Source organism: Columba livia, chromosome 1 (genome assembly GCF_036013475.1).
Source record: "Columba livia isolate bColLiv1 breed racing homer chromosome 1, bColLiv1.pat.W.v2, whole genome shotgun sequence".
Taxonomy (NCBI): domain Eukaryota; kingdom Metazoa; phylum Chordata; class Aves; order Columbiformes; family Columbidae; genus Columba; species Columba livia.
Window position 1 is genome coordinate 27,222,367 of NC_088602.1, and position 64,965 is coordinate 27,287,331.

At 44.0% G+C, this 64,965-nt stretch overlaps 2 protein-coding genes across 8 annotated transcripts; one reads left to right on the forward strand and one right to left on the reverse strand.

Annotated features, from left to right (window-relative positions):
• Positions 1 to 3,257: 3,257 nt before the first annotated feature.
• Positions 3,258 to 11,478, forward strand: RFXAP (regulatory factor X associated protein). Its single transcript, XM_065050065.1, has 3 exons — positions 3,258 to 4,064; positions 6,946 to 7,053; positions 9,984 to 11,478. The coding sequence occupies exons 1-3, from the start codon at positions 3,258 to 3,260 to the stop codon at positions 10,092 to 10,094; spliced, it is 1,026 nt and encodes a 341-aa protein (XP_064906137.1). The 3' UTR covers positions 10,095 to 11,478.
• A 7,491-nt stretch (positions 11,479 to 18,969) lies between these two features.
• On the reverse strand, positions 18,970 to 57,063 carry SMAD9 (SMAD family member 9). 7 transcript variants are annotated; one of them, XM_065052001.1, is made up of 7 exons: positions 56,949 to 57,063; positions 41,630 to 42,254; positions 34,884 to 35,141; positions 31,906 to 32,043; positions 29,914 to 30,135; positions 24,375 to 24,631; positions 18,970 to 20,084 (listed from the first exon to the last, which is right to left on the reverse strand). In XM_065052001.1, exons 2-7 carry the CDS (start codon positions 42,039 to 42,041, stop codon positions 19,941 to 19,943), a joined length of 1,431 nt encoding a protein of 476 aa, XP_064908073.1. In that variant the 5' UTR covers positions 42,042 to 42,254; positions 56,949 to 57,063; the 3' UTR covers positions 18,970 to 19,940. The 7 variants fall into 7 exon arrangements, with proteins under 7 accessions (XP_064908073.1, XP_064908081.1, XP_064908067.1 ...); XM_065052009.1 differs by lacking the exon at positions 56,949 to 57,063 and adding an exon at positions 56,504 to 56,640 and having other exon boundaries at positions 31,933 to 32,043; XM_065051995.1 differs by lacking the exon at positions 56,949 to 57,063 and adding an exon at positions 56,504 to 56,640.
• Between the last annotated feature and the right edge of the window lie 7,902 nt (positions 57,064 to 64,965).

Here is a 64,965-nt window from a genome sequence, read left to right on the forward strand (position 1 = left end):
GCCTCCATTTGAGGGGAGATCTGTTTTGAGGCTACTGAGCTTTTGAACCTTTCCATGACTGCATCACTGTGCAATTTGACTTGAACCCAAAGAGAAGGTAGGAGGCATAAATGGAGAGATTGCTAAGCAATAAGAGGTACAACAGAGTAGAAAAACCTCTCTTGACTGTATACTTGCATTTTGATTCCCTCATCAAATGTTGTGTTTCTAAAGATATGTTCTTTACAAATTATTAGTTCTCAGCTTCCCGCTGCAGTCTTCATTCCCTTGTATCTTTCAAGTACCTTTCACAGCTGTTTTAAAAACCCAAATGCTCTCCTTGACTGGCCCTTTTCATTTTATATCAGAGTGATAAGGTTACAAGATAATTTGCATTTAGATTATGTTTTCTTTGAAGGGATATCACTACACTGGATGTCCCACTTCTCACAAAAGTTCTTACTATGGCCTGATAAAGGCAAATGCACTTCTGTGTAAAAGACAGATAGGACGGTAGGTGGGTGGGTGGGTAGGTAGAGAGAGAGATAGATAGATAGAGATAGATAGATATTGAGTGAACAGAGTTTATATCATCACTCATAAGAAAATGCTGAAATAACTTTCACAATTTGAAAATATTACTGCAGAGCTATAATAATTAGTACTATCTTGGTCTGTAAGTAGGATAGATCCTCCCCAATGATGATTACCCTCCTGAATCTTATCCTGTATCTGTTTTTTTTTTAATACATGTTGTTTCCCGAGACAATTAAGAACTGGATATTAAGAACTGGCACAGAAATATTGAGCATTAAAGTGAGCTATTTCACAAACACAAATGAAAGAGACAGCAGAAAATTACAAAATCTATTTAAACAACTAGCTGTCAGCTTAAGGACAAATGAACTTACTAGATTTCAATAACCACATTTAGCATCTCCTCTTAATTGCACCTGGAAAGGCAAAACACAATGCAGCTGCTCCTGGCTGGATGGCAGCGACGTACAGACTGGTGATAACATTTTCCAAACATGACCTTCCTTCCCAAGAGCTGGATTGAGAGATGTGCAGCCCAAGGAAACTAATACTTTTCCCGACTTCTTTTCTATCACAACGTTTCTATTTTCTGAGCAAAACAGGGAAGAAAAAAAAAAGCATAAATGGCAGCTTTTTAAGAAGGGTTTCATTTGTTGGCTGTCACTAATTTAATTCCTGTTTATGTTTCTGTGCCCTCAAGAAAGCAGATGATAAGGTTCTGGGGTAAGAAGAATTGGATAATACTTCACGTTTCAGTCCAGTAATAGGCTCACTAAATATCAAATCAATTTGCTTATTAAATAACCTTCTCAATATCTTTGTAAAGTGTTGTTAGTTTTCTGGTGATTTTTGTTGTTCTTTTTTCCTCAGATGAGGAAAACAAGAACTAAGGAGCTGAAGTATGTTTCCACGCACACTTTCCAATGGGATCCCCGTGTGTTACCAGGGTATCTGAGGCCGAATCCACCTAATTCAAGAAAAGGGAATTTTCAGCAGAGCATTTGCGTGGAAACCTTCACTCCAGATAATTTTCTCATTTAGCCTCAAACTGCTTCCATCTGCTGTGACTGGCCCACACCAAACCTGGTTGTCTCAGGGTGTCTCAGGCTTCGGAGAAGTGTTGGGGAAGGGCACGAGCTATTTTTCTTCCCGGGATTTCAAGGTGATCAGCTTCCCAATTCTTATTTGCATTTTAATTAGTTATTAGTGTGGATATATGCAGAAAGTGTGCCTGCAGAAAAATGCTATTGTTTTTCATTCATTATTACTTTTGGTTTGATGTTAATTAATGTCAGCGGCCCTTATAATTTTAAGAAGACATTCTTTCAATATGCATATAAAGCAGAAGAAATAGACTAAAACTATTTCAATGGAACTACAATTTGAAAAAATTCCAAACATTTACTGGCAACCTCTGCCTCGAGGAGTTCACATCTACAAAGGTGAGACGCAGTGGGGACAAGGCTACCTGTAATTTTTATGCTTCACTACTGGCACAGATCCAAGGCTGAGTCCTAAAGAGAGGGTCTTGAAAGTCATCCCAGCATGGCTGTGGCAGAGATTAAAAGATGCTGAGGGAGGTGTGTGGAAAGCAAGTCCTCACAGACAAAAAAGAAATAGTCTGTAATTCCAGTTTAAACAGCAGAGCTGGCAGTCATCTCGACCATGCTAAAGGCGACTGGTGGGTCAAAGGCGATGAGGACAGAGTTCACTCAGTTCACTGTGATTTGTCTAGGACTACTCCACCTCATCAGCTATTTTGAAAAATGAGGGAGAACTGTATTATGAGATGATCAAGGGTGAAACTGAATGGCTGCAACCATGAACAGCATAATCACTTGTCTTAGTGATATGAAAAGAGAGATGTGGTCATGGCCAGAGAACAAACAGGTCAGCACTGTTCTTTAACATGGGGTGAAACAACATGTGCAATGAGAAAAGAAAGAATCCACGGAAAGTAAAGAGGTGAGAAAAACTAAGGGGAGCAAACAGCAAGCGATCAGAGATGGGAGATCAGTGGGGCTTCTCTGCAGAAGGGAGGAAAAGTCAGTTCCTGTGACAGAAGGAGGAAGTAGAAGGAAAACTGAAGGTATGCATGATAATTGCATTTATTCTTGGATTAAAACCTTGAGACCTTTGAAAAACGAAAAAAAATACAAAGGCAGACTGGCTTATGGAGTGAAAAAATGGCTAAGATTACTGATACAGCATTCATTTGCTTTGTAGAATAGATGTTTACTTAGGAATAATGTATTTGTAATGGCACAAATTGGGTGAAGATGGTCTTAGCTGCTCAGATGAACCTTGTAAGAGAGAAAAAGAGTCACATACAAGTGATCCAGTGACAGAATGGATACACAAATGAAGGAAAGAAAGGCAAAAGAACAGCAAGCTGAAAGCTACAAAACCAATAGCAGGCTGTAGGCAATAAAAAGGCTACAAGGGAGAGGAGGCCAAACTGCACCCATGTCCCCACTTTCCAGCTGGCAATGGCTGAAGAGCGAGGACACAAGCCCAGCGCAGGGACAGCACTTGTGAAGATCAGAAGCAACTGGACAGCCTGGGCCCGGGCAGCCCCCACAGGTCCACAGCAGGTCAGGGGCTGAGCAGGCTGGCTGGGCCAAACCGCACTGGTAACCGCAACATGGCCACAAGCAGGTTCTTTGCACTTGGGAAGGACATGCGGGTTTGACGCTAGCGGAGCGGGCGCAGCCTCACAGCAAAGCCCCACAGCCCTGCTCATGAGGCGCCGGCGCCTCCACTGCGCCCGGGCCGCTCCCCTCCGCACCGCCGCGCACGCGGCAACGACCCCTCGAGCTTCGCACCCGAGCACGCTCATGCGGCGCAGGCGCGCTCCCGCCGCCGCCGCGCGCTGCCCCTCCGCCGGCCGGCCGCCAGGGCGCGTGCGCGGCCTGCGGGCACATGCGCGGTGCGCGCGGCGTGGCGGCGCCTGCGCGCGGGGGCGGAGCGGAGCGGGCTCGGCTGAGGCGGCGGCTCCGGGGAGCGGAGCCCTGCGGGACAGCCCCGCCGCTGCCTCCTCCACCGCCTCCTTCTCCTTCTCGCCGCAGCAGCTGGTGCTGCTCGTGATGCAGCCGTGCGGCGGCGAGGAGGCGGCGGCGGCAGGGGCGGCGGGGGGGGTGCTGCCTCTCCCAGGCACCGACCCGCCGCTGCCGCCCCCCGGGAGCGGTGGCCTCATGTTATTCTACGAGCTGGGGGGGCCCGGCGACGGTGAAGCCGAGGCGGGGGACGAGGCCGAGACGGCGGGCGGCGAGAGCACGGTCAGCCCGGAGGAGCTGGAGGAGGAGGAGGCGACGGCGGCGACGGCGGCGACAACCTCGGGAGGCGAAGCGGCGGCGGGCGGCGGCTGCAAGAGCTGCACGTACCAGGGCTGCAGCGAGACCACCACGCAGGTGGTGAAGCAGCGCAAGCCCTGGATGTGCAAGCGCCACCGCAACAAGATCTACAAGGACAAGTACAAGCGCAAGAAGAGCGACCAGGCCCTGGGGGGCGGCGCGGCGGCCGCCGCGGGGGGCGGCCCGCGGGCCGAGGTGAGGCGGCGGGCGGGGGTAGCGTGTGGGCCGCTAGCGGGGCCTCGGCGGGTGTGAAGCCGGTAGGCAGCCCGGCTGCCGTGCGGTCCCCTGGGAGCAGGGGCTTCTCGTGGAAAACCGGTTTCTGTCGGAGGGATTGGGACCTTTCTGCCGAAGGGAGGGGGAAGAAATCTCCGGGTCCGGCAGCAAAGGACAGCCCGAGCGCGAGAGTAAACTCCATTTCATAGAATCATAGAATAATTTGAGTTGGAAGGGACTTTCAAGGGTCATGTACTCCAACCCCCCTGCAATGAGCAGGGACATCTTCAACTAGATCAGGTTGCTCAGAGCACCCTGCAGCCTGGCCTTGAATGTCTCCAGGGATGGGGCATCTACCACCTCTCTGGGCAACCTGGGCCGGTGTTTCATCACCCTCATTGTGAAACATTCCTTCCTCATGCCTAACCTGAATCTCCCCTCCTTTAGTTTAAAACCATTACCCCTTGTGCTATTGCAACAGGCTGTACTAAAATATTTATTTTCTTCTCTGACATAAACTATAGTAACTTACAACTGTTTCAGCTTCCAAGAAAAAAAGATCTTGCTAAAAGATGCGTCACTGTGCAACACGTGTTCGTTTCACAGGAGTAAACATGAAAGTTTAGATCTAAGATGTCAGTCTTCTTGCTAAGTTGGTACTGAAATGTGAGGGTTTAAAGTAACAAAGGCCGTCAGGTATCCAATTGTATTCTGTAGGTTCTTCAAGGTACTTACCTTGTTGGTTTTTTGCATTAAATGCACTAATAGTTCATACTTACTTTCATAAACTTAGTGTATTGTTTAGATGGGGAGATAATGCCAGTGATAGAACTGGTGCTAACATTCAACTTTTTAGATAGTTTTTTTTTCTTCAGTTTGTGACTCAGCCAAGATAACACAGTTTCTGATGGTTGCCTGTACTGGGTCAGCATTTAAGACCTTTTATTTAGATGACCTAGAAAAAAGGAAATGGGTTTACTTTTGAAGATGCTGGATAGTTTGTGCTCGAAGGGACAAGTATAAGATAGTGGTTGTTGGAAGAAAAAAAAAAAATCTTACCTGGCAGATGGGTGGTCCTGCTAAAAGCAACCCTGTTTTGTTAACGCAGCTGTCTCTGGAGTTGTGTGACTGGGAGCTGATCTAACTGCAAACCATCCACCAAAAAACTTTCCTGTTTCTGTTTTCATATAAATATAATAGTAACCATATTTAGTGTCACACCAAAGAAGCCTTTTTTGTCTAGCTGTAGAAGCTGCCCTGAAGCAGACACGTAAGAAAAAGTCAAGTGTTTGTGGTGCTGCTGGGGAATAGTCTCCCAGCTTCTTTCAGCTCAGAGGACTTGCTGAGACAGGTGTGGGTTTTCTGAAGTTTTTGTAGGTCTAAGTGATGTCTGTTCCATGTACATTTTTTGATTTTTGTTGAACCCTTGTAAACTCTCATAATCTGCTACATTCTGATAGTTTCTTCAGGTCTGCTACCTGGTTTGAATATCTCCTTGTTTTTGAACCTGGCTGCTCTTAATGCCAGTTAACAGCCATTTAGCATTTACATTAGAAGATAACAGTGAACAACTAATTTCTGATAGGCTTGCTTCTAAGTTGTTTCCTTCCTGATGTGAAAAGGCATAGCATACTTGTTTCCAAGTAAAAAGCTGTGTACTTCTATCATCTTTATTGCCATTCTGTGGACTGTCTCTAGTTCTAGTAGCTACTTCTCTTTTAGAACAGAAGAGAGAGAACAGAAACTGCATACAGTATTCAAGGGTGAATTTTGCGTTTACATACTGACAGGATTCCCGCGTCCTAAGAATTTATCAGGCTCAGTTCATGATGTCTCTACACAAATACTTGTGCTAGCTCAGAAAAGTATGTAAGAAGTATACAATTGCTGCATTTCATGTAACGATGGGTTAAGATTTTTTTGTTCTGTAACATGAAATAGCAATTATTGCATGTTGGAAGAACGTGAGCTCACTTCTCACAGTTTCTGCAAGTGCAGGTTGCTGTGAATGTTATGAAATTAAGGCCTGAACTTGCAGAAGAAATCAGGATATTTAGTGCAAAACTCAATGTGCTTTTTTTGCAGTGGTGTCTGTCAGGGCCCACAAGATGATGTCGTCTTGTGGGAATCAGAGTTTTATTCCTAATACGAGTTCCATTTTTCACTTCTGTGGACAGGATTGAAGTAGAAGATACTGGGTATTTTGTTGTTCTTTCTTGAACCTTTTCAGGTAGATTGAAGTGTCAGTGAGTTGTGAATTTAATACATGTAGGATTCACCATTGGTTGAAACTTTCCAAACCGTGAATATTTACAGCTGATTGTAGACCCACATTGCTAGAAGATGGTCTAATTCATATGACTGGTGATTGTACAAGGAACAGAATAAACTTAGAAATAAAAAATATATTGATTTTACTGTTTCTTGCCTGTGGCTTTGTAAAGTTCATAATAGTGTTCTGAAGCATGTTTTGTTTTGTTATTAAAAGTATTATTGACATTCCTACTCAGTTGCAAATGCTAAATATCATTCACTTCCACAAACTAGAGATTGAGGTGTTGTGAATGACTTCATTTTTAGGAAATTTAATCAAATAAATTCAAGCTATTAACTCACTATAGGAACTTAGTTTTGCCGTTTATAAAACTATCTTAACTGCATTGCTTCACTATGACTGATGCAATAGTGAAAATAATGCAGAAAGAAGGGGCCAGTTCTTGAACAAATATTTTCTGCTGTTTTCCTCTGCAGATTAATAAAGCAAACCCTGTTTATTCTTGGGACTATCGTATGGTGAAAAGTAAAAGTATCATTATATCACGGTTTATAGTCTCACTTCGCTTTTATTTTCTTTAATGTGCAGGATAGTGTTGAAGGTTCAGTGTCTGTTACAAAACAGAGAACAGGTTCCCTTGGAGATCGCCCAGCAAGACCTACTCTTTTAGAACAAGTATTGAATAAAAAGAGGCTGGTAAGTTTTTGTTTTCTTACAGGTTTTGAACTCAAATATGTAAAGGCAGTGTAACAGTGTTAACTGTCACCCTTGTGAAAGATGAAAATCTTTATTGATCGTACACTGATGTGCAGATTTTCAAATTTAAATATGTTGCAGAGCAGATGTGTGTCTCAGCATCTGCTTGAAGAACACTGAGATGACTAAATTTAATGATCACTGCCACATTAACTAAATATCTGTGGTTATTTCTTTAGGGTAAATAGTGCTTATGGTATAGCTGAGATGTTTTTTAACTTGTTTAACCAACTTTCTCTAAAGCTGTAGATAGAACAATGCATGGACTTCAGGCCTGATGTAAGATTTAATTACTGTAGTGTGTTTTAAAACTTGTAGACCTATCACATCACACTTGTAGTTGTGTATGTATTTGTTGATAAAGCAAACTGTGTAAGCAAGCAGTATCACTTGTAATATTTGTAGTCTGCCTGAATGGCATGCATTGTAAATTTTGAAGTGCTTTTGTTGCTCCTGTAAGCATATTTAAAGATTTAAGCACAATTAAGGGAAATAATTCTGTATTTACTGCTCCTTTGGCTTCAGCATTACAACTTATGTTATTGGTTTTTACAGCCTTCTTCCTCCCAAAGGACTGTTTGTCTATTCTCTTTGTTAGCTATGCAAAGCAATTTAACAGTCCTCATTAAAGTGCTATAGTCTTTGTTCAGAAATTTGAAGTCTTAAGTATGCAGCTATATCAAGTTACTTTATTGAATTCTTTCTCAGTAATAGCACCTATTTAATCATTATGTCTAAAACTCAGAGGGGTACCTGTAGGCCTTCAGTTTTTACAAGAAAAAAAGTAGTGAACTATGGAGTTTATTTTTCATGTTATCTGTGTTCTTCATGTCCTGCTTACTGAATTGTCCCCTTTCCTGTTTCTGTTCATGTGGCTTTTCATTAAGTATGAAAGGTGTCTTATTAATGAAACATTATTTTTTCTTCTAGAAATACAGCAACCAGAAGCTCTCTAAGTAGATGTTGAGGGCTTTTGCACAGTTATGTCAAGTCTCTTCAAGAATTGAGATTTCCTTGCAGTATTCTGGGGGAGTGAGATTCAGATTCTCTTTGATTTGGTTCTTGCTTCTCTTTCTCTCGGCTCTGACTCAGTTTCTGTCTTTCAGCATTGTTTCTTCTAGAATTTTGTCTATGTTTTGTGCAGATCTACACAACACAAGGCCTGAGGGATACATGGTGACCCAGAAAGATCCCTCACAGCTTGTTGCATCCAAGGCTGTTCCATACCTTATGTTTCTGTGTGTGAAAGTTACTGCCTGTCACTGGTAGCTGCCTGCAGAGTTATCACTTAGAAGTGCCAAGTCATTTGTGCTTGCTCAGAAGTTTCTTGCATGGGGTTCATCTCTGTGAGGAGAGGCTTTTGTGGCGGCCCACGTGTGCCTGGATGTGCAGCTTGCACGGTAAAGGTGTAGAAGGCAGAGGCAAGGGGATGAGATGCAGCAAGTTGTGGATGGAGAGCCTGGAGCACCTTAGTGCTATAGAACAGCAGCAGATAAAGAACTGTTGCTCACTGCAGAACTACCCTGTGCAGTGAAGTGACTTGATAAAGCTAATATACAGTAAGGAAAATGTGGCTGCGCACCTGTTCAGTGAGCATGTTTATTGTTAGTAACTTCTTTCACTGACTGATGCACTTATCTGGCCTGTTAAGTGCTGCTGTAGGTGAGAGTTACAGGCAGAATGGCCGTTTTCAGTTACAGTCTCTGCCATGCATAAGGTTCTAGACCCTGCCCTAGAAGTTGCTTGTCCTTTTGGATGGAGATCTGGATTACAGAGTTGCAGTCCCTCTTTGGTTGCATCAGTGAAGTGACCATGCATAATGAGCAAGCAGTCTAGGGAATTAATTCAGCAGAAAAAGATATCTTTTTTCCTGTGTTAATTTTTGGAAGGATCCATTCCCAACCTGATGGCACCGTTTGACCTTAGAAACACTTGTGCTGCCATCATGCAGGCATGAGGGTGAACAACCAGATCACAGAGTGCAGCTCTTCAGGCCAGGAGCCAGATGCAAATAGTTTTAGATACTTTTTGTCTTTTGACTGAAGGCAGAGGTGTTTTTTAACTCATTCCTTGTGGCTGGACTGGGAAATTATTGAACACTCAGTGAACACAGAATCATAGAGTATCTCGAGTTGGAAGGGACTCATAAGGATCATTGAGTGCAACTCCCTGCTCCTCACAGGGCTACTTAAAACTGAACCGTATGACTAAGACCATTGTCCAGATGCTTGACCTTGATCCTGAACATATGAGCTTTGTTGTAGAATTACAGTATTTTATTTCTTTGTTATAGTATTTTTGAGATATCTGCGGTGGGTAATATTGAAATCAGCTGAAAACTGAAGCACAGTTGAAAAGTTTTTGTTTTCAATATGTCAAGTAGGTTACTCCTGTTTGATATCTTTGTGGGGTTTTTTATGATACTGTATATTCTTTACATTCTAGATCTGTTTTCAGGATGTGTATTAATGCTGCTTCTGGTTACCTGCTGACATTCTGAAACAGTTTCTAGATGTTTTTAGTGAGCATATTTTGTAGTTCTTCAGCATTTAACTCTCATTCATATGGGTGTATTGGTTTTGGCTGGGGTACGGTTTATTTTCTTCACAGTAGTGTGTATGGGGCTGTTACGGGTTTATGGTGAAAACAGCATTGAAAACAGAGTGATGTTTTAGTTATTGCTGAGCAGCACTTCATCCTACTGAGCGGGGAGTGAGCACAAGGCTGTGTGATGCTTGGTTGCCTACTGAGGTTAAACCTCAACAATGGGTAATGCACAAATTGATTTAATGGAAGAATATTATAATCACTATGCTAGCTATTTAATACATGAGTTCTTTAAAGTAAAGTCCACTTTCTCTTTCTTGCAGTCTCTACTCAGAAGCCCAGAAGTTGTGCAGTTCCTACAGAAACAACAGCAATTGTTAAGTCAGCAGGCTTTGGCACAAAGGCAGCAGCAGTTTCAAGGAGCACCTGGGTGATCAGAACAGATCGGTGACCTGCAGATGAGTCTTGTGCTGAACAGGGAATAGGATCTGTATTTTATATAAATGCCAAGAATCTCAGTGTTGAAAGAAAAACTAAAGTTGCTGCTGTTACGCATTTTACTTGGTTCTTGTTTGCACTTTTGAGGTTTTGAGCTGCTTGGGTGTCTGCAAACTTGTGAGCAAATCTGGAGGAGTCTATTTTTTGATTATTTTTAAAACTTTGGTTTAATGTTTAATTTTTTTAATAGAAATTTCTTTATATTGGTAACCTTTAGCTGTACACCCTTTTCCTACCAAAGTCTTCACTAAATTAACATTTTTTCTACGTAAAGATTTACAGTTGAACAAGTCACTCTTTGATGACAATCATTGAGGGAAGTCAGTTACTTTCTATGGAAGTTGTGAAATAAAGTCCTGAATTTGAGCCAGTCCAGTGGCACGACCTAACAACAATTGCTCAGGGATACGAGAAACTTAGGTTGGGTAGAATCTTGCACTAAAGGCAAAGATGACATGCCATCAAGAAGCTGATCCAGTGTCTCAGAACAGGTGATCCTCCTGCTATATATTCATTATCTGCAAGTTGAGTAGGTTTGAAATGCTTCATTATCTGTGCAAAGTATGTAAAAGAATTTGTGTTTAGACATTCCAAAAGAGATAAAATAGCAAAATGCTTTAGAGAAGAATGAGGCGAAACATACGCAACTGAGAGTTGGACGTTGTTTTGGGGAGTTATTTGTAAGAACCAGCCTCTGAGACATTAAATATAACTTAATTACGGATGAGAATATCACTCATTTTTAAGCGACTAAATGAAGTTTTAAATCTTTTAACTCATGTTATCAAATGCATCCAAAAACTAAAATGTAATTGTGCATTTTTTTCCTTCATGTAGTCTTTTTATTCTTATAAAAATATATATAGCTAAAATTCTCCCATTAAGAGAACTGATATCTAATAGGCTCTAGTGCTGGACTTCTCAGGTTTTCAGCCAATTCAGATGAACATGCAGTTGATTTGGTTAAGAATTCAAACACTGCATTTGAGTGTTGAATCCCACATTGTGTTTTTAAAACAAAGATTTTTTTTATTAAGCCACATTTTTAATAGAGGTTATCTGAATGGTGTAGGTGCTTATTAAAGTACTACTTTGATATTGCAGCAGTTTGATCTGCTGAGTAATATCTCTCCACGAGTATTTGTTAGTCTTACAGAGTTTTACAAGCTGTGCTTTATGTATGTAGAATTTGTTCAGTAGGATGTATTGTATTTAGCATTGTGCAAGTTGTTCTTTAAAAAAGAAATTTAAGAACTTTGTATCAACAGTTCTGGACCAATAAGTGTTTGAGTAAAATCTTTGTTTTTCTTTAAAAAAGAATCCAAAGTCTGTTCTCTTTTGTTTTGGTAAATTTATATGTTTGGGTGGTTTTGTTGTGGTTTGTTTTGGTGGGTTTGTTTGTTTTTTAATATATGCTAAAATGGCTAAGCTCTTACTAGGTGGCATTAAAGTATTTGTCTTCCAAGGCACTTGTTACAGTAAGTTATTTTTGTTTTAAGTGAAATCAGATTACTCTTTTCAGTGTGTCAGAATTTATGTGAAAATGTAACAGGCTGAAATTGTAGAATAAAATACTTGGTTTTGTTTTAAATGGTCAGCTTATGAAAGCATTGATGTGAACGGATCTGATTAAACTTTTTAAGAAACCAACCAACCCACACAATGCGAAAGGGGCACAGGGAGTGTTTGTTAAGATGGTGCTGAACGAGTTGGTTACCTCAAACAAGGTAAGTTTGAAGCTGTGCCTAGAGATGTTCAGTGTGGCTCAGCTGCGTGGTGTTTCTGGTGGTTTGTGGTACTGGTGCAGGTGTCATCTGCAGAATGTCGGGTGGGATTCCCAAGCTGCTTGTGAACCCAGCAGTGTCCGCCTGGCTCTGAGCCCGTTATGTCCCCTACTCCCTTGCTTCTGTTATCGCAGAACAAAATCTGAATTGTAGGAAGTTTAAAACCTGATTTCTGTAACAGTGCATGCTTACTATATCTGTTTTTTTCCTTGAGCAGTTCAAGACCTGCAGAGCTGCAAGTCTGTCTTCCCACTAATGCCAGCCCAGTCTACAGCCTGGAGCCTCTGTCCTAGGGCAGCATCACTGCTTGTTAACTGCCTGTCATGATCAGGGCTGCCTCCTTCAAAAAAGAAGCTCAACCGACCTCATCAACCTTCACATCTACCAGAGGACAGTGAGATATGCATATCCTTAAAAGATGCAGACTTTATGCTATATTAATTTTCACTCCATTTCATAGTGTCTAGCATCACATTCTGCTGTAAGCATTGCCTCATCCTGTTACTCCCTCAGTGAAATCACTGATTTGCTCTTGCCTAAGACTGAATTACATGAATGAAGACTTTTTAAATGCCCTGGTTTCCAAAGTCACTGGTGATCAGACTGGAACCTACAGATTTCCAAGGCCAATCTCTTTCCAAAGAGAAAAATTGGAGACACCAAGTTCTTAAATCAGAAATATCTTTATTAACAGTAAAACACAAGACGTGAATAATCCCTTTTACAATAGAGTAGTTCCAGCCAAAGAAAATGGAGTGTGTTAAAAAGTGTATTGTTCAAATGTCAGACTAAATATGTTGACTTCAGAATGCCTCAAATCAACTGCAGCAGGAGGAATGCTTGTGAAAATGCCCACTTGATTAGCAGTTGTTCCATGTTTCTTGACAGGGCATGGGATAGAGTCCTCTGGGGCTGATCAGAGGACTCAGCTGCCCTGATCTCTCAGGCTCCTGACTATGAGATCTTTTGTTCTCGAGAGGCAAGAGTCCAAGTAGCATTCTTTATACAGTGATCTACACTGTTTTACAGAACATCACTGTGAATAATACTTTCTTTTGGATGTTTTGCCTTGATTCTGAACACAGAGGGCAGAACGGTTCAGACAGAAGTGACACAATTAAAGCTATGTGTGATTCACCGTTCTTTTCTGCACAAGATTGTGGCAGTGATACTTCACACAAAATGCTACACCTTGCTCAAAGCCACTGTTTTGGCCCCTTGACTGCATAGAACTTTGCAACTTTTTGGCTTCAGAGATCCACACAAAAAGGCCTGTTTCTTCACTTTCTTGTCTCACTTCTTAGCCCAATGTACATCACAGAGGTGATACTGAAATGAGGGATTCAGTTGCTAACACTGAATTATCTGCAGAAAGTATGCTGTGCTACATTTAACTTGTACTTACAATGTATTATAAATAATTAAAAACTCAATTGGCTTGAGTAAGTGAAGAAAATTTATCTGGATGTGCGTTATCTCTGATCATCAATCTGTTTGTTCACTTGCTCGCAAAGCAACTCCGTGGACATAACTGTGAATTAATAAGATGTAACACACAATTTAGCATCAAAAAACTTTGAAACACGATGTGCTGAGTACTGTGAAAGTGCAAGGGGATGGTTTGCTGATGAGGTCTGTATTTAAAATTATTAACTGGTTGGTCTATTTTTTCCTATGCTATTCATATGCAATATTATTTGAATACTAACGTGTAATATAAAATAGCAGCATCCATGGATAATAAAAACACTATAACTGAAGATCTAAAAACTGTTCACAATTAGCTGCAAATGTTCACATTGGCTATCATGGATGAGTAGCTGACTGTGGAGGACGAAGTGGTTATGTCTGCCTTGCAGAAGAGACATGGCCTATGAATTAGATTTATGGTCTGTACAGGCACCAAGTTCACAAGTGTGGCCCAGGTGCAAGCGAAGGTGCCCTCACCTCCCTGGCAGGGACGTGTGCCATCAGTGTGGCAATGTTATATTGTAGGGCACGCCTGGGCAACTGTTTGAAAGTGCTGGCGTGAACGGGTAACAGGCTCCTGGCTGCTCCTGACCACTCTGGAGCTTCCCATTAGTGGACAATCAGTACAAACTGTTACGTACTGATGCACAACCTGCAGAAGTGTCTGCACTAGAGACACAAAGCTCTTTCTCTCTACTGAACAAATACTCAATGCCCACTCAGGCCTTCTGTACCTTGCAGAAAGGTCCTCCCAGAGCTGCTGTTAGGAAGAATCCCTGTTTCAGTGACTGCAATGGAGCCTCCAGGGTCAGAAGCTTTTTATTCACAGATCCAAAGTGTCGTATCTCTCTCTGCTGTAAGGTCAGACCAACTCTGTCACACCCTTTTTGATGGTGACCTGACCTCTTAGTTGTTCTCAGGGAAGGACGCTTGTCCATTCTTAGTTCCTGTTAAAAATGTGATTTTATAGTCAGGAGTCCCTGTGAGGGCTCCTGCTCATTCCATCTTCCTTTGGGCACTACAGTTTCCTACCTATGCATCAAATAAGTTGCTTTGTTGCAATTCCCATCTAGACACTCTGTATAATCCATGTCATTCAGTTGTGCAGTTTCTGTTCAGACTACAGTTCTCCTTGAAGAGCGGACACTGGATGTGCTTATAGTGTCCTTGAATGGGTTCCCCAAAGCTGAACTCATTAGTCCTGCAGCAAGGCAAAGAGTAATCTTGCAAGTGAAGTTTCCAGATGCAACCAGAGCCTGCTCCTGGATCACATGGGACATTTGCCCCAACATACCTAATGGCTTAATTGGGAGGCTGGTGCACCCAGCCAGGCTGTGTTTATAGGAAACACCAGATCAAGGATTGTGGTACTCCAAGCTGCTCCTAAAACAGGTCTTGATGATTAGTTTAGATGTGAATGCAAAAAGCTCTACTGAACACAATGGCTGCCCAAGCACGTACTGCCTTGATACCTCCGATGATGACCACTGAGCACATCTGGTCATATGCTACTCCTCCCCAGTCCCTTAATCCTCTCAAGGCACCCCTGGCTACAGAAACCAACCGTGAACTGTAAGTTCACTAGAAAATCTTCTCAGCTCCTTCAGTGGAGTTTCCAATTGTGCAGAAGGGCTTGGGTTCAGGTGTCCAAGTAACAGCCCGCTCTTCGGGCTTCTCCACAGCAAGGAACTCTTGCCTTTGGCTTGGAGAGCATGTGGGACATGTGAGGTTCAGTACCTGTGTCTGATATAAATCTATCTTCTGGGAAGCACTTCTCAACTTTGAAAAATGGTATTTAATTACTTTACTCTATGACTCATTAATCTTTATTGTGTTTGGTTTTGGTTTTACTATGGTATGGAGAGCCAGAGAGGTGAACAGTACAGAGGATGTACTGTTTCTTGTGCTGAGCACCATGTAGTGCTCAAGTATTCCTGAACACTATAGCTGCACCAGAGAAGTCTCTAATGAGACAAGAAAATTTGCCTTATACTTGAGACCCCTTCAAAGTTACTAAAGTGAATCAAGCCTCTGCCTGACCTGCCTCTGTAAATCCAGCTGGTTGTGCAACTCCTCAGTCACTGATGAGGCTTTCTGGTTTATAGAGCTTATAGGCAAAGGTGAGTGTTCTAAGCCAGGGAGGAACAAGGGCAGATTAGATAAAGTCATAGACAGAAATGCCTAATTTTCTCCATTTTAAGCGCTGGGCAGTGGAGGTGATGTTTACAGTGAGAGATGTGTGCAGTAATTATTTCATACTGAGGAAACACTAATACCTCATAATTCTGTCCTGCACTGAACTCATGCTTCATCCTGAAATTCCATCTACTAACAGAGAACTCCTGTCTGTGGTATCCAGTTATCATTGAATCTCTGCACAGACCCACAGAATAATGTAAACTGGGAGCGATCTCTGCAGGGCACCAAATGTGATGCCCTGCTCAAGGCAGGGACCACTCAGAGAAGGCTGCTCAGAGTGGTCAAAGTCTTGACACTGTACCTGCTGGAGACATGGAAGGAATTTCCTCAACTCCAGTTGACGTTACTTGGGGCCACAGTTCCCCTTCATGTTGCTGATACATTATCCTTCAGACTGAGCACGGCAAAACATGAACTACTCATGAGGAGTAAAGATGCTCTGGGAGTACCCTCTGATGGGGAGACAAAGCAGGGGCTGCACTTCTGAACACTCCAGCCATCGCTACCCGTACCAGATCGGCTGTTACAGCTCACAGTCTTGGGGCTGAGCCGTCAGAGCAGCAGTGCTGCTGAATGGCTTCGTGCACTCAGCGTGCCAGATTTGCTTCCTTCACCTCTGGATGCAAATGGCACATAATACCGGTGCTGCTGAAGAACTGGCAGCAATCCAGCGCTCGTCATCTCTCGGCTACTTAACAGGAGAACAAGTGGTCTACGTACCATGATGAATGTGCTTTATGTCTCTGCCTGATCAAACTCCCATCGCTGCCTGCTGATGCAGGGTACTCCTCCACAGAAACTTTCAAGAGGGTTTGAATAGCTGATGGCTCAAAAAACATAAAAAAAATCTGCCTTTGACTGAGTAATCTCCCTGTAAGTGGTTTTAAATCTCTCAGGAAGCCTATCTCTAAAGCTTGAGTATTAATGAGTGCATTGAAAGGCTTTAAATTGACTACAGGTTGCTAGGTTCATGAAGACCTTTCAGCAGAAAAATATCTCCTTCCAAAATGGGAAGTCATTAGAGTGAGATACAAAGTTACATTGTCGTAAATTATAAGCACCCTGAATTTTTAACTGAGTTCAATTCACATACTAGATAAGCCTGTAAGAAAGACCTTGTTAAAAAAGAAAGGGAAATAAATGGTTCATTAGCCTTACTTTCTATCACTGCATCTGGACAAGGGTATCTTCCTATATACTTCTTTTCCTCACCCACTGTTACCTTCTCTTGGGAACAAGCTGCCAGCTGCTCTGTGTTTTCACAGCATCTCATTACAGTGGACTAAGCCCCCAGGGACCATCAGAATAGGAAAGAGCTCACAGTGATAGCAGGCTTCCCAAAGGCTAACAACTGAGATGCTTGTTGGCTTTGATTGCCTAGGATCAGGTGCTTCGATCCAACTTTCAGCAAATAGTTAAATTTGCGGAAATTGATCCCATCCTAATGCAGACATTTTAAATACGTCAGAAGGATCGTGCTCAGAAATGCCTCTTTACTTACCAGTAAGAGAATATGAAGGTGATTACCTTAATGTGTGGACTGCATCAAAGCCAAATCCTATTTGTATGAGGATTACTGTAAAAGTAGACATACAGGAAAGTAAAAACTGCTCTGAATTTACCAACTTTCATTTAAACAACACAGACATTTACTGAGCAAGCATCATTACTAGGCTGGGAAAGCCACCACATCTCCCCTAGGGCCCACCTCACCTACTTTTGGAACCAATGTAGCCGTCTAGTGACTCTGAGTTCCCCTTACACTCAACGGGAAGACATAAGCATGCTCAGAGCTCAGTGTATTTAACCTACTTGAAATACCAACCTTACAATGAAATGACTGATGCCCCAGAAGAACCTGCTGCTCTTCACTGGCCATCCATTTCTGCTCTGCAGCACCAGCAGGAAACAGGGTTCTGGAGCTGCCCAAGAGCCAATGAGCCTCAGAACATCCCCCTTTGCTCTCTGTGAGGAAGATGGCAATGCTGGGAATGTCTAAAAGCAACCCCTATGCTTTTCTCTATATGAGGAGGAAAGGAGGCTTACGCCTAAAAGTCAAGGAAGAATCTAGGATAAAGGACAGAGCTAGATCCTGGACAGGAGAGGTGGTTTTCTCCATCCTTACCTGCTAAGAAAGCAAAGGGATGAGCAACATGAAAAGCAGAGAGAAACTACTATAAGAAAGTGTACAACAAATACGCTAAAAACCATGTTACAGTACCTCCGTACAGTGACACTGATGACAGAGGGAGCTGAGGAAAATGTCTTTTTCCAAACTGGTCTCTCTCAAGTCTGCTAACAGTAAATGGCACACCTGGATTTTCTGTGTAACATTAGTATTGGATTTCATAGCTGCAGGAGACTGTAAAGCTTTTCCTACCCCACAGTGACACTGCTCACGTCAAATGGGGACAGATTAGGGCTCTTCACATTTACAAATTTCCTATACGACTTGCTATTACTGCTCAATCTTAAGAATAATTTAGCCCTCTGTGCCCTACAAATTCTGCAGGCAACTGAAGATACATTCAAAGGAAGTAACCCTGCTAGCTCCCTGATTCTTCTGCTCTGTTCATAATTGCCACCCTGTAACAGCTATGACACAGCATCTAAAACACATCGAAAGTCTTTCCAGTGAATGGTATTTCCTTTGCATACATGATGGAGCTGAAGGTTTCAGGCGTCCTCTTCTAATTATGCAGTAAAACATGTAGCACCAGATATTGGGTGAGAAGAAAAGAAACATTCTGTGAAACAGGTTTTTTTCCTCAGGATACTTCTGGTGTGTTCTAAGGAGGAATGAGACTGGAGAAGTTATCACTCTTTCTGACCCTTAAAGCAAAATGATTTTCAGTGGATTGTTATGCCTGGAAAGAAATAATCCTCCACCCTTTCAGCAAGGTAATGGGGAACCATGAAAAGGTAGTAAGAGTTTCACCTGCCTCCTCAGAAAACGTGTGAGTGAACAGCATTTTGTAAGTCTGGCTCTGCGGATAAGAGTACGGTCAGCAATAGGTTTTCCTGCTTACAGAAGGACCACGGACAAGCAGCTTTTTTCTGCACATAGATTCACTCTTGCTTGTTGGTGGCTTACACTGCCTCACCATCCTCTGCAGGTGAGGCAAAAGCCCTGCAAACAATGAAGCCTGTATCTGAGATGCGAAACCATCCATGGGGACATATGCAGTGATTGTCAGCGAAGACCCGGGCATTGCGGTCAGGTCCTGCGGGCTGGCCCAGCACAAGGGATGGATGTGCCTGACTCCCACCTCCTCCTCCTCCTCGCATCCCATGAGCACGGGGCTTCCTGCTCCCAGCACACAGACTATTCCAAGACGAATGATAAATAATTACTCAGTTCTTCAGCGCACACTTCATTTCCCTTTTCTGAATCACAGTTCAAGTCCCTTTTAGACGTACCCTTGATATCAGCACAGTAGTGTTACTACAGACAGTCCTAACTTTAAAACAAACTACATCAATACTGTATAATGGATAGGATTCAATTTACATGCCAGATACATATGCAAGTATGTATGTACTTCGCATAAAAGCACTGGAAGTTAATTAGTTTTTAAACTTACAGGCATATATTTCTTTTTTTTTTTTTTCTTGGAGCTTGTTGCTTTTCAGTGCAGCAGTACCATAAGCTGTGTGAACAGTATCAGGCTACTCGGATGCATTCAGAATGCTCTGATAAGGCTCCAGTGCTGAACATGTGCTGAGGGCTCTCTCCTCCTGAGGGAGAAAGGGGTGCCCCAGCTCCTCAGAGGATCTGTTGTCTCATCGTGCTTCCAGACAGACTGGAATTGCAGTTTAGTCCTTCAGTTCACTGGATAAAAGTCATCTCTATGCATAAGTCCTGTGCACAACCTAAGGTCCTCTTTTAGACCTGAAATTAGGATGTAAAATGGATATAAACAGTGCAGAGATCTGACTTTGGTTGCCTGCAGAGGGGTGAATTTCACCTACTAGGAACAGCTACAGCCAGGTTTCTGAATCTGCATGGAAGTGCAGAGAATTCGCACTGTATACTGGCTTGGCTGGGGAATGAAGATGCTCACAGGAACTGTTTCACACTTTTGCAGGAATTTGGCTTATTTTGTACTAGAGAACAGATACGCTATACCTGAATTTCTAAAGTTATTGTACTGGCATCAGAATAACTAGAAACCACAAAACATAGCATGAAAAAAAAAAGAAGAGTAGACTATGTATAGATATATTTACATCTACATACATCTACATATAGAAGCTTCTGTTCACTGGAAATCCTATAAGCCACTGCCTGCAATAGCATCCATCCTAAGGGAATTCTAGAGATGATTCTTAAGAGACTGAGGAGATGGGGTTATGAGGTGAACCCATTTGTGTCAGCACCTTATCCAGCCATTGCAATGGTCCATGCAGGTGGATCTCAATCCAGCAGGGTGTGCTTGTAACATCTTGGCGATGATATTCTGCTCCCCAGCCCTATAAAAGCATCAAAGGACCAAAATGTGAGTTAAAAAAAAAAAATTAAATCACAACTCCAGTACTGAAAGTCTAATGCAAGTGCAGGTAGTCCCAAGATTTAATGCTTTGTCTTAGGGATCATTTTCTCTAGAAACTTTGCTCCTTTCTAAAGTCATTGTTATCATAGTTATCAGGGTCTCTATAGTATTAGATTAAAAATGCTCAGTCACACTTCCAGGTGCTGAGACCAGCTGGCATGGAAAAGGCCTGTTTCCAAGCTTGGCTGCCTGCAAACAGCCTGTGGGGAATGGTCCCTGCTGTTCGCACCCCAGAGACGTGCCCAGGAAAGTCTGCCAGCCTGCTGTCTGGCACAGAAGAAAAGCAGGCCAGGCCCCGTCATAACACTTTAGTAGGATCTGGGAATGATCCTGGGCACTCCTTCATTTATTGGTCGAGAAGCAGCCTATGAATCTGAGACTCTAGAAGTTCTAAGTATTTATCTGAACCTCTAGAAAGTTCCAGCACAGTTCCTATATACTGTATCTAATCTATGTATAGATATTTTCCACAGTTTTTCTATCCTTGAACATGACTTCTTTTCCTATGGGAGATGCCGGCTGTCTGTTGTAGAAAGTCCTGCAGTAATTTCTCCATCCCCTTTGGGGATATAAGGGATATGGAGTGTCTGACAGAAGATGTGGATGTGGTGCTGGCAGGGACAAAAGAGAACCAGAAGTCTCCGCACCTCGAGTGGGCACAGTGGCTGCTTGTGAAGCAGCCAGCCTGATTTCACAGCAACACCAGACATCCAAGTCACAGCCCAAAGCCTCACAGCTCCTTGGCTGTCTCACTACCAAACACGAACCTGGATTTCCGTAGGCTTACGTGCAAAACACGGTCCCACTGCAGGATAAGGCTTTTCCTTTGTGAGCGTCTGATCAGAGAAGCTGAGCCTTACCTATTGTTATGCCAGGCAGGCGGGTTAATATTCGTCATGAAAAGAGGACGTGGAGGTATATTAAGATTGATGACTGCCAAAGGTACCTAAATTGTAGAGTGCTGAACAACTCAGACAACTGAAGCTGCTAGAACCCACTTCTCTAGACGGTCAGCTGCAAAACTAGGATCAACACCAAAATTTGATGCCATAAGTGGTCTGCATAAAATCCATCCCCCAGAAGAGTAAGATATGGACCCACCAAAGCCCAAAGAGTACTTTTAAACAGGCAGCATTTTTCTGACCTAGGCAGGGCCTGTGTTTGCAGGCACCTCAGATTAATTTTCTGGAAATGTTTGCATAAAATGCCACTCTCTAAATTAGTGCAGTCAGAATTCTGAGTTTGTGAAGTCTGCAGTACTCAGCTGTAGTAAAGATACATGGTCAGAAGGGCAAGTGTCAGAGGAATCAGTGCACATCTACTGACTGGAAGGATGGAAAATCTGGAGGAATAGGAATTGCAGGTTGCAATCACAACCTGTCACATTTGGAGGAAGCCGACAGTGCGGGTCTGTGGCCGGCCACCTCCCTCTGCTGGCAGCTCCCAAAATCCCAGCGCTGCTGTCTTAGGCTGCCAGCTGGAGCTCCCAGCAGGGGAAAAGCCAGGAGGACAGGACCCCTCGTGCCTCCCACACATCTCTCTTGGGCCACAGGTAGCATCTTTCATCCACAGGGCTAAACTGGAGGTGGAGCTCTCTTAACAAGGGAGTAAAATGAGAGCAACTGGCAAAGCTGTGGTGTTTTGTGCAGAGGTGGGAAGGGGGTACCGATACCCCCATGGGAAGAACAGAAATGTGCCTTCAGGCACAGAGAATCAGCTGGGGGCTCCTGCTGCTCCTGCCAGCCCTTCCCACCTCCTGTGGGCAACAGCTCTTTCCAGCCCCCAGTCCAGCCACGTCCCAGAGTGCTGAGCTGCCACATCTGCTGGGTCATCCCCTTAGCCCCAAAACCTGAGGAAACATGGAAGGAAGGGCATGGGGTTCCGACCTTGGACTGGAGAAACTCTCCATCTCTCCAGTTTGTGCTTCGGCTGCCTCATCTGTGGAGAAGGGACAATGGTCATCCTGCTTTGGCAAACAGCAGTGCTCAGGGGATGGAAATGCCTGTCTGCTCTCACTGATGACACACTCACATCTCCCTGAGGATTGAGCTCCTCCCAGCTGCTCTGCAGGAACACAAAGGGTATCAGAGGTGACAGGACCTTCACTTCCCTCTGTGTCATGTCCTGCCTCCAGAAGATAATGCAGTTCTGGCACGTTTCTCGTGTCTTGGTCCCTACCCATCCCTGCCTCCCCAGGTGGTAGCTCAAGCACTGATGAGGTAGGAGGCAGGTTCTCCAGCCCTTTGGCTCCTCTTGCCCTGTGGGCTGTGGGTGGCCACGTAGCACCTGAGTGGCCACGTAGCACCTGGTCATGAATCATGGGAAAAGCCACAGGACTGCCCTGCACCTGCAGGCTCCTGGTGTGGGGCTCTGATAGACAACAAGCTTCTTCCTGCATTGCATACCCAACACCCAGAGGCATTCTGGTCCCCAGACTGAACACAACAGGGCTCACACCTTGGGAGAGAAATAATTTGAGATGACTGAGTACAGGAAAGGGTTTTTACAGGCCAGGCAGGAAGAACCTACAGGAGATTTGCATAGCCATTTTCCAAAGGTTATGGGAAAGGGTTCAAAATAACTCCTTGCACTGGTTTTCTGGTGCCTGAGGCACTATAGGGCTGCTATTGTTTCAACAAAGCAAGGTGATTGATAATATGGCAGCAGCGTTATTTAGTGCATCAACACCACCATTTCTGCTGCCATGCTGGGCAAGGAGGCAGATAACACATCAAAGAGACTGCCCCTGAGTTGCTGAGATAATGAAAATATTGCGGAACTGGCTACACTGCCTTTACAAACAACATGCCCATTCATGTCTTCCATTAACGAAAATATTGTTTGTTGGGTTTCTTGCTTTCTTTTTTTCCCTTAATGCTTGCGTGTGAACAAGATGTCAGTTCCTTCCCAAGAAAAATGCAACAGCGTGGTCACAGGCAGAGTTTGGCTTGGACTCTTGGGAAAAGTTATAGGGCACCCTTAATGCTCTCAGACAGTTGAGGAGGTGGGTCCCCAAGGATGGCTGGAAAGAGTCAGAAGCAGAAAGCTGCGTGGGACTCAACTCATCTGCTCTGCAGAACATAAGGGAAGTGGGCTTGAGCCTCAAGCAGTTTTGTAGTATCTTATATGTGAATTCAGTCAGCTTGATTCAGTCACTTGTGTAGAACCAAATCTGGAAAACAAAGGGACATACTCAAGCCACTCGCTATGGTACCTAGCAGGATGAACTTGCTTCTAATGGTGCAACTTCTCTAGTTTGCAGGCTTAACATTGTCAGCTCTCCCCAGAAGCACTATGGGAAAGTCACTTTAGTGCATCTGTAAACAGTCTCAAAATACTCACAATTCTCTGGGGTTTAGATGCTACGATAGATACCTAAGTAAATCCTAAGTGCTAAAAGCAGTCAAGAGATATCCTGGCCATTCAAAAGATTTAAGAAACCCCACAAAGGCTGGTAGATCTCACACAGAGTAGTCAGACTGCAAAGTTCAGATATGAAAGACATGGAAACAGTAATGGATTTGGTGGCCTCCTGTCTCTTCCAAATAACAGAGGGAAGGTCAGATATTCTTTTGGACTTTGCATTCAGCTTACAAGAAGCCCTTCTGGCAGTGTGGCTGGCCAGAGTGAATGTTACTACAAATTGAGACAGTCTCTTGCCAGGCATCAGACAGGGGGCAAACAACAGTTCCCAGGAAGCACAATGGGAGCTGAAGGAAGACTCAGTGAGACCATACATACCAGTCTACAGTGATGCTGAGAATGTAAATTAGTCTCAAGACATTAGGACATTCTTTTCAGATCTATGGCTCTACCAAGCTCTATTGCAAATCAGCAATGATAGGACAGATCACAAATGCCTAAGATATGTGCTACAGCATTTAAATGTTGCTAAGCCCCTCTAAGTTGAGCTCATTATGCAAACAATGTGGGAACATCATTCAGTCTCCGCTTATTTTAGACAAAATCCTATGGAATACCTAATTTTGGGAATCTAATACATTTCCAAGTAGACCATAAAAGCTACTGATTTTGAGCACCTAGAAGTTTAAGGTAATACTGGAAAACAGGCAGTCTGAATTGCTATTTGCAAGTTGGGTGTCTAAATCCCCACTTGGGAAAGATTTGATAGAGTCCAGTTTTGCACCAAAGCTAGCAAATGATGGGATTTGCCTTTTAAGGAATGCAAGAGAAAATAAAGAATCCTTACTTTAACAAAGCTCATTCGAATAGTGCACATCTTGGTCAGCTCATACACCACTTCAAAACCATGATTGACTGACTGGGCAAGCAGCTGGGCGAAGAGCTGGTTGTTGAAGATCTTGAGGCTGCAGCCGCTGGGGATCTTGCAGACAGTGGCTGGGTGGAAACCGTGCTGATAGTTACAGTTGCGGCTTTGCACGAAAATACTGCTGTCACTGACACATTCAGCGTAAACTTCCCCACCGACATAGTAAAGATGAACACCTTCAGAGAGAAAAAATGACGTGTATTATTTCTTCATTGTTTGCAACACATTTTATACCAGCAATTCTTTAAGTATTTTAACTCGTGTGGGCATACGATCTCAGGAGCATTCCAGGCACTCAGTGCCTGTATAATGCCTTTTAAAAGACGGTAAACTTTGTGTATATCTGCACAATGGACTCACCAACATTATAAGGAAGTTGTCATAAACGCTATTTTGAGGTACTGCTATAGGAGAAAAAAGACTTGGCATGTGATGTTCTGCCTTGTTTCTCAAGTGAAAGCTGGTTTACTTCAACCCAACAATATGACACATACACATACATACACACATTGACATAAATGTCAAACATATGTCAACCATACACAAAGCATAGATCAAAACTGTCAAAGAACTGACAAATCTGTTATGCATTACACATCCAAATCTATTTTCCCTATTGAACACATGCACACTGACCAAGACCCACTTCATTGCAGCCATTTTTTTACTACAGGATCCCATCTCATGCAGTTCAAACACAGCATGGTTTGTACTTAAAACCAGTTTTTCTCTACTTTGGTTCATTCATCACAGCAGAACCATGTATTTGTATTTACATGATGTGACTTACTCATCAGATCCTGTTCAACGTGACCTTGACAAGGAAATTATTGATTTCCTTCTGGACTTTCAGTACCAGAGTGACTTATCAATGCCAACTTGCAAATTTTTACCATGCCTTGGAGAAATGAAGATGGAAGCACTTCTATCCATTCAATACTCTGGTCCCTGCCAGGACGTCTGCTTGCATGAAAAGAGTCTATCTTCACCCAATTTGGCAACCTTAAAGTTAGGGGTCTTGTATAAGCTAAATGTGTAGATGTCTTCTCTAGCTGATAGATGATGAGAGGCACTGAGCAGATGGTCGTCATAAATGACTTAGACTCAGGACTTGAGAGATTGCTTAGTAAGTTTGCTGATGACACAAAACTGAGGGGAGCTGTCGACACTCTCGAGGTCAGAGAGGTCCTGGAGAGGAATCTGGGCAAATTGGAGAACTGGGCAATCACCAACCACATGAAGTTGAACAAGAGTAAGTGCCGGATTTTGCACTTGGGACATGGCAACCCTGGCTGTACATACAGAGTGGGGAAGGAGATGCTGGAAGGCAGCTCTGCAGAGAGGGACCTGGGGGTTCTGGTCGACAGCAAGTTGAACATGAGCCAACAGTGTCCCTGGCAGCCAAGTGGGCAACCGTGTCCTGGGTGCATCCAGCACAGCATTGCCAGCCGGGCAGGGAGGTGATTGTCCTGCTCTGCTCTGCACTGGTGCGGCCTCACCTGGAGCACTGTGTGCAGGTCTGGGCAACACAGGATAAAAAGGATATAAAGCTACTGGAGAGTGTCCAGAAGAGGGCTACGAAATTGGTGAAGGGTTTGGAGAGGAAGCCGTATGAGGAGCAGCTAAAGTCACTTGGTTTGTTCAGCCTGGAGAAGAGGAGACTGAGGGAGACATCATGGCGGCTACAGCTTCCTCATAAGGGGAGGAGGAGGGGCAGGTACCAAACTCTTATCTTTAGTGACCAATGACAGAACCCGAGGGAATGGCAGGAAGATGTCCCAGGAAAGGTTTAGGTCAGACATTAGGAAAAGGTTCTTCATCCAGAGGGTGGTGGAGCACTGGAACAGGCTCCCCAGGGAGGTGTCACGGCCCCAAGCCTGACAGTGTTCAAGAAGAGACTGGACAACACCCTCAGACACATGGTGTGAACTGTGAGGTTGTCACATGCAGGGACAGGAGTCGGACTTGATGATCCTTGTGGCTCCCTTCCAACTCAGGACATTCTATGATTCACTCCACCCGCTATGTGCAGGCTCACTGCCAGCTGACACTGTGGAAGCCTGTGCAGGTGCTGAACAGGTCTCTGGTTCCCCGCCCCTGCTGCTTCTTCCCACACCTGCCTGCAGGCTGGCAGCAACAGCCGGGGACTGGGCAGCCATCCAGACTGGGGAACAGAACCAGACCATAAACTTAAAAACAAACAAAACAAAACAAAAGGAGATTTATTTGCAGTGGGATCTTCATCAGTGCAAGCGTGGCAACAGGGACCCAGACTACTTAAATCTCAGCATGAAACCACACCCTGAAGGAGGCCAAGTGATCCTGTGAAGATGCCTAGACATTTACCCTTCCCATGGCTAGATCAGGTGAGATGAACCCCTCCCATGACCCAGAGAGGTGCAAGAACTCAGTTTTTTATTCTCATAAAAAACACCACCAAGTAAAAATAAAATCCTCCTGTTCCCAGGTACAGCATTCAAAGCCTTACATACAAATGCACATGTTCACGGAGTCTCAGTGCAAAGCCTGCCAAGCTAATGATAACTATGCTTTAATAATGCAGTTTTAATTAGTTTTATTCCCGTTGTCTTTCATAAAAAAAACTGGTTACATACTTGCAGTCTGATTCATCATTCTGTGGTCATGACAGCAAGGGACAGCAACACATCTGTAGGATGAAAACAGCTTCTAAACAGAAGTGGGAAAGGCTTGGGGAAAAGCAGGTTGAGTGGGAAAGCAATCAGGGAAAAATATGCTCTCCCATAGACTTCCAGGGTGACTCAGACAGGAACCTTAAAGTCTGTCTTCAAGCCATCACTTGACTTTTACTTCTATGCACCCACAAGATCCCAAATTAGATGTGAGAGGCAGGGGGTGCGGCTCAGAGAACACGCTATATTACACTGGGAACATGGGTGAGATGACAGCTCCATTAGACCAGTCAGCAGCTCCAGCACAACTGCACCAGACATTATGGTGTTTTGCACCTTGTGACTGCTATTGCTTGACCTGTGTCTCCTTTCCCTGCTGTGGAAGATGGACTAAAGAGAAGGACTGAAAACCCAAAAGTCCCAGCTGGCCTTGATGGGGTCCATATAACTTCCTGAAGTAAACAGATCGAGAGAGAACACAGGCTAGGGAGAGAAGAATAAGTACATAAATGTTCACCACATTTCAAATCTCCAGGTGTGCATACCGATTTAGGGTGAACACACTTCAGGGTGCTAAGGTGAAAAATTTTAAAGGCTGGAGTTTCGGAGTATATTGAGTAACCCAACTTCTGAAAAAAAATGAACACTTTCAAAGGCATTGCCTAAAACTGTGTACTGCAACAACAAAAATACCAAAGCCACTTCTGAAAGCAGAGGCTACAATTTGTTTTTTCCCTGTGGACTTTTTAAAAGCAATAAATAAAGCAGTAATGAAATGTCAGTGTGCATTTCCATTCTTCTGGTATTCATTCACCAGAGACAAGCACCCTCAAGGAAGCCAAGCAGCTGAATACATATTTGTAGAAGATCAAATCCAAGTTCCATATGTTTTAGTGGGATTTCACTGCTCTCTGCAGAAACTGGACTCAGCAGTCTCCAAGCATCCACATCTTTTTGACACTCTGAAGTCCCCTTTTTGTCCTTGAAGTCTGACTGCTGAAACAGGTCCAATTGCTAGTAGATGTTGCATTGTGTTCTGGATTGTTTTTAGCTTTGATGTGGTATTTCCAGTAAACCGTTTCACGCTGATACACTAGATGACAATTCAATCACATATCCTTATCCTACTGAGCTAATCTTGTTTACTCACTCTTTTTTCTCTCCTGTTAACATGTGACAATTGTATCCATTTCAGTAGCTTTCATCTGTCCAGCACGCCTTTGAACTACAGACTTTTGGAGCTCTGTGCTCTTCTGCAGGCCTGTACTGGTACCACTTCTACTTCACTTGAACATGTTTTTTTCAAGATTTGCATGAACAGGGAAGAGCAGTAAAATTAAGGATCTCTGATATACTAAGCTCCTCTCTGGGCAACCTGCTCCCTTCCCCTGGGCAGATTCCTAGTGTAAGACTTTGAAGAGCTTTTAATCAATTAAGATAGATCTTGGGATTTGAATGGATGAGGACCATTAGCATTTACCTAATTTTCTTTCTCTTCTGTCTCTTCCTCTTTTCGGGCAGAAAGTCACAGGATGTAACATCCCCAAACAACAGCTTTGACTGGGGTCTTTCGTCATTCTTCCTTTAGGGCTGGGCTCAGCTTTGATCTACACCCCTTTGACAGCTTATGCTGATGGAGAAGCTTTGCTTTATTTTTGGTGTAAGTTAGAACTAGAAGTACGACTCACTGCCATCCCTCGCAACAAAGTGCTATGACCGACACTTGTAGCATCACACCGGCTTCACACAGCGCATCTGCAACACAAGTGCTTTCCCTTCTGGAGAAAAGTGCAAGAGCTCAGTGCAACATCTCCTGCGCTCACCTTCTGTTTCACTGTTGTTTGTAAAAACTGTGCCACATTCGTCCCAGAGTTTCCTCGTATTCAGTCATTCAATGCTAGACTATCAAGAGCCAATTAAAATACTGCTCTAGGCCTGGGAAATGAGGTGAGGTTGACAAGATAATAGGTGTGGAACAATTAGAGTTAATTAGCCCAGTGGGAAATCCATTCCCAGGCAGCTACTGGTGAGAGGCTGAGTTGGCAAGATAATGAGTCTAGACTGGATATACCAGAATGGGCAAAGCTTCATGTGCAGGGAGAAGTGGCCGGTACAGGGCTTCTGACTCACCACCACAAACAACAGTAAGTTCTGGGAGAACATCAGGGCCTACACAGCCCTAGTGAGCTGGGACAGAGTGTGTGCAGCCACGCGTGTCCAGGTCAGGTCTCCTCGTACTTGTCACCAGTATCGTATGATCCTGTGTGCACAGAATATGTGTCCACCAGAAGCGGAGCAGACAAGGAGAACTGCTGGAGGGACAATCCAAAACTTAGTTTTACTGTCAGGAATCTGGCAAGACAAGGGATCAGACTGGTAGGGGGGAAAAAGCTATAAAGGCAACGCTGGTAGAGTTCTTCAGCTAAATAACTACTAAGTGTTTCATCCATCTCCCTTTGTTATTTGGTAGTAGGAGAACCAGCCCCGAGGCACCAGCAATTATCCTTTTAGTGGCATTTCAATGGCAATATTCCCAGTTGCCAGAAGCTCTAATAAATAAAATGAAAATATATACTGCTAAATTAGAACACACAACTATAAACAACATTTTTCTCTTTGCTGGCCAAGTAAATAGCTTTTCTAAGGAGCAGTCAGAAAAGCATCAGCTATTTTTCTTCTATTTCAGAAGTAATTTCAAAGCTTTGGTTTTAAGACAAGCACATCTGAAAAATCAGCTAGGTTTGTTAATGCAATACACGGTTCTTTCATGCTCTGAATATTCCCAACAAGAAGGGATTTCTTCTTACCTTTTCCTATGTGTCTCCTGGTGTTTTCTATAGTAGAGTTGCGGTTTACATTTGAGAGCAGCCCCAGACAGAACCTATTTTTGTTGTTTGAGGGATCTGTAAATCCATCAATAAGGATACTTCGAGAGGAAGCCTGGAAAGTCTCCCCTACCCGGTTGTTGAGTTCATAGTAGGCAACTGAACACCAATGTTGGGGTTCCTCGTAGCAAACAGGCCGAAAGTCTGTAGAAAATAAAATTAATCAGCTGCTCAGGTCTCAGTAATATTTTTTTAAACAATCATTCTCTGTCTCCTTTCCTTCCTCCCTCCCAATCAACACCCCCTCGGCTCTTCATCTGAACAGTCACTTATGTCAGGCTTTATCTGAACAGCAGCTTCTGTTTCTTCTTAATCTAATGACTGAAGCCCCAAACATGCAAAGGCCTGATACACCAGCTTAACTCTAAGCCTCTGAGGAGTCCCACTTGTTCTTAAAAGTGATAACTACACTGTATTAAATGAAGCACATGCTGACATTCCTTGCTGAGCCAGGGCCCAATTTCTACACTGAAAATAGTAAGGGATACATCTGTTATGCACACCAGCAGGAGCTAGGGATGACAGATGGGCTCAAAGCAAGTAAAAACTGAGCCAGGCCTTCAGCCTAATACCAAACTCTGAAGTTCAGAAGTAGTCAATCACTCCCCCCAATTTTCTGCATGCTTTGGGGCCTTCTGCTTCCACGTGGGCCCGTAAGCAGAAATGTCAGCAAGGTCATTTATTTCGGATCTACCCCTTCCCAGGTTTTCTAACTCAGAGAAAGACTCAAAAATGTAACAGAATCTCTGAGCCTCATTCGTCCTACAGGAATTAGTGGGAAACCATATCCTGCCTGCCCACCACAGGCACGTGAGACCTCCTGCCCCCAGAGCACCTCTGTGCATAACCTCTCATAAACTTCTAACTAATATTGACTGGGGCAGTGATCAGGGATGGCAATCTATGGTAAAGAGACTGAAGCATCTTGACAATTTATCCAAAAGCACTGCTGTCTGATAACTATCTGTCTACTCTGTGTAGCCACCTGTAACTAGCAATATTACCCTCATCTTCCTTCTGCTCCAGTTCTGTGTTACATGCATGTTCCTCACTGTTTCAGAAGGCCGGCATTATTTTATTTTAATGCACATGTGTGTGCACAGTGTCCAGTCCTCATTCCACAAAAAACATCTGTTTAGGACTAGAATATGCTGGGCTAAAAGAACAAAAGTGATTTTTCCTCTGCAGTAGCAGGAAGGCAAAGGAAAACGCAGCAGAGGGTTCATTTCCCCTTGGGCAAATACTGGAGGCATTCCCCTTGAATAGTGAAGGCATCACCTGCCAGTACTAATCTGGAGGTTGTGGAGACCGTGCTGGAGAGCTCATGAAGTTGCTTTGAGGGAAGCGAGGAGGATCCCAGACCCTTCTACTTTGACACGCATGCTCTCTCCCACTAAAGCACTCTTACATGAGGACAAAGAGTTTGGCCTTCTGTAAAAATCTCTTTGTACTTCACTAGAACATTTCCTTTTCTTTTCTAGGCAGCCAGTAATGTAATATTAATACAAAGATATGCAGTAAGAAAGGTCCCAGCCACAAGGCTTTAAAGTACTTGAAACCCAGAACTGAAGGTGATAAAGAAATCAGTTCCGATATCGATAGTGCTCCTGTGTGTTATATTGCCTCACCATCCTTGATTTGATATCTTTGTCTTTATAATGCAGATAACAGTGTTTGCTTTCATTAATAGCCTTCTAACTGTAATAGTCCATGGATGCAAATAAGGTCTAAACCCTGTAACTTCACACATAATTCACTGAGTTCTTAAATCAACCTATGCTGCTAGCTCATGGATGGGTCTAGTATTCAGCCTTAATGCAAAACCTATTATTATACACCACTGAACCTTCTTGTTCAAATAATTTTTTTTGCTCAACAGTTTTTATTGGAAGAATAGTACAAATGGTTATTTACTTTCAGATTCTCCATCGGCAGATTTACCTCCGTTGGGCAAAGAGAGCACTAGTTGACTTTCACCTATTGCATCCATTGACCGCCCATTGTGGGTTCCTGGAGGTTCTCTTGCGTGGTAAGGTGGAGGTGGAGTTTCCACTATTATAAAGAAGAACAAAAAGAAAGAAAATATACCTAAATCAATACATTGGTAAATCCTCCCTGGCTTTTCCTGATGGATACTTAACACTACTTCCACATAGTTTAGCTGGACAGGGGCTAGAAACAGAGCACAAATCTCAACCCTTCAGTCTCCAGATTAAGCTCATTACATGTTCAGGAAGGACGGGAAGGAAGGGCTGGCATGTTGGACATGCTGCACTTGAAAGAGAGAGGGGCAGTCAGAACAACCTCAGACCTAGCCTGGTGTCCAGTCAAGCTCTCTGTTAATACCAGTTTTTACCCTAAGAAAGTAACAAAGTTTGACCCTTCCATTCCAGACTTCCTGTGCAAATTTAAAGCTTGAAGAGGATGATCTAAGAGCAGAAGCTAACTTTAACAGATCTTCCATGAGAGACCTGTCTTTCTTCACAGGCCACAAAAAAACCAACTACGGAAAGCCTTTATACTCTAAAGTCAGAGTTGGCAAAACTCCCTCCAGATTTGCTCTTTTCACCTCTGCCCTACAAGGGAAGGCTGGGCTTCCTCTGCTTTGTTCAGTTTCCCATCAAAGAGCAATGGATGTGATGAAAACAGTATGGAGAAAATGTATCAAGTCACAACCTGCCCCACTTCTGATTTGTTTCATTCATGGCACAGTAAGCTAGAAAACAGAAGGTGACTCTATAGTGGGGATTCTCAAGAAAGACAGGAGGCTTCAGAAAGACAGAGAAAAAAGGACCTCATTTTCATATTAGAAAATGCTGCTATTCACTGCATAAGCACGAAAAACGGGTAGTTCTGTTCAACTGAACAGAAACTCAGTAGACTTATGTGTAAATTACAGCCATATACAAGCTTGCAGGACTACGAGTCTCTTTAAGAAGACAGGGTTTAACTTGGCTCCAGCCTGAAATTTCCTCTTGTGTTCAGGTCTGTTAGCTGGCCCTCAAAACAGAGTAACTTCACCCAGAGTGGATAAATGTGGACTGTCTCATAAGACAACCACTGAATCTTCCAAGTAAGTACTGCACAGGAATGTTATTTTATTTAAGCATTGTTCAGGATTTAGGAATTTTATATACTATATTTCTAACATATAGATGACACAACCCTCCCCCAGAAAACGCAAAAAGCCAGAATAGTAAAACAAGATCATGAAAGAGTGGAAGACAATATAAGTCACAGAAAGGAATAAAATGTGGTTGTACAGGTGTTTTTGATGTCTATCATAAGCTCTCCTTATATCCACTAAGGAAAAACAGGCACCTGCAGCCAGTGCACCACAGCTACTTTAGACACATACCTTAAGATGCCATGAATCTTTTCCTAGGAGTGCCTGCTTTTCTCCACTGATTACACAGAGAGTACAGACAATTGCATGAGATGTAAAAATTTGCATTGTTGACATCTATATTGGGTCACACCAATCCCACTCAAGGTTCTTGATGTAACTGCAGTTTGCTTTAGATAATCTTCCATCCCTGATTGTTACACAGGCAAATTATGCTTATCAGCATGCTGTGTGCTGTGATATACTGAAGCTCAGGTTGAGCCACTTCCATTTTTAAGTAGCTTTGCAAGGTCTCAGCTTCAGTTAAATGCGCGAGACAGAGTCATTACATAGTTGGAATGGGCCTGATTTACCTGTCAGAACCAGCTCCGCTGAATCCAGCTCAGTTACACAGAGGTGAAACAAAACGATGGGAGAAGACAAACAAGTCTTGCTACTTGCTGAAATGTTTCAATGTTGCTAAATATGATTTAATCTGAAGTACAGATCTAGAAAATAAATAAATGAAGGCCCATCCAATGAATGGAGAGGGAAGGAAAAATATCACATTGTGTTGAAAGTGTCCAGCTTAAAAGGAAGTTCAAATACTACAAATACCTTGTAAGAATGAACACCTTTCTTGCACTTAAAATCAAAATAGGCATGTCATTAAGGACATGAATTTAAATACTTGGTAGTTGAGAAATTAAAACATTAAGCTACAAGATTCTGACCTGAATTCATCTTTGTGAAAAAGATGAGATCATTCTAACTATTTCAGAGTTACAACAAAGTGCAGAAGAGAATGTGAACCATGGTCTGATATTAAAGCCAGCTCTTAGCTGTGTTTCTTGACACCTTCTTGGTATATTTAACAGCAAAAGCATAGTTATATTCTCAGGTAATCAGAGCAGTACTAAGTAAGGAGTTCACAAGGCAAACCATCTGAGTGACATAACCCTGCCAATCTCTGAACTGTGGAGCTGATGAAACACGTTCCAAAGCCATAGGAATTTGCCTGGTGTCTTCACCAAGTGTTGGGCCAGATGGTTAAACATCTTCATTTCCTGAAGTTTATACAGTCAGTGGAATCACCATACATTAAAAAATATTTCTGCGTACCAATCTTCCCATTTTATCCTGTCTCTTGATGCGGTTTCTAAAGGTCCCTACCCTGACCATTTCAGTTAGGGGTGCCTAACTCACGTCTTACAAGTGCTCTTTTCTGTGAACTGTATCAGAAGCTTGGATGGGCAGCTTCAGGCAGAAAGCGGCCTGGCACATCTTCTCCACTCCTCAACTTTCCCCTTACAGTAAGCATGCAATCTCATCCAGGCACTTTTAGGAGTGGGATGACTACAACTCTTAGTCACTTGAGCACCCGTCAAAAGGACTGGGAGTCAATAATAAAAGACAGTCGCAAGAAATCACATTCCAAATCCATCCCGTCCAACAGATCAATCTGTAGCTACAGGCTGCGGGAGAGCACACAGACGTGGCTCCTGACCCCAGGCCCTGGCAAGAACCTTGACTGCCTCAGCCAGGATGTCTGAAAGCTCATTCTTACCCGTGAGCTGATAGGGACTTCCTGGTCCAGAAGAGCTCCCAGGGGAGTTGGGGTAGCTGATGCTGTTAGGCGACTGGGAGAACATGTGGCTGGGTGATGATGGAAAAGGGGCGCATGAAGGATGCTGGAAAGACTCGGGATATGTGGCATTGTGCGGCATCAGCGGCTCGCTGTGCAGAGAAGTGTTTCGGAACTTGGCGAGGAGGCTGAGGTGAGGGTTGAACTCGCTGTGTCTTGGAACAAGTACAGGAGGTAGGACTGAAAATAAAAACAAGAACAGAATCTGGTTAAAACTGCACTCCTGAAAGTTTATCTCCTTGTAAGTCAAAAAGAAGCATATTCCACGCTGCCCAAATATTGCTGTCTATATACAAGTCATTGAAGGGAAGCAAACCTGTCCAAAAACAAGAATCAAAAGCTGATTCTTGGACCTTTTTTTTCCATATTTGCAGCCAGTTGCAGCAACTCCATGTGCAAAATATGGACTAATTTCTGTCTTGAGCAAGGCATCATAAAATTCACAGGTACAGCATGTGCACACAGCCCTCATACAGAAATGCAAGTGGCACATTTCTCCCTCTCAAAATTACCTATTCCTTCCTGAAAGACTGAACATGTCAGGAGTTTGCTAAATATTATCACTAGGATTCGCCAAAACCACAACTAAGTTTAATAACAATTAATAGTGCCCTGCAGTACACTGCCTATTTTACTACTAGTGTTTTACAGATTGGCAAAAGGAAGCACAGACCTGAAGCCAAACACCATATTTAAAAGGTTTTCAGGTACTTCAAAATGCTGCCAGCCAGATCTTTAAAAGGAAATGTAAAAGGCAATTCAAATATTGCAACAATATTAATTAAGCTCTTGCAAAGCAGTTAGAAAAGATGTGGCATGAGGAGGCAAATGACAATGGTTGGTAGTTAAGACATGAAAAACGCAGGTCAGAACACTGAGTTCCAAATTAATCCCTGTAAAAATTGATCTAATAGAAGATGTTGCTTCTCTTCTCTTACATCTCATACTGTCAGTGCTGTTAACAGCATTGCTGCATTGAGAAACCTAAAGTTCACCTCAATTATTTTGGATCCTGACATACCAGGAGTGAAAGCAGAATTGGAGTCAAACTACTCTGGAAAACCCAACTAGTCTGTTACTTATGAAGATACAGCCTCTAGGCTGGAACACAAAGAGGCTTGCTAAATAGTTCTGAATATGAGAGTTCAACTTGAGGCTTTACCTGGGCTCCCCAAAGTCTTTGTGGGGAGAACCGCACCTACAATGGGCCATTCATGTACACCAAGATTTCTCTGTTAGTTACCAGCTCACATAGTGTCTAATTATCTCAGTTAAGGCCTTAAACACAGGTAGGGAGAATGAATCCCCAGTTGCTATTGTGTAGATCTAAAAGCCACCAGAGAAGATAATGAGGCAATCTGAGTTACTGTGAAAAGGATGAACTGTCCCAACGCTGGGAACAATTCAGCAGGCTTGTATTTATTGACCTAGTGTCCAGGTTCCTCTGGCCTAAAACCCAGCAGCCCGTAATCTTTCAGTCTGTCCTTACTAGCTTACGGAAACAAACAGCAATGTGCGCTCTCGCTTATAAATTCTGACAGTAATATATGGTCTGAACGTGTTTTAACATATTGTCTGGGCCCAAAAGCCCTGTCAAGGTAAGGCAAATTCTTTTTAGGTAGGTTAGCTAATACAGCTTAATTACAACTCACTCTCATTTATCCAGCACAATGACAGAGTGGATTGACTGCTATAAACCAAATAATATACAGATAACGCAAGACATGTGCTTGAGGAAGAGGCTGTAGGAACACCCTCCTTGGAGTGCACCCTCAGTGCACATCCATTGTGCAGAGCTGTGTCAGTTTGCGGGCAGGAGGAGGAGGATGACCAGTGCCTGGTGCCAATGGCAGGTTTACACCTTCTTGCTGGATGTGGCACTGTGTTGCAGCTAGGACAGGGTTAAACCACGCTCCTGCCCACTCATGGGAAGATACCACTTGGGAATTTGACAGTCACTCATGAACTGAAGAAATGAGCCCTAAAAACATACAAAAGATTGGACTGATGATGGGGGTTCACTGCAGAAGTTATCTTCTTACATGCCTGGAAACACAGGCACTGGGATAACTGTTAAGAGATTATATGTAGATCCTTCTCTGGTCCAACACATTTCTAATTAGCTTCTGGCCAGTATGAGGATGGTGCTCTGGAGGCTTTCTTTCCTTCTGCCTCTGATAGGCCCTTACCTGTGGGATGAAGATTTTGTTGCCACCCTCTTTAGTCCTTCAGTAGGGAAAGGTATTTCAGCTTCTTTAGCTTTTTGGATTTCCTAGACTCTCCAGGTAGCACTGGTAGAGCCAATACAGGTATTCACATCTGAGATGCGCTGCCGAGTCACCTATGGATCTCTTCATAGCCAGCAGAGCGAAACAGATTCTTTCACTGCTGTGCATTGGGACAAGACCAGTACCACCGCTGCAGATGTGGTTTTGGTGAGCTGGATCCCTCCCACCCCATGCTCCTGTGAGCAGCTCCAGACTGCGAGCTGCCGCTGCTTGTGGAGTTTTCCTCTGCTGCTCCATCAAACTGGTACGATGCTTTCCAGGTCTGCTGCTGCCCAGCCAGCTCTGACCATCAGCCTTAAAAAATGGGGAACTGGTGATCCCTTTGCACTCAGCAGAAGCGCTAAGCAAGGGAAAGCTGTGCTACAGCAACTCTGCGGGTACCACCGCTGAGGAAGCAGCTTTCTTCCACCCTGTGAGAACTCAATGCAACTCCTTCTCTAAATGAAAGCTGAGAATCTGGGTGTGTGAACAGCACTTGCCAGGGAAAGTCTTTGACTTGCCCTGAATGAGTCAGCATGAGGAGTTTTCAAGCCTTGAACTCCTTCCCAGCTCTGACCAGGGTACTCTTAATTTCAGCTCTGCTGTACAATTTTTGCCACCTCACTCAATCTTTCCACTGACTGCTCTGTGGCTGCCCAGAGGGCTAAAGCCTCTGTGGTGGTGAGGAATTCAGAGATTTTCTTGTTTGTGGCTGAAAGCTCCCCAGAGGGCCTTGTTCTCCTTTTCCTTTTGGTACCAGTTGTCAGCCTCCAGGCCTCAGCCACTCTGAAGGAAGTGTGACCAGAGGCAAGAAAGAGAGTGACTGAGTGCACTGGGACCTGTCTGTCCTCATAACCTATCTGTGTTGCCTCCACTCAGTGGGGTCCTTTTCTTCTCCCTGCTGTTCTCCACCAAGAATGACGGGTGGATCCTTCCTTCTATGCATGCCGAAGTATTGATCTTTGTTCAACTGAAGACACATATGGTCATGTTCTGAGTCCTCCCACTGCCTTCCCTGCACTAGGCTTTCTCCTGTTCCCTTTAGCGGCAACAGTTCTTGCTGGAAACCTGGCTGTGCCCAGAGCCTGTGACTTCAGGTGCCAGCAAGCAAACTATCATGTGCCTCACAGTTTAATTCCAGGTACAAAATCCACACTGCAATTTTTCACACATCAGCCCATCTCTGCAGAGTTTACTACCTTTGGAGACCTGCTCTTCAGCGAGATCCATCTGTTCCCTATGCCCATGACCACTCATAAACACCAAACACACGGCCAACAGTAAGATCAGGTGGTCCTCCTACTGGGAGGCTACCACATCTTAGTCCCACTCAGGCTTGACGAAAGCAATCAGTCTAAGTCAGAAGTTAACATAGGCTCCTGCTGCCTACAGCAATGGTGCACACTAGAACCTGCAATATCTACATATGAATGATATAATGTAAACATAATATGGTACATGTTTAGGCAGCTTCTATATTTTTCTGAAACTGCAGCTTCTCCCACCAACAAACCATTCAGATTTCTGACCAGCAATTCGAGGCAAAACAATAAAGCGGGAAGCAGAGTCTAACCACCACACTGATCTCTTTAAGGCTAGGTGGCATAGCCCCTCTCTGCAGTGGGATGTTGCACAAATACAGGAAATATTTGCTGTTTTTTTCCAAATGGCACCTGCTGCTCAGCAGACCTGAGAAGAAAACTGCTGTGGACACTGGTAGCAGCCACAAAAGCTATGCATAATCTGCATGGTATTGGTCAGCATAGACTAGGACATGGCTGGGCAACCTGAGGACACAGCAGATGTAATGAAACCCCTGAATTTCAGTCCAGAGCTTAAAGCTACTCTCTCATAACAGAGGTCTACAGATATGCCAGGCCATTAGAGAAAGGGTGAGGCCCTCCCATCTTTGACACTACTCATTCATCCTGAAAAAAAAATTAATGGATCTGGTCACAGAGTGTTTGACTCAAGAAGACGGACTACAGTGATTGATAGTGAGCCCCTAAGGATGGACACTTCTATGAAAATAAAAGTGGCTTGTGGATTATAAAGAAATGCACTGCTGACTACTTTTGTGAGTGGATTCTTTAGTTCCAGCAGATGAGATACAGAGAATCTCATGTAAGCCTAAGATACCAAGAGCCAAGATGCAGATTTCCTGTAGTTAAAAGAGGACTGTTGTCTAAACAGACTGGCTCATAGATCAACACTCCCAGCCCTTTCTGTGATCATTCTGCTACCACGTCCTCCTGAAGCCCATGTCTTCTCTGGCCTCACCACCACCTCCTTGCAGCACTGCTTTCTAATTGCCTCTGGGCCAGAGCTGCATTGCTGCCACCTGCCGTGGTGTAAGTTCTCTCTCCTGCCACTGCCCCAGCATACCCAAGGAGGTTGTATTCCTTGTTGCATCTCATCTCTAGCAGGGTCATGACTCACTTGTTAGCTTCAGCTCCTAAGAAGAGCAGTAGGGGTGAATACAACAGCCCAAGAACAATTCCCAGGTCCTGTGGAGAAGTGGCACAGCAGAGCCTGCATCCCCGCAGCTGTGCTCTCTTTCACCTCCAAAACAAGGTGGGCACATCCAAAGTGCCTGAAGCCCATTCCATGGGCCAACCCCTGCACCCTGAGAACAGCTGGTCCATGTGAGTCCCCATGGGTCGAGCCTGTGCCTGGGAGCTCTCTACCAACTCAGCAACACACAGACCTGCATCTTGGCCCCGTCTCATTTACTTGTAGAGACGCAGCCACTCTGCTGCACAGACAAGTGACAGAGACGTGTTCACAGCTGAAATCTCCTGAGTTTCAAGGTCAGAACAAGCAGCTTTGGCAGCTATTTAGCAGTTGCTGGATTATCCCAGTACTAGCGTTTGTTGGCAGGCACTGAACAGATGAGATGAACAGGGTTAAAGACAGCACTGAGGAGACTCCATTAACTACGCTGGAGTTACACCAGACAAAATGAGAAGACACTAAAGACTGCAGCCTTCAAAGAGAAAGATACACAAAACAGGATATTTTATGAGCATCTTTTCTTAGATTCTTGAAGAGTTTATTTTAGCAAGGCAGGAGATCAGCTCTTTCCACTGAAAACTGTTGACAACAAGCACCACTCATTGCAGCTGTAAAATTTTAGTTGTGGCAATGTTTACAGCAGTTCAGATACAACTTCAAAACGACAGCTCCACTGCAGAGAAAGGATTCCCAGAAAAGGGAGCAGCCCCTGTTGTTTAACAAATGTTAACAGATGTCTTTCCCTTATTTCATCTGTGTGAAAAGAAACATCCCACAGTTCACTTATCTGATCCTAATGTCACCTCAGAGTAAAGTTCATGCCAGACAAAGAGTAATCAGAGAATAATAAGTATATACTTACCAACCATATCCATTAGTAAATTAAATTACTGTGATTTTTGGCAGCAAGGGAGAGCTAGGTTAGACATTAGAAATAATTTTAAACTGTAAGGATGGCAAAGCAATAGATTCATTTGCCTGGGGAGGTTGTGGAGCCTCTATCACATGAGATTTTTAGAGCTCATTAGAAAAACATCTGTCAGGAATGTACCTGGTAATTTGTTTTGTTTTGGGAGTACGGATAGAAGAGAACAGGATGACTGCTCAAGTTCTCTGCCAGCCCTGCTTTCTAAGATCCCTAAAGAAGTCAGCACTGAACACCAGGATTTTTTAACAGCTGTTTCACTGACACAAAGCCCAGTAAGCGATCCTTCAGTGAGTTCATAAGTTTTCAGTACTGATGGAGTCCAGTTTAAAGGGGATCTCAATGGAAAAATCCAAAATTTTATGGGAACTTGGGGGATTTATTTCACATAAATGATCCACTCAGGTAAGTACATCCCACTGAAAGCAGGCCAGCAGGCATTTTAGGAAAAATCAACTGACCTGGTTTCATATCCACAGCAGAATAAGCCACCTTACTGCAACTCTAATCTTTAAACAGAGAGCCAGGGACACATTTTTCCTGTGGATTAATACATTGATTGTTGCTTTTCAGACAATGAGCCACAAATGTAGCCACGGTGGCAAGCCTAGGCTGGTGCCTAGGCTTCATGCAGGTGGACACCGGTTTGCAGGGGGAGCGTTCCCAGGGCGGCCAGCACCCACCTCTGGAAAGAAGCAGCTTTCAGCACCCTGGACAAGATCCGGGCACCCCGGGGTCTGGTGGGACATGGACCCCATGGATCAAGGGGCTCCTCATGGACCCCATGGGATGAGGGGGTCCGCAGGCCCAGCTGCCGAAAATGAAAGACCCAAGGTCATTCCATCAGCCGGAGCCTGCCTTTTCAGATTCTACAGCACAACTCGGTAGGATGCACCAAGACTTGACCTGCCAGTGCAAGAGCTAAGAGAGAGATGCGAATTGTTTGCAGGCAATATAATTACCTGGCGTTTCCACCCGCCGGTAGTGGTAGGGGTTAATGCATACTTCTTTTTGTTTTGAGCCGAATGGGAACTCACAACATTCCAGTGGTTTCAACTCATGGTGAGATTGTAAATCAGGCCAGCGCCACACTCTGCAGTAGATGACGTGGGGAAGCCCCTTGCGGTGAGACACCTGCAGCCGTCCATCCAAGGAACGTGGGATCGTCACACATTTACTGGGCTGACCCGGACAGCTCAGAGCCCTTTCCAGTTCTTCCATGGCACCTTTTTTCTTCTTTAGCTTCTTCACCAAGGAATCAACAGCTTTTTCTGCCCACTTTTCCTCTTCATCTCCTTGTTTCCAGCCCAGCAGCCTTTTCACTGCAGGGCTGGTGAAGGAGAACAAGGAACTGATAGGGGTGCTGGAGTGCATAAGAAGCAGAGTTTACACACGAGCGTCAACAGAAGCACAAATCGCTCTGCTGCCTTGCAAGGCTTGCACGGAGTTTCCACAATATTAAGATGGACACACTTGAAGGAAAGGTTCTTCCACACGTACTTTTTTGCAGTCTTAGGCACTGGTTACAAGCAGTCCAACAGGGTGGGTCTCAGAACTTTCCAAACATCAAGAAACTGCTGATGAAGCCTGGAATAACAACACAATACATCGTTAGGCTTCACACACTCCTTTAATTGTTCCTTCAATAAAATCTTTTGAAAGAGAAATTATTCAAAATGTGTATTTAATTTTCAATGGTTTTCTGTTTGTTTTTTGCTGTTTATTTTGGGTCCAAGCCTCTCCTCCACATCACTTTCCACACTCGTTTTAGAGTTGGACCTCAGAAAGCATTAAGTGTCCAGTCACTTCAATATGTGTTTAGAGTTTAACACACTAGGCAATTTGTTGCAGGATTGGGATTACATTTGCTACAATAGAAAATTTAGCCTCTTTTTTTTTTTTTTATGCTGGTAGCTGTAGGTTCAGTTCAAGCATCTTCAACAAAATTAAATCTGTAATATCAAATTCTATGGAGGTAATGAGTAGCATATTTTTCTGATTTCAACTCCCTCTCTGCCCCTCCAATCTCACTTGAGTTGTAAAATATTAACTGCAAAATTAATTTAAAATTCAGCTACTCACAGATTTCATTTTGTGTATTTGAAAGATTTATCACTATTCTCTAAGCTTATTTACATTGTCTCATACACAAGAGAAAACTTTGTTTGCCAAGCCAGCCTGTTTCACTCTCTCCAACAATTTTAAGTTTTTTGGATAAAAATCACAGACTTTTGGACACAGTTTGCGCTGGACGGATCCTGAGTTATTTCTTCTATGAGTTGCTACATGTGATGAAGTCCAACAGAAAGAGTTCAGTTCTTGAGGGATTTTCTTTATTTTTTTTTCTTTCAATGTAGCTGGAGCCAGTCTAATTTTAGCTGAAAATGACATATTTCCACTGACTGGAACTCTGAGGAAAATCATCCTTGTATGTCAAGCTACTTAGTGCTTTAAATATACTTCAGGGACCCCATGACTGGGGGGTCTGGACTACCAAGTCCAAAGGTCTGAACTACACACAGGGCGCTTAAAGCAGGAGGTGGGGGAAAGCCTCTCAATGGATGCTCCCAGAGAAGCAGCTCCGTGACTGCCCTACTCCACCCTTGCGGGAGGACTTGGGTCCCCCTTGCCCCTCACCAGCAAAGGCCTGGACATAGTCCTCAGCACTACATATACGCAGACACTGAGGAGACAGTGAGATATTGCCCAGAGCTGGGAACAGCAAGGCTTCACAAACGGTATCCTTAAATGCACAGGTCTTGCAAGAGTTCAAAGGGCATTTGGGGACACCAAGTGCAGGCACAGGGACAATTTACTGAGACAGAGGCCAATCCCAAAGACTGGTTCTGTGCTGCGGGGTAAGCACACTCGGCCCAGGGCACCAGAGCCTCTGAGATAATGTTTGCTGAGGACCAGTGACCATCTAGAGCTCTTCTCCTCCCAGCCCTTCAGTTTTGTTCTCATGCCCATTTTTCCACAGTGCTGTGTTACCCTTCAAGACACCCAGCACCCTGAGAAATGCAGATGCATGTATACAGAAGGGGCTTTCTCCCTCCTTCCATAAGAGCAGCAATGATTAGGGCAGGGGCTCAAATTCCCAAAAGATTTCCATAGAGCTAGGGAGATGGAAGCACTTGGCCCCACTGAAGAGAAAGCTTAAAAGTGACTCTTCGGCATGTCACAAGCTGCAACAGCAGCTGCTGTTCCCTCAGGAGATTCATATTCCAAGGACACACGGACAGAAGGCTGCAGTAAAATATGAACAGAGGGACTACAAAAATGGAAGGAAGAGTAGACACACCTTGCTTCAGGCACCCACCACAGCACTGAGCTCTGGCTTATGGAATTTCTTCATTATCCATCTATGTATATATCCAGTTGCCCTCAAATGTCAAGAGAGGCTCTTGACAGAATGTGGCAGAAATCATCTCACTTGTGCCATTCAGCACACAGCAATCAGTTCCACAGAACTGCCCAAACTTGTCCCACCACACAAAGAGAAACTTCAGATTTCAGGTTTTTTCCCTGCTCTGTATCAGTAAAAATCCAATGACCTGGAGTATTTAACTGGATAGTTACTAATGCCTCTTAGTCAAAACTGAAGTCTATTCCAAACACTTAGAGGGTACATGTGAGAATGAAATAAGTTAAGAATGATTTATCACAGGAAAAAACCCTCAAGCTGCTTGTAAAACATAATGTGGATAACATTTAGGCAGGCGGTCTCCAGCCTTTGCAGGGCAGGCCCAGCCTACAGAGCCCAGCACCAGCCCCATCCAGGCATCCCGTGCGGTGGAGGTGTCTGTCCTTTGCTGCCTCAGCGAGAACCTGCGGAGGATCCACCACTGCACTGTGTCATTGCTTGGTGGCACCAACCCCATCCTCACATGAGAAAATGAAACATTGCCTCAGTCTCTGTGGATCGGCCCTGAAAGCAGCAGCAGGAAGCAAGGAGAGCCTGGGACGAAAGCCCACAGGACCTGCGGTGGTGTAGAAGTCTCTGCTCCAGGCTGAGAGGGAAAATGGCTCACATTTCTTATCTGAGGGGGTCTCCTGGGCGTTAGCATGTGTAAATAACTGCCCCTGATAAGCTAATGCAACATTACAATCATCAGATATGAAAACATACATGTTCACGTAAAAGTATTGTCCCGAGATTTTCTTTTCCATTTTGACCAAGGTTTTAAATAAACACATTAATCTCGTTCAGTCAAATTAAATAACTCAACAGTGACATCAGTATGAGTCTGAGCACTATTGTTGCTAGTGGGAGAGTCGCCAAGACTATGTGTATAAAAGCAAAAGCCGTGCTTTGCAGACCATGTGATGTAGTCTCAGATAAGTACATTGCACAATTTCCTACCGCGGTCCCCCTTAGTTTCTTCTAAAATAATTTTTTCCCCAAACTCAACTGTCATACAAAATATAAATTCTATTAACTAAACTAAACAGCTTTCAAATAATATTATTATCAGAACATCCTAGTTTAATGTTATTAAATTACATGATACTGCATATTATGCAGCAGCCTAAGCCATGTGTTGCTAGGTTTAGATACTCCATTATGAAATACCGAGGCAGACACTGTGCCAGGGCTGCAATGATAGAGATGTCAATTCACAATTTAATTTTAACAGTCTTTCAGGACAGCAGTTGCTTAAGCTGTATGCCTTTTGTAACAGGCAACTTGCCTACCCAGCTGGAAACTTCCAGCATTGAAACATTTCAAAACCATGTTTTCTGTATTTTCTGTGCTGATGTTCCGTCATGTTTCTCAATGCTCATCACTTGAAAGTGGCGCGAGGTGGAGGGAAGTGTTACAGTTTTGATCCATAATCCCACCACACCTATCAAGTCCTGGGCCATGCCACGATGGAAATTCTGGTCTGGTCACCTGTGTCACCCTCAGCGACAGTACAAAGTGCTATCATGAGTATGAGTCAGGCATCATTGAGGGTACATCCCTAACATGTTCCTGCCTCTGGGACTACAAGGAAGGCCTTGTCAACCTGTCAGGTAAGTGACTGGTCAACATCAAACAGTCAATCTTCCATGGTGTAAATCTTAATTCCATCACAGAGTTTAGCCTAAGGGACAGCCTAAGGCACTATTTAGGGAAGAGGCAGAAGACATATGGCATTTGAGCATGGATGCGCCCTTTCCTTTCTGTGATTTGCAGAAAGTGAGACTGGAAACGCTTCAGCCCAGTTCATCTGCTCCATTCTCCCTGCCATAGCTATGGCTGCGCTAGTGCTGGGGAACATTTCTGGGCACAGGAACTTGAATGTCTATAGCATAAATCATTACCACAGTATCTGCAATGGCTTTGGTCTGTGCCAGTAGCATTCTCCCAAATAACTCTTGTGCATGGCTCAGGAGTTAGCAGGGACCAGGGGTCACTTGTAATAAGAAGTCTGCATAGGCCCACTCTGTTTTGGAGGGTGAGACAGGCATTGCATGGAAGCAAGTGTCTCCATCTCAGTTGGCTTCAAGGACAAGAACAGTACCAGGCATATTTAATTTATTAATATGGAAACAGCCTTTCAGTAGAATTTGCTTGGCCACATAAACACATCCAAATTGTTGACACTCATATCTGACCTAGTCATCCTTAAGTCCCTAAATATGTAAACACATAGAAAAAGATCAGCCAAACCAGGCACTGCATACAGTTAATGCTGGCTGAGATGAGTCTCACCTCAAGTATGAATGATTGCCAGGCTAAGACCTAGCAACATGGACATGGAGTGAAGGGACTGGGATACTTTCTCCTACTCCTAAGCCAGTTTATCAGCCCCCAGTGTAGAATTAGCCTGTAGGTCCTCAAGTCAGGAAGAGAAACTTGTTCCTCCAGGAACTTCACTACAGTAACTTCCACTGTGCTACTACAAGTACAAAGAAAACAGATGGAACACCATGAGCATGGCCTTGCTGATTCCTGACCTGAGCTGAAGTCATTAAGAGGGGTTCCAGAGCTCACGGAAATTAAAAATGCCGTCCCCTGTGTCTCAGGTGGCAGCTTGCTGACACCTCCACCATTGAAAGATTTCGGGAAATTCAGATTTTGCTTAATGTAAAAAGGATGCGCTGTGCTGGGGAAGACTCACATCACACCTCAGCAGAATGTCTGTGCAGGCCAGCGTGCTGGTGAAGTTTCCCTCTAATTCAATTCCCATGGGCACAGCAGGGCAATTATACCAGTCCTCCTTACATTTCACTGTAAGCTTTACATAGAAATCAAAAAGGAAAGCTGTGCGGATGCTCATGAAAACAGGTTTAAAACACAACTGTGTAAAAGCACAGTGTCAAGCCTCCCTCAAAAGTGTATCCGTGCACACGTGTGTAAGCACAGGTGTGTGCAGATGTGCGTGCGCATCTGGTCTCGGAACAAAGCTCCAAAGCACTGCACCCCCTCGGAGCGCCTGTGTCGCTGCCCGAGCCGTGAGAGGCATGGCTATCAGTCTTGAAAATGGCTGACATCATCAGTCTCGGTGTCACTGCAACAGCTAAGTAAGGCCACCGAGGGAGATTTCTCAGAGGGTCGTCTAGACATAAGCTGTGCAGTTCTTGGAGATGCATGCGGCTGGAAAGTGGAGCAGTGAGACAATTATAGCTAGAAGTCTGCCGCTTGGTGACTAAATCACGACAGAATTGGAAGGGAGGAAATTATTTCAGTCAAATAATGTAAAGAGGAATGCTATGAACATGCACTTGGTTAGTTATTTTTACCTACCACTGATTCGATTACTTCCACCTACTATGAAAGAGAGAAGCATGCAAGTTTTCTCAGTATAATCAAATCTTGATTTGGTTTCCAACATGCCCATCTGGCAGCAGCCAGCATGCACCTGGGCTGGCAAAGAACTTCCCAGGTCACATCATCACTGCTGTTCACTATGGGGATCTTCCACACCTTAGCAGGGGAAATAAATAAACAGAAGTGCATTTACAAATACTTGAGTGTCACATGAATGAGGAATCTCACCAACCTTGCCCTGAGCCTGGTCCCATGCCCTAAGCCTGAAGAACCAACCGAACACCAGGGTTTTGCAGGCACAGCCCATCAGTGCTGGGCAGGAGAGGTTTCCACACGTGCATTCACTCCTGCAGAGCAGTGTGGAAGTGCACGTCTAAGCTGCACAGATACCATCGCTTCCACTCCGGTCACCAGCTCATGGCTTGGGAATGGTGGCCACAAGTTACTCTTGACACACGTAAATCACTTGAAAAGGCCCATGTTCCACTCGTGGCACCTGCGACACCATTTGGGATCTCCCAGGTCTTCTTCTTGTGATCAGGACCCACCACACAAGGGTGCTGTCACAAACCTATCGGAAAAGACTGTTCTTTGCACCCAACAAAATACAGTGAATTAATTATTCATTACAATGTTACTGAGTTCTTCCACAACCACAGAACCTGACACCCAGGGTTTTAATTAAATGGGATGTAAAGAGGGTTGGGTTTTTTTTGTCGTTGTTGTTGTTTTTAAATTAAGAAACTAAATTTCTTCCTGGTTTGACCCTGGACTGCTGCAATTGAAAACAGCTGCAACGACAGGATATAAAGTACTTGAGACTCAAATTTGTCCATGTTTCACACAGCCCTGGCAACATCTAATTGTTTATTCCTATAAGCCTAAATGAATAAAGCAAACTTCTGAAATTCATTTTCTCACTTTTTTTCAAGTTTGTTCTGAAAGCCCTTCTACATTGACCATGTGTGAAGCCATCAATATGAAAGAGCAAACCTCCTAGTGCTTCACGCCTCTCCAGCCACTCATCCACCCTGTGGAGTCTTCACAAATTCACTTCCCCCCAGATAAAGTAAGGACAAAACTTGATGCCAGTGCCTAAACACCTGTAACTTCCAAACAATTTATCTAAGCTTGTGGAATGAAATATTATCTCATCTACTCAGCATTGTCCAGCTTCTCTTCACAGGAATGACACATTCTGATTTGCTATAAAGAAGGACAGATTTGAGTATAGAATCTGCATATCTCAAGACAGCGACACAAATCTCCATAGGTCAAATGCTTGTGGATGAGCTTAAGAAGCATAAATTCAGTCACAAAAGAAAATTAAGTACCCAGCTCACTTTTAGTATGGCCATGATGCCTTATTGGGACGGGATGTACCAATTCCTGCAGTGGGACAGCTCTGGGTGAGCACAATGTCAGATGCTTCAACAAAGCTTCGTTAGTGTGGCTTCAGATGGGGAGAACAGAGCAGCACAGACATGGCAGTAGTACGCCAATGTGCAAAAGGCTGTTGCAAGCAGGATAGGGGCAATCTGTCTTTTGTGTCCACTTGCAGACTCAACAGGGAGAACATATGAATACGATAGCTATGCACTGGGATAGTTACTGCTGCTGGAGGTCTGCGAGTGCAGATCACATAGCTTTCTTCAAGAATAACTTCACTGGCCTTGAGGAGGAAGGAGGGACTGGAAAAGCCCTTGAAATGAGCCCTTCTGATCCTATGTCCCCTACTGTGACCAAGCCAAAGATCCCCTCTCTTCAGGTGCAGCACTAGGCTAACATGGCTACACTGGCTTTGGTCGCTGGGCTACCTGCATCCTTCTCACTGGTTTTTGCCTTTGAAAATCTCCCACAATATCTGAAGGCACCCCACAAAATTACCACAACCAAAGCCTGTGCAAAAATATGAAACTGGACCGATTTATCACTGTCATCTCTCTTTGACTGCACTTCCTTCCTCGGTATTAATTTTTAAAGGAAACCAGCGGCTGTGATGTTTACATGGAATGAACCGCACTGTGTTCCCTGGCCGAGCCACACTGAATTCTCTGAGATGCACTCCCACAGGAACACATCCTCCACTCTGCCCCACACCCCACTCCCCACAGGGAGGAAGAAGCCCCGTTCTCCCCATCCCTGCCTGATCCTTTCCTGCGGCTGCCCAGGCTCACACCGGTGGCTCCAAGGAAGAGCTCCTCTCTCAGCTGCCTTCCTCCCGCAGAGCCAGGGCCTAAGGAGAACACATGGCACAGGGGAAGCTCTGAGGATGCATTTGTGGGAGAGGGCAGGATATGATGGGGAGGTGCATCAACCTGCCCTGGGGAGCCAAAATGTCTCCTCATGGCTTTGGTTATCCCCATTTTATAGACAGTCGGTCCTGCATTCCTCACATACCCACCATTCCCAGAGAAACTGTAGCAAAGCCCATCGGTGTTTCTAAAAATGGAATGGTTGGAAATACACAAAAAATAGAGTTCCTGCTTTTAAAATAAACGCTGACTCGTCTCTAATACAAAGCAAGCAGCCAAGTGCCTCCAGAACAAACACTTCACAAAGGAAGGACTAGCAGAGAATTTCAGCTTCATTGCTGGTGTAAAGTTTATATCCACATTAATCGGATACTGTAATCCTCATTATCAATCACTGGCATTCTTGGAGCCATTCCCAAGCACCCGTTTTAGGGAAAGGATTTGCTTAGAGTTAGACATAAGAACACTGTGAATAAGGACACATTTAAAGAAGAACTACTTCACCGAGGATGTGGTACTTAAGTCTGATGCTAACCTGCCCTGAAAGCTTAGTGTCTTAAGTTCTTCGAAAGGAATGCACTTTTGGAGCTCTGGTTGTACATTTACAGTGCACACAGGTGAAATGGACAAAGCAAATGTTCTCCTGGTCTTGTATGGTAGCACATCCCATCTACCTAACAGGAGATCTGAGGGCCAGCTGGGTAACATTGAGTACAGTGCTGAATATCTTCGTTTCCTGGGGGAATACACAGAACTGACGGGAGGTTGGCTCATGCTTGCTGATCTGCAAGGTCTGATCCCGGTGATGGAAACTCTCGCACCCGGTTCTCCCCATGCCAGGGCTGCACCTCGTGCTTCTGAGATCTGCTGCCTAGTTGTGCCAGGTGTCTAATGCCACAAAGTCAGAGATAGCCTGTGACACAGGGAGTTAGCTGGGGAGTCTGGTGCCTCTAAGCACCCCACATTGACAGAGCACCGTCCATAAACAGTCCTTGCTGTAGTCTGGCAGAGAGGCTCCTGCCTAACACCCAAGGTCCCAGAGAGGGACATCTGGGAGGTCTGCCTGAAGGGTGACTTATTCAGTTACAGCGTTAACACAGTAGACGTCTTTTGCAGATTTAGCATCACACAGCTCGGCAAGTGAAATACAGATCAATAGATCATATAGATCATCAGTAAAACACTCAGAAGGAGGAACTTGCAGAAGTGCTTCCTCTCTGACTGACAGCAGGCCTGGAGAGGGAGCAGCAGCACCACGGGCCACCTCTCCTTCCTCTCAGGTGAGAAAGCCTGGCCAACTGCCTATGCAGAGAAACATTTCACACACAAAAGGCTCTCCTTGTACATCATGTTAGCAGTTTTCCATGGAATCACATTAGCATTTCATTGTGTTCAAACCATACCACATTCAAATCTGCTTTTCCCAAAAGGCTTTCATTGTGCATCACTGTGGGAAATTGCTAATGCAATAAGATTGACGTATAGGTTCTCCTGCATGAACATCCGCAGTAATCTCTGCTAATTGAGCCCTCAGCTTGTGAAACCCTGCAGGGGGAAGGAAGGGAGGAACATCCACAGGGGCTATGTCTTAAAGAACTGCAAAAAATAAGAGTGTGGAGGGCAGGTAAGCACCTATATTAGTATGTTTTATTCACGTAAAGATTTCACTCAGTGGCAGGGATTGCCTTGGACAAGAGGCCAATGGTCCCAAGTAGCAGCACTGAAGCATTTTTCATGAAAAATAACTGGATGTACTTGGGTTCTCTATGGAAGTTAAATCACAACAACAGGACTAAGAACAAAAGGAGCAAGGACTTGTCTATCTAGTTCCCTCCTAAGAGGGAAAGGAGGAGAGAATTGGCCATTCCCAGTGGCTTCAGCTGAAGATGTGGTTGCTCAGCTTCTCTGTAAACCAGAACACTTGCTTACGAGATTAAACAGGCTTCATATGCCTACATTTGAGCCTGGTAGTATAAAACAAGGGCTGGAATCTCTTTAACATGTAAGACGTGTCAGGCTAACAATCAGCTTTAGAAAACACTCAGCAAAAGGCAGAAATAGATCCCTGAGTCTTTAAAAGAAACACCTCTCTCTTCTGCAAACCCAAGAGTCCCAAGCAGGTTACCACCAAGAAGCCTTGGTCCCAGCATCAGTCCTGTAGGACATGCAGCAGGGCAGCCACGAGCTGCTGCCTCGCGCAGGAATGAATTTGGGTTTCTCTACTCTAGATGTCCCTATGGAGGCTTCACACTCTATTTGAAGTAATTCAGGATCTGTTGATGAAAGAGAGATAAATTAGCTACCTCATATGCGCTGCAGGATAAGAAACTGCATGTTGGCAGCCGGGCTGGAGTAATTTGACAGAGACAAGTAGTTTTTGGATAGGCGAGGCCAGCAAGTAACCATGAGAGTCTTAAAAAGCCATGTGAGCTGCTTGTGCCTTCAGTCAGTTCCATGCCTACTGGGCAGTGTGGGTGGGATTGCAGCCTGCCATAGGCCTCTGGTAAATGGCTTTCCCTCAGACGGTTCAGGGTACCTGCCGTACAGGTACCCTGATGAGGATGGCTTTTTAAAGCACTATGGACTCTCCTGATGAGGAGCATTGCAAAGGAATGCTTAAAAAAACTTATTTTAAAAGTTTTTTTTTGTTAAAAAAAGGCAAGGCAAGAAATCACACACAACAGAAAATTACGTATTGTTGAAACGTATTGACCCCAGCAGCAGGGTTGTTTGTGTTATAAAGGGTTCTTCATTACACAGAGCTTTGCCATTACCAGACACCGCTTTCTGGAGAGGGTATCACCACCACCACCCTGCCTGCTGCTCTTCACTGCATGGCTGTGTGACCCAGTACACCACCAGGCCAAGCAAACATAGAATAACTGTTATCAAGAAATGGCCAACCTGGCTCATATTGTAGCCAGGTAATGAGGGTGAAAGGAAGCCTCAAGCAGAACAAACTGCAATGACCCAAGGGTCTGTTAATTTTCTTTCCTCCTCATTTCTCTTTCAGTGGAAGGCGAGTTTGAGGCCAGTATTTCTGAGGAACTCTGGAAGTGGGGAACATTTTCAAAGCCTAAACAAAGACCAGGCATATAGAGAGATGCCAGAACAGGAGTCCGCATGGAGACATTTCAGAAAGAAAAGCAAAAGACGCAGAATTTTGGCAGGGGTCATGCTGACTGCGAGTAGAACGTAGGTGGGAGAAAAGAGCTTGTTGGGAAACAGAAGGTTGCAGTATCAAGCTGGAAGGTTGCCACAGTGTGGACTAATGCTTTGGCAGCTGCAAACAAAAGGAAAGAGCAATGTAAGAAGTCACATGAAGAAAAAGTGTCAAGAGACATCTGGGAGTACTGAGACCTGTGAGGAAACCAAAGAGGCAAAGATGATGCTAAGCTTGGCAGAGGGGTGGATGGTGATGTTGCTGACAAGGAAAAAGAGTGGGAAGGAAATAAATTTTGGAGAGAAGTATGTGGGAAAAATAAGGCATTTCTCCTCCCAATCAGAAGCATACCTCAGTCTTAATGCTGCCTCATAAAAAGAGAGGTTGATTATCAGTTTTATTTTTTTTTTCTTTTTTTCTTTTTTTGATGTAGGGATGACTGAGTAAACTGGAAAACTGACTCCACTTGGTGTCCACCTCCACTGTGCCATTGCTGTACTCTTGTCCAGAGGAGCTGAACCTCAAAGCAAACTGTTCAACTTTACACCTGTCTAAGATGTTGCAATAGTTCTTGCAGAAAACCTGCACGTTGTCCTGTAGAACGATCTGTCTAAAAATCTCATGTATCTGCACAAAACTTGGGCATATAATGTTTCACCTGCTTCAATTTAAATGCATACATATGTTAGTCAGGATGCCAGTCAAGGCTCTGATCCTACAGTCTCTTAGATCCACGCACCTACAAAAGCACAGCAAGGTTTTCAGCTGCTATAATAAATACACATGCCCCAGACTCTTTAATTCATCTCTTCATCTGTAAAATTTCCACAGTATTAACCATTCAAACATTATATGTAAGATGGGAAATAATTTGGGATATTTTTGAAAAAATAATTTTATTATACTGTATTCAGAGTCTAATGCTTCCTTACAACAAATGTTCTCAAAGACAGTCATAGGACAGCAATGATTCTCTCAAATTGTCATTGTTACTACTATCTTTTGCTGTTAATGTACAGTAACACTAATGATTCTTTACACCTGCCTGCCGCAGGAAACCAGGCAGTCTACCATAACAACCTTTCCTATGTAAGTTTTTGCTGTGCCATTTTCAGTTAAAATATTTATGATGTTGGGTTTTTTTCTTTCTTCTTCATCCCGGTAATTACTATTCGTAAGGGGTATATTGCACAGCAAATAGAATTTCTGTAGACTTTCACTATATTTTTTGCAGCAGACAAATTACCCCGAGTGTGTGTATGTGTATATATATATCTGTATATATATCCGTATATATACAGATATATATACACACATATATATAAATAGATATATTTTTTTCCCCTTCTGGCTCCCCTTACTCTGTTAAGTTGCTTTGAGATGGGGTGTCTAGTAGTAATGCTGGAATTACTGTCAGCCAGTATCAGCACCGGTGATAAACTCTAGCTAGTGTTTTGGTTAGAGGTCAGTTGTAATTAGTAGTCATTGTCCTTTGAATTTAACAATGGAAAAATAAAACTTTATCAAGACAGATTAGCCTGGCCATCAAAATTACAGCACTTTAGCATTCAGGAGAGAAGATTACATGACACACTATCTCCCAGGCTGACAACAGCAGATAGCTAAGGATTCAATGCGAGATGCAGTAAGTCTGTAAAAAAATGGGAGAAAGGCGGATTAACTGTCCAGATGTTATATGATACATTATACTGAGACTTCTACACTCTTGTTTTAGTGAGTTAGGCCTCATCTTGTTCCCACTGAAGACAACATGGGGCACTACCACCAGCTTCTGTGAGAGAAGCTTCCAAGCCTGAGATACTACCCAGTTCCTCTACACGTCCCCACCTTCTGCAGATATTTGGCATGAATGTACATACCTCTTAGCCTTGGGCAAGTGTGTCAATAAAATATTAATGCTCAACTTCTTCACAAAGTTGTGCAGTTGACAGTTTTGTGTGTATTCGTTTCAGTTGCTGCATGTAAATAAAAGCTTCTATCTCCAACTAACATCAACTTACAAATCCCGATTATCATACAGATTCATACAAATTTGATCTTTATTCCAGTCATTTTTGCAGAATTACTATTTATCAGCTTATGTGTGAGTTGTTAATTAAGTGAACAAGAAAATGTTTTTAACTCCATCACAAAGGATAGACAAGAACGGGACCTACTGCTAAACTCAGTAAATATAATACAAGAAACCCTTCTTGCTGCAACTCACTTTAAATATATTTTTGGGCATGTTTATTTTAGCTACTATGCTAAATTAACTCAATACTTAAAAACAACAACAACAAAAACCAACAAACCACAAACATCCCCAGCCTCTGCTTTAAAATCTAACAGGAAGCAAACACGAAAACAGCCAGACACTGGTACTTATCAAATCCGAAAGAAGGGAGTTGTCTGGCTGGATTAAAACAGATGAGGTTTGCTTGAGTGATGACATTTGTCCTACCATTGCTGAGGGGAAGAATTTTGCAGCGCTTTCTTCGGTCTATATTCCTGAAGATGAGACGATTACTCCTCCGGCACAAATACATGCACGTCTAAAGATACACATTTCCACACACTGGAGACACAAAGTACTGAAACTTGCTTTTTATCTGCAGTGTCCTTCCCAAACCACCGCAAACTTGAATACATTCCCAAGCCATGCACATCATTTCCCACTTCTGAAAGGAGAGCTCGTTCACTGAAAAGATGACCATTGCCGGCTGAGAATTTTTTTCACTAATTTATAAAACGCAAGTAATTAACAGTACGCCTCTGTGTGTGCATGCATGCGCGTCCATGTGTGTCATTTATTTTTATTCCCACTAATGCCTCTTTCAAAGCAGACCTGGCTAGCATCAAATAAATTTACCCATAAAATCAAAGTAGGAAAACACAAAGTTACCACACAATATCCGAATTGTTATAAATGAGCTGAACTTTGAATTCCCTCCACTTAGAGCTGCCCGGGCATGGAGATAAAATTACAATAATTCATAATTTGCCATATCGAGGGCTATTGTTTTTGGAAATGCTGGTTACTTGCTAACAAGTAACGTTTTAACTTCAAAGACAAAAAAAAATAAAAAAAAATAAAAAGAGAGTCCCCGTTTCTTGCTGGAATACAAACCCAAATCCCAGCAATTCAGCTCCGTTTTGCTTGGGAGCGTGTCCAGGAGCGGGATTTCTTGAACAGAGAATAGACCTCTGAAAGGAAAAGTATTTCCAAACGTGTCATGTGGGGTTTTGTTGGGTTTTGGATGTTTTTTTTAATCCTACTTAAACGAGAAGGAAAGAAATCCTAGCAGCGGGGAGACTTGTCAGCGTTCAGCCATCCATAAAAGCGTTTTTCCCCCGCGCTCCTCCTTTCGCTCGCAGCCCTGGCGTCGGTTTGTCTCATCTTGCTGCCGCCCCAGCCCCAGCCCCCGCCCGAACACCGACGGCCCCAGAGCAGCGGGGCCGGGGTCGGCGGCCGCGGGGACACCGGCCCGGGGCGCCGCCGAGGGGATGCTGCAGCCGCCACCGCCCGGCACGGGGAAGGATGCGGAGCAGCCCCGGCGGGAAGTTTGGGGCGACGTCGGCGGGACCGTCCCCCATGTTCTCCCTGTTCCCCCTCCCCGCCCGCCCTTCCCGGGACGCTGCCGGGAGCTCCGGCTCTTACCTGCCACCGGGCGCGGGCTGGGGTCTCGGCGCGCCGCGGGCGGGAGCGGGGCTGCAGCTGCGCGGCGGCGGCGGGGCCAGGGCGCAGCGGCAGCGGCAGCAGCAGCCCCGGCCGGCGTCAGTCAGGCGGGAGCCGCCAGGCTGTATTAGTGCGCCGGGCTGGAGCGCGGCCAGCAGCGCCGCTGCCGCTGGCCCGCCCCTGCGCCCCCCCCGCCGCGCCCTCACACACACACACACACACACACACACACACACACGCACACACACACACACGCAGCGTGCACCCTGGGACCCGTCACACGCTGCTGCCCCAGTCACCCCACACAGCCGGTGTGTTCACCCCGCAAACACACGGACAACCCCTGCACGGAGTTCACCCCACGGCACGGACACGCACCCACACAGGCAGAATCCACCCCGCGCGCCCCCCGCCTCACACGGCTCACCTCCCGTCACACTCTGACACTCGCCCCCGGCACGGCGTCCCGCGGGAGCGCAGCCGCCTCAGGCGCCGCCATTTCCCCGCCCCGCGGCTCCCCGCAGAGGGGGCGCCCCCATCCCTGCCCGGCCCGGCGGGGCCCTGGGCCCGGACGCGGGGCTGGCGGCAGAGCCCGGGCCTGGGGCTGTGTGGGGTCGGCGAGGCTTTGTAGGTGACCGCCGGGACCCCATGGGGCAGAATCTCATCCCGGTGCCTGCACAGCCAGCCTTTCGCCTATGGGCCCTCACACAAGCCACCCTCCACCCAAGGATGGCCACAGCAGTCACGCAGGGTGACATCACCACCATCCTGCACCACTCCAGCTGATGCCGACCTGGCATTTGGACACGGGACAAACTCTGTGGGGAGAGACTGGGAAGATGCCCCTGAAGGGTGACAGGACAACAGCAGAAGGATTTGATGGGCAGGCTGCACCTTCCTGCACCCGGCTGCATGGAGGCTGCAGCGGTGCCCTCAGCTTCTCCGCCTGGACCCCACACTGGGGCTGTCACCACATGGCGTGTCCTGCAGAAATCCCCTTCGTCCAGTGTTCCCACTGGTGTTCAGGGCCATGACAGCCAGCTGCTGGGCTCTCTGCCGAGTCAGCATCTTCAGTTCGCTGTTCTGAAAATCTTCCTGGTGGTGATTTTGTGAGCCGGGCTCATAGGACCTCCATTTAGTGTTTAACTGCAATGGAAAAAAAAAAAACAAACAAACAAAAAAAGGAAGTTTGTAAATAGGATTAGCAATACCAGCACTGAAGTTTCGAATGGTCCTGTCAGTTCATGGGACCAGTCAGAGAACAGCAAACTGCAGCCATTATTGGTAAGCAGATGTATTTTCTGCTCCACATTCTATTAAATCCTCATATTACCTATGAGTAACCATTTCTAACTATGTAGCATATTGTATTAGCTGTAAAAAAGGAAAGGCTGAAAGAGAAATATTGGGGAAGTCAAGTAGCTCCAAGGACACTAGAATAAAAGGTATTGTGAAACTGGGGCTCTAGGCAGTGCTAGGAACAGGTACCAGCAGAACCTGACCCTGATCACGTTGAGGGGTTCCAGTTAAATTGCACTGAGCCTTTTGAGGTCAATCAATAAATATGATTAAAGATACCATCCTGCTGACATTTTAGCCAAAAATTTTTACATTGTAAAACATGACAGAAAAGCTAATGTTGTTTGAGTAGACATCAAAAAGCCACAATGGAATTATGGCTCCACAGCGCAAATTTATCGAGGCATGTGTGTGCAGGTTGAGGGGGAACAAGGAGATATAATGTAATGCCCCAAATATTTCTGCTGCCCACTTTGGCCTGAAATGTCTTAAAATACCAGTGGTTTTCCCACTGCTGCCTTGTTTTTCCTGCAGGAGACTTCTCGGCAGATGCATGGCAGAAGGGATGCTGTTATTTATAAATTGCTGTAAACATTTATAAAGTGCCAATCACACATTCTAACTCAGCATGACTTGAGATTTTATACCTATAATGCTGTTTATTTTTAACTTATGCACTGAAGACTTCACATTGCAAATGCCATACCTGCGGGCAGTTTGGGTGTCTGGGCTGAGATGTGGTGTATAAATCACTGAGGTTCTTGATCCTGAATCTGCGGGCTCTCACACCCAGGTTCTGCTGGGTCTCACCGCAGCTCTCTCAGGTGTCGGAAGCTCCAGTTCCTCATGCCTCTGCTCACAGTTACTGCTCCCAGCAAAGAGCTTGCAGGACAAGGTGGGTCTGTACTCTCACCTCTCTGATGCACAGCCTGCTGTGTTGGCTCCAGCCCATTTGGTTGGCAGGGTGAATTAAAACGCCAGTTCTGCTACTGAAGCCATCCCGAGCAGTGGGGGATAGCTGCAGAGCCACTGCCTACATTTATCAGTCATTTCTTAAATCTCTATTTTGATAGTAGCTTCGAGCAAAATGACTGACTTGCATTCATATGTGTGTGGTGACAATTTTTAACTCCACCATCTTGAAGAAGTGTAGCTAAAAAAGATCACATGGGTATATCTATTACTAGAGTTTTATATACTACAGGTGATATAGCAGGGAACACTTTTTTTTGGCATACAGTTGTATTTCAGATCATGTGGCATAGGCACATAGCTGTTTTATTACAACAGCTGAATATATGGTGGCGTTACCTGTGATCTGCTAAACCTGTTGAACTATGTGTCTTCTCAGGAGCAGAGCTCGTAAATCCCACCTTTCCTTTCTTCTCTCTCCATACATACTTTCAGATCCATCCCCGAGTCCAAATCCTTGTATGCGTGGCTTTCAAAGCCTGTGTCCTCATCGTAAGGCTCTGCTGTCCCCTCCTCCTGCTGGTGTGACTCACCATCTGTCATTCCCCTGCACCACCCGGGCTCTGCGAATTCCATTTCTTGTTTCGCATTATCCCTTTCAAGTGCCTTATTTCCCACCCTGCCCCTTACAAGTGCAAGCACCCTCCCTTAGGCTGCACATGGTGTAACTTCTCCAATCCCATCTTGTAAAACATGGACCAACCTTTTTTATTCATAAACCAAAGCCTGATCTGAGACTGTTTCCCTTTTTTTTGGTCTGTATTTGGTCTTTTTGTGCTGGATAGCTTTGTAAAGAAAACCATCAGTAAAAGGGCAGGTAGAAAATAGTAAAGACTGGTTATAGCTGTGAAAGGGAAAGAAGGGTTCTAATTTCTTTTAGCACTGAAACTTTGTAAAACACAAAATAACATGAATTTTCCACTTGAAGGGAACTGCAAGTTCCTAAGAGCTGTAAATATATCTACTTTGTATGTTCTGCTCCAGGGCTCCAGTGAAGTACTGGCACTGTCTACCACCCCACAAGAAACAGCTGTTAGCACTGCAGCGCCGTGTGCTGCGCGGTGGAGACACCTCCAATGGCTCTGAGTGTGCTGGCGCGGGCACGAGAAGACTTCAAGCCACAGTGTCATGGATTTTCTTGGTGACTTACATTTCCCTCATGGGCTTTCTCTAGGCAAAGGCACAGCAGGCACTTGCCTCTGGCAGCAGATTCTTGGGAACAGCAGTGTCACTGTGGTTCTGCTGCCGGCTTTGCCTGTCCCAGAGCCCTGGAAAGTGAGGTCTGTTCCTGTATCGCAGGGTGGAGTCAAAGGTGTAGGACAGCATTGCCGAAAAGGAGAAGCTGACTGTTCAAGCAGCAGCAATCACTATCCCACCCCCTCAGTGGGTGCATGAACAAGCCCAAACCCTGCCAGGATGCCCAGCTCCACACCTTTTGCTCCTCTTTTCAGGGTAGGACTGGGCCAGCCACAACCCCTCACCCTTGGGTTTGGCAGAGTTTTACATTGCTTGTGCTGTCTAGAAGCTTGGAGCTTGCTCAGTTTACCCTGCTTCTCATTCACAGGCAGCTTGAGTATGTCAGTATCCTAAGGTCTGAACAGTTTGGACACATCTGTATCAGGTTTAACAATAAACACTTAAACCATCAGGGTATCTTCTGTCACACATCTTTTCCAGCACAAGCAGGATGAAACATTTGCTCTGCACAAACATGTTTCATGCTACTCACATCAAATTACTGCATGTTTGTGGCTTAAGATGTTAATTTTCAGAAGAAAAACAGGTGGAAAAAGCAGCTGCAATCTTGTGCAATGTGTTGGTGAATGCGGCATTGGAGAGACAGTGCTGGACAGCTGTGTTCTCTGCTCACTCACAGCAAAGGTATTAGAATTGCTCATCTCACTACTCTTTGCTTCAGACTCTAAAAGCCAAGCTATAAAGTCAGAGAGGCAGAAGAAGGAGGTAGGCAGGCAGGTCAGGGGTTCATGCCAAAAGGTAGAGAAGGAAGAAAAGGGAATCAGTGGTGGAATGGACATGTAACAAACTGAACCTGAGAAGACTAAAGCAACAGTTCAGAAATAGTGAGAGACAGGTGAGCAAGCCGAATGGCTTCATGTACTGCCATCAGATTGTGGATTCTGCCCGTTTTGGGTCAGACAACCAGTAAGATACAAAAGTTATCACTTAGCTTCATGGCACTTTTCATCCAGAGTTGAAAGAGGTGTCAAGAAGTGAATGAGCTCACTGTGATATGGACAAATGGACATAAAACATTCTTGGTAACTTTCAATTACCAACCAAAAAACACTCAGAGAAAAAATTTGGACTGGCCAGGTTATTTCAGTTTTTAGAATTGGAAAGGATCATTTTCTACACAGCACTGTAGTTGAACTAAATATTTTTGCTATTGCATGTATGTAAGTACCTGCTGAAGCAGCTGCACAAGAATGAAGTAATATTATTTGTGATTAAAGATATTGGGGAAAAATTCTGCTCTGAGCTACAAGAGCATAAATTTAAAGTAATTCCAGTGAAATTTGTCATCATCTTATTATACTCAAACTCCATAGACTCCCTTGGGTTTTTTCTTTCACACATACAAAGATTTGAATTCAATCCAATGAAGTTTTTAATGCATTGAGATCCAGCTACCTGTCTTGTTATTTCTGCTGAGTTTGTTCTGTGCTGCAGAGAGTAAGACTCTCACATGCTCAGAACAACATGACTGTTGGGACGTCTCTTTATTCCAAGAGATGTGGAATGACCTCAGACTAGCTGAGATGAATTTGAAGTACAAGATCTTTCAATTGACAGTATCTGTTGCTTTCTCCTTAAAATGATGAAGCCACACGGAGGAAGAGGGCAGAGACAACGTACTTTTGCATTTTTTGTTCCTTCTGTATAACAAAGTTGGTGACATAGTAAATCTTAGAAGGTAAACTCTAGCAGGATTCTGTTTCCATTGTTTTTAGCCAGCACTGGCTGAAATGTATAATAAGAAATCACATCCTTGCTGTTTGCTTGACCTGGCTGAAATATTTATGTGCCTCAGTCTCAGCTGGCACTGGTTCAAGAACCGCTGTAATCCTCTGCCTTCACTTCACCGTCTGAACTTCACACCTAATGCTGGGGAGAATCAGATGAACTGTCAGCCATTTCACCTGAGTCCACTCTTACTAGCCTGAACAGTTTTCTTGTTGTTGAGGATTTGCTTGGATGAAAATAAACAGTATGGAAAAGAAACAATTATGTAAAGATTCATAAACAGTAAAAATGAACCACTGTCCTCTGACTTCACACATATCCAGAGGTCCCAGTATTCCCCTGAACTTTGGCATCTAAGCCAATAGTTATGGTTGAGCTAGAGCAAATCTTCTGGAAAAACCTAGATTTTGAAATCTTTAGTGATGGAAAATCCATTACAATCCTTGCTAAGTCGTTCTGTGGTTAGGCTTATCCTTGCTGTAGAGAAAAATGGCTTTTTCTGCTCTGAATTTTTCTAGCTTCAGCTTCTAGCAATTTGATCTTGTATCTACACACAGGAGGCTGAAAGCTCATTATTACTATGTGGCTCTTCCTTTACAGCCTGTGCTTATGTTACCTTTTCCTTCATACACTTGAGAACAGCTCTTAAGTATCATTTTAAGAGTTACTGGACTCTCCTTGAGCCCTTTTCAAATTCTCAGCATCTTTCTGAATTGTCAACATCAAGAACCGAGTGTTCTCCAGCTCTGCCAGACATCAGGGGACATACACGGAGCTCTGCCAACTTTTTAGCCTTATTATGTCTACATTTCAACCTATAAAGATCACATCAGCATTTTAGTATTTTTGGCTCTTGCTGAGATGATGCCCAAGATCTCTTTAGATTATAGATTAGACTCCCCATCTTCTCATACTTCTGCCTGCAAATGTTCTTCACTCCTGCACATCACCTTATTTTTGACGTGCAGGAACATGCACTGTTTTCTTGCATGAGGCTTACAAGTAAGTACTGGAATAACTTCCCTGTGGATGGGGAGGAATTTCTCCCCCTGAAGAGCAGATTAAGCAATAATCTGTCAGAACAGCTGGTCCTTCCGTGGAAGTGGGGAGGGATGAAGTGCCCTCGAGGTCCTCACCTGCCCTATTGACAATCTGACTACATCCATCAACCCCTTGATTTTTTTCTCTCCTCTTTTTACCAATGCCATAATTTGTGTCATTGGCAAAGTTCTCAGTAACAACTTTGTAGTTTATTATGCATCACTGTTAAAAACATAGTTAACTACTACAAGGTCAAGGAATGATCTCTTTGGGCCCTCATTAAAAACCCATCAGGTTGATAAAATTTTACCCATTTATGGTGACATTTTCAGACCTAGGAACTAGTCATTTTTTAATCAATTTAGAATAATACAAATTCAATACAGCTTACATTAATTTCCTAATTAAAATGTCAGGTAGCATGAAGCTGAATATCTCTGATAGTCTGTAATACCAAACCCATTTCCTTTACCAGCTAAACTTTTAATTCTGTTTTAATTTCAGCAGATATTTTTGTTGACTGATGGTACTTACTTTGTCCTCCTTTAATTCTTTAGTGACTATGACCTGTGTTAACTGTTCTGTGGGTTTACCTGTAATTGCTTTTAGCTCTAAACCATCTCTAATTATACCACCCATTCCATATGTCTCTTTATGAATGCTGGATTAATATTAGCTGTCTTCCACTTTAATGTTCCCAGCCTTCTAGAATCTGTTGAAGTAATGTGCAAGGGTCAGAGAGCTCCTTGATGCTCACATTTAAAATTCTTGAGAGCAACGTGTCAGGATGTGATGACTAAAAAATGTCTCAAGTTATTGTTAAATTAGAAAATATGTTATTACCTTGCAGTATAAGTAATGTGTATATATATAAATATATATATATATGTTTTTTTTTAAATCCAGATACTTTTTGAAGTACCTGCCTTGGCTTTATTATTCACAGTTCTCTCATTTCCATCTGTTAGTGATGCAAATAATTGTTTTACTTCCTTCAGTTTCTGGGATGCTGAATTCCTTTCTTACTGTTAATTCTGCTAGCTATGCATTTCTCCTCATTTTGTTTCTGTATTTTTTTTTCTAAAACCTGTATTTATTTTTTGTCTCCTGTGTTTTAGAGAATAGAGTTGAATTCATACATCCTCTGAGCCGGGTTGTTCTCTTTTAACCAGAATAGCCTCTGTTCTCAGTTTTATCGTGGTTTTGAAAGCATCTCCTAGAATGTTTTAAGCAGTTTCTAATTATTATTCCCTTTCCTATTTATTTTCTTTCTTTTCAGCTGGTTTATCTTTTAACTGTTTCCAGCTTTGTAAGACTGGGTTGCTGTGGTGTTGTGATTTTTTTTGTTGTTGGCTTTGGTTTTTTGTTTGTTTTTGTTTGTTGGTTTGGTTTTTCTTTGGTTGGTTCCGTTTTTTGTTTTGTTTTGTTTTAAAATAGGAAGAACATGTATAGCTGTCTGAAATGTCTTTTGGTCACTCATCCCAAATGCAATCAAGTCACAATACCTTGCACTTCAGCAATCTCTTTAATTTAGGGATAGACTTCTCTTATCAGTCAAGGCTGAGTCTAGCACATATTCCTTTCACGTTAGATGCTGAATTTTAGGGGCCAGGGAAGCCATCCTGAGTGAGCAGAACTTTTAACAAGAAATTAATCCTTTCTGATCCTTCCTCAACGTACATTTAAAAGCAAGTCCACAGAGAGTTTTTTCACTTGGCCTTGTTATCAATGAAGAAGAGATATGAAGAAGATCAGCACATTTTGGAACTATTAAGAGTGGGGTCATCTTAACGTGCTAATTTCAGTTCTTGTGGGCCTTTTTCCATTTGAAACTCAGCTTAAACAGTTCCATCTACAGAAGTTTGGTGCAAAATAGAAACAAAATACTTTTGTCTTTATAATGTTAAGGGATGGGCATATGGAATCATTACCTTAGCCACTTGACAGCTTAATAGTTCTTACCATTTTTATCTTTATAAACCAGTCATAATGCAGCAGTGATCCCTAGAAAGCCCTCATGTGTTATGTTTATTTAGAAGATATGGTTATTTGGATCCTCACACGATTATGTGTTTTTTTCATATTCCTGCTGTAGAAAGGGGAAAATAATGGTCACAAAACAGGCCACTTCACATTTTTTGGTTTTG

What these genes read in the sequence shown, in the direction of transcription:
- RFXAP (XM_065050065.1), top strand. Translation starts at nt 3,258, where the DNA reads ATGAGGCGCCGGCGCCTCCACTGCGCCCGGGCCGCTCCCCTCCGCACC. An exon ending in GGGGCGGCCCGCGGGCCGAG is followed by an intron (nt 4,065 to 6,945) that starts GTGAGGCGGCGG and finishes TTTAATGTGCAG; the next exon opens with GATAGTGTTGAAGGTTCAGT. An exon ending in TATTGAATAAAAAGAGGCTG is followed by an intron (nt 7,054 to 9,983) that starts GTAAGTTTTTGT and finishes TCTTTCTTGCAG; the next exon opens with TCTCTACTCAGAAGCCCAGA.
- SMAD9 (XM_065051981.1), bottom strand. Translation starts at nt 42,041, where the DNA reads ATGCACTCCAGCACCCCTATCAGTTCCTTGTTCTCCTTCACCAGCCCT. An exon ending in TGCCGATGGAGAATCTGAAA is followed by an intron (nt 30,136 to 31,905) that starts GTAAATAACCAT and finishes TATTTTCTACAG; the next exon opens with ACTTTCGGCCTGTTTGCTAC. An exon ending in CAGGAGACACATAGGAAAAG is followed by an intron (nt 24,632 to 29,913) that starts GTAAGAAGAAAT and finishes TTCTCTCTGAAG; the next exon opens with GTGTTCATCTTTACTATGTC.